This window comes from Quercus robur, chromosome 8 (assembly GCF_932294415.1).
Source record: "Quercus robur chromosome 8, dhQueRobu3.1, whole genome shotgun sequence".
In the NCBI taxonomy this organism is placed as follows: domain Eukaryota; kingdom Viridiplantae; phylum Streptophyta; class Magnoliopsida; order Fagales; family Fagaceae; genus Quercus; species Quercus robur.
Window position 1 is genome coordinate 62,679,044 of NC_065541.1, and position 72,089 is coordinate 62,751,132.

A 72,089-nucleotide genomic window follows, 5' to 3' on the forward strand; every position below is an offset into this window, starting at 1 on the left:
AACACACCATTTTACAATTCACCATACATCACATTTTCTATTCTTCAATTCTATACATTATAATAATATATACAAATATTAAATAACATTAAAAAAAGAACAATATATAAAAATACAAAATAAAAAAACCCACTACCCCCACCACAACTTATAGCCCACCCCTACTATTACGTTAAAAAAATGCACAATGATAAAACTAGGATCCATTATTGCCCCATATCCTGCCCCACATCCCACCCCACCACCGTCCATCATCCCACAACCCACCATCAAGGACACCAAAACCACCACATTAGAACACCACATAAATACCCAAAATCAAACCCACCACATCAGAACACCATAAAACCCATCCCAAAACCCCAAAAAAAAATCAAGAATTTTGAACTCCAAAAACCACACCCACGCACCACCATCATCACTGCTGTCCATAATCCACAACCCAATGTTGTTAGTCAATCAAACCCATAACCAACCACAAACTCAAACCAACCACCATAAATCCATAAACCCACCACCAATGATCATTGGATGCAACGATGAGGAGAGTGAGAATTGTGAGATGAAAAAGAGGGAGAGTTGGAGAGTCAGAGAAGAAGAGAGAGAAGAGGCTAAGGGTGAGAGAGGAATGGAGAGGCTAGGTAAGCATGAGAGGAAGAAAGGCTGAGATAGAAAAACTTAGAAAAGCAAATGAGAGAGAGAGAGAGAAAGAGAGAGAGAGAGAGAGAGAGAGAGATATCAGACAAGTAGGTTAGAGTGGAGAGAACAAACAAGAATAAAAAATAAAAAAATAAAAATTTACAAGGGAAATGTTAACCAATGCCCATTTAGAAGCCATTTTTAGAAACATTTTATTGAGAGAATGATAAACAATAAATGTTGTTGACAACTTTTAATATTTCCCATGAAAGTAATGTCAAAACTTTCCTATTATGATTTATTAACAATTGCTCTATGGACATTTGTTAACATAACCCTTTTTACAATTTCTATCTATACCGTTCCAAATGTTTTGGCATTTAGAACACCTTATATAAGTGGTTTTTTGGTGTTTGGGGTGCGAAATGCCAAATATTTGGCATTTGGCACTAGGGGTGGGGTGTGCAGCGAACCCGCCAACCCACCAAAACCAGCTTGACCCAACCCAACCCACCAAGTTGAGTCAGTTTTTTAGGGATTGGTGGATTGAGTTGGGTCATGATTTTTTTTTTTTTATATATATATATATATAGTGAGCCAGGTTGAGTTTGGGTCATGAGATTTACAAATCTGCCTAACCCAACCTGACCTACCTATATTTAATATATTTTTAATTTTAAAAATATATTACATAATTTTGTTATTTATTTTTTTTGCCCCTCTTCCTAAATAGAACCAAATCCTAAGTTTTTCTCATATAATTTGTGTTTGCTTGGCGTTACGCTCATGATTATTTGGTTTATTAATTTGCTCTGACTTGTGGTGGTAGTGTTTTAATGCTCGATTTAATAATAATAATAATAATTAATTAATTAAAAAAAAATTGTCCAACCCATGGTTCCAACCCGATCCATGTAGGTTGGGTTGAACTCCTGTGATGGGTTGGGTTTAAAAAACTTCTCAACCCGACCCATGCACAGCCTTATTTGGCACACCTAATGCTATTGCTTTTATATTTTTGCTTAAAGTTTTCTCAGAGAGACTAAGTATGGATAAGGCATTAAGTTTTAGGACAGTGATTTTTTTACGCACCTAATTACACATATTTGTACATGACAAAATATATGATGAAAAATAGATATAAGTAAAATGTGTGATGAATAAGTGGCACGCCACATTGGCATGTGTGTACTTTGTGTGCATTAGTCATTATCCTAATTTTTATATTCAAAGGGGTGGTTCCCCTATGAGAGAGAAGATGATATATTCCTGAGATACATAAAATACCTTGTCCATAACAATAGCCTACAATTAGAACCAAATCCCAAATCACACTAAGAAGTACATTTTTTTCCTAACTATGATTATCACTTTGCAGTTTTCTTATCTCACCATATATATCCTAATTTAACTAACCTTCAAAAGGCTTATGACCAACATAAGAGGAAGCAAGTTTAGAAGAAGTTTAAAAGTAAAATTAATCTATATTACTAATCAATATCTAATATAAATATAATGTAAATTTTAATTTATTTTTTCATATCCGTTTTAGTTTACTCAATTGGAAGATCTGCAAAATATACTTGGATATGAGTTGATTTAGAATTTGAACTAGAATCATCATTGTGATTAGGTTTTTCCATAATTTCAATTAATCTACAAGTATATATTTCATATCATTAAAATAAATAAAACAAAATAATTAACTCATATAACAATCAAATTAATAGATTAATATAAATATGTAGAATTTAATCATGTAATTTGATTCTTTAAAATAAATTAATATAAAAATGTTAAAAATATAGTAATATACTTGTAAAGTTCTACCCTTACTTGAATGCTTTTAAAAGATTATTATGAGTAATTCAACAATTTTTATTTTTATTTTTTTAAAGTAGTTAACATTTGGATCTATAACAAAAATACAGAGTTAATTTGAAGCTTTGAAAAAGTTAATAGATAAAAGAAAAAGAAAGAAAAAAAAAAGGATTAGCTTTAATGTGACATTGAAGGACATAAGAGCATTTGTAGTAATGGAGCTAAATAGTTATATAGCTATTTTAACTCCACCAAAACACAAAAATCAACCATACAGCAGTGGAGTTAAAGGTATTTTTCTTTTTTACCTTCATTGCTACAATGCACAGCTATCTATGGCTGTGCATGTAGCTGAAAGCTTTTTTTTTTTTTTTATTCTCCAACCCAGATTAAAATAATATACGACTGTTTTTTTTTTTTTATACTCTTTTATTCTCATTGTGCCTCTCTCTCAATGTCACTCTCTAAAGCTCTCATCTCTCAAAACTCTCTTAAGCTCACTTTCTCAAACTCTCACCTCTCTGTTTCATAGGCGGTAGTGGCCCACTCATCCTCAACGTCATCGACCCACCAGTTGTCCCAAGCCGCCGATCAACGTCGATGGGTGGCTAGGTTCGTCGTCATCAATGGGCTGGTGTGGTTGAATAGTCGGCGTCGGTTGGATTCATCAGTGTCGGTGTGCTGTGGTGTGTTGTGGTGGGTCAGTGTGGTTCGTGAATGGGTCACTGGGTTCAATACGATGTTTGTGTGGGTGGGTTTGTGGGTAGATCGATGTGTTCATGGTGGTGGCTTGGGTGGGTTTTGTGGTGGTGGGTGTGGGTATTGCTTGGTTGGTCTAGTAGGTACCTGTGGGCTTGGTTGATTTTTTTTTTTCCTTTGTTGTGGGCTGTGGTGGTAGTGGTGGTGGTGGTTGTGGTTGTGGTTGTGGCTGTGATGGCTGTCTGTAGTGGATATATTATTTTATTGTAGTAAATAACTAGATATCTTATTTTATTGTAATGTTTATATTATTTTATTATGTTGAAAACTAAAATAGATTTACTACTGCAACATGTATGCAGATAAAATAGATAAAGTAACTTTTTATGGTTAAATAATTAGGTCTATTATTATGATTACGTGGGGCTCTTATTTGAAAGCTGAAATTTCCGTGAAAAAAACTGATGGGTTTTAAGTGGAATCCACCATACTTTGTTTTTGTTTGTTTTGCTGAATAATCTTCTTCTTTGTTTTCTTTAGAGAAAAACGAAACAGTGTTATTTTTAAAAACTAAAAATGTGTATTTGAGTGGGTGTATCAAACCCCCTAAATATTCCTTTTTTTTTTTTTTTTTTGCTACTATATATTGTACGTTTTTAGATCCCTTAAACGCAAACAGACTAACCTAGTTATTTAGCCAAGTGATTAACTTAGGTAAATTATGCAAATCTAGATTAACACAGATAAATCATATCATTGAAATAGTGCGGAAAATAAAGAATACAACAATATGATAATCCAGGAAAACCAAACCAGTAAAAAACCTGGGGAGGATTTAACCTAGCTATCCTTAAGGTAAAACAGATCCACTATGAAAGAATTGAAGTTTACACAATAGCGATTTAGACCACTAACATTCTATTACTACTTCAAGTAGAAAACTTACTACCATGACCACGTGACAACTCTGAGTCCACGAACTACTTCTTTCTTGGATTCACAACAACCACAAGTACTCCCACTTGTGTTTCTCTTTAAACTCTTTGTGCAGCAACTGAAACGATCATCAAGTTCTTGACATGAATCTTGATTCTTGATAGCCCTAAGTATGTATGAAAGCAAACACCTCTAGATTTCACAAGAGATTCATACACATAGCATAAACAACAACCGTAAAACGTGGCTAGGGTTTTTCCTTTTATACTTAAAAACAAAACATAAAACCCTACACGTCATATGGACTTGGGCTTGAGTTAGAAAATTTTGCAGAAAAACAATCTGCATGAGCTTTGATTGATCTAGCTTAATTTTCGATCAATCGAACTTTGCAGATTTACATAATAAATCCTGCAGTACACTTGATTCCAACTTTACACAAAAACACACTTTGAGCAGCCTAAATCTAGACTAAATGTTTTGATAATGGTTTGCCAACATTACACATTGAAGCATTAGTTCCTAATTCCTTAGAACCTAACACATATGCATATGATATGAGTCATGGTTATGGCCAAACCTATTGGTATGAAAAGCATCTCTAAATCTCAACCATTAAATATAAAAAATGAATAAAATTAAAAAGTAAAAAAAGTAAAAAAAAAAAAATATTGTGAGAGGAATGTGATGAATTGCACTGAATCTCAATCCAAACCCCACACATTAATTGTCAGCATACATAATAGGCTAGTTTCCTATTTCTTTGCATATCTTGCATCACCAAAAATTGTTCCTCCACTATTCCTACTCGGTTGGAACCCTTATCATTCCTCCTTTGCGCTTTAAATCAATGCAATAATGACCTTTTTATTAATGTTAGAGTATCATCCAATTTATAAAACTTTTTATAAGAAATTGAAAAAACGGTAAAAAAAAAAAAATTATTTTTCATTTTTTCTAAAATAGTTTATTTATGTGGAGCATACATTATTAAAACTAGAGGATACCTTTAATTTATTTTTTATTATTATTATTATTACTTTATTTGTAAATAGAATTACGAAGAATGACAAACATTTTCATGGTTTATGTTAGGACATATATGAGACTTGTTAGAAACATATGTTATATAAATTGGCTAATTCTTTGACAAAACGCACTTTACTTATAATTAGGTAGATCTATGATGGGTTTAGTACTTCAAGGAACAAGAGTTCAAGTTTAGTATTGAAGTCATGCAAATCTGTCCAAAAAACAAATGAAGAAGTGCTGTTCATTAAAACTTGACAGATCATATCTATCAAGGTTTAATGCCGATGCTCGATAGCATCTTGACAGAAGTTGTATCTATCGAGAATTACGAAATTCAGATTTCCAGATCTGATTTCACACATATCTATGTGTATTTGTGTAGGGTTTCTTTTCTCACAACCCTTGACATATATAAGGATTATTTTAAGGGCCGTCAAAAATAATGCAACTTGATGCAATTGTGCATGCAAATTGTGACCAAAAACAGAATTTGTTCTAGTTCATCTTATTCTCTCTATAAGCTACTGTGTCTTTACGTTATGGGTTTTGTGACCAAGGAGTTTCCTGATCTTCATTGTTAGATGAACTGAAGAAATTTGCAGCCAACATCTTTCTCAAGTTGGTGTGTTAGTTACGTACTGGGATTCGTGCATCATTGGTTAGTCACGTACTGGGAGCCATACATTAAAAGGAGAGATTGTCGCTATATTACAAGTCCAATTGGGTATTAGGGTAAGGGTTCAACTATAAGTTAGTATTAGGTACTAAGATTCATTTTATTTGTAACCGCTTGTTTTGATAATAGTGGATTCTCAGGAGTGGTAACCTTAAATTCACCCGACGAGGTTTTGTCTCGGTGATTTTTTCTATTCGTAAACAAATCACCTGTGTCAAATTTATTTTTCCCTGCATTTAACTTAGTTGGTGATTTGTTTGTGCTACCATGCTTATTGCATGTAATTAAATCTAATTAATTTCACTTGGCTAATTAATTTGATTAAGTTGTCAAAGGGGTCTAGATTCAAAAAAAAAAAAAAAAATGTTGTCAAAGGGGCCAATACATTCTTGGCCTATTAGTTTATACTAATTAGATATCCTCTGAAATTATTCATGATTCAAACTGCCCTCATCAATTTAAAAAAAAAAAAAATTTATAATTTAATTTTTGTCTTCTTAGATGAGCATGCTTTCGGGTGAATAATTATTTAGACATGCAACATAAGGACATAGGGTCTCTTCAAAATTTCTTCACCGTTCATGGGCCTCATCTAAGTATTTAAATATTTTATTTCTTTTTATTCCAAGTGTGAATTCAAGGGTTTTTTTTTTTTTTTTTTTTTTTTAAGTTTATTTAGCTTTTTACCCTTTATATAGTGTTGGGTATTCACAGATGAGTTAAATTTCACATTGAATAATAATAAGAATAATGAGTGATTAATATAATATAGCTATGCCTAACTCATAATTTTAAATTTTTGGGTTAAGTGATCTTTCCATATATTATATTAACTATTCAATTGAAGTCATTCAAAGTGTTCTCTCCCCAACATAAAATTCTTCTAAATTTCATTTTCAAGGTATAAAAATACCTTTATCTACTTCCAATAAATAAGCAAATAAGTCATCTAAATGCGCTAGTTTGTTTGTTTTGTTTTTTTTTTTTTTTTTTTTTCTTAATATGTGCATGCTTTCGTGTGAATAGAGGCGGAACTTCATTTTAGCGGATTGTGTTAGTTGTCATGTCATAGTAAGGATATTCAAATGCATAGCTTAATCATAATCCAACCCATTTAATAATCGTTTCAAAACCCCTCAACTCCTAGATAATTATGTATTAAGTGGGTTGGCATGATGGGATCCATTTCAATCTGTTTAATACACAATTCAAGAAAAATAAAGCAATTTTTTTTTTTTTTTTGAATAAAATTTTTAGGGATTTTAGAGTTCAATGGAGAGTTTATTAATATAACCATTAAAATTCTTTTGCTTACACAATTATATTTAAAATTCAAATTTATTTTATATAGAAATGACATTTAATTTTTTTATGAATCATGTTATTTTGAGTTGATTGCGAGTCAAGGAAGTCAACCCAGAATTGACAAATCTATTTGTAAGAAATCGTGTTAAACCATGTTGCCCTGTTTTAATACGAACCTATTTACATTACACTAATCTGTAAAATATTGTGTCGTATTCATGACGTAAAACATTAACACCGCTACATGTGAATAATGATTTGGGCTTTAATTTCTTCCCCCTCACTAGAGTACTATAGGATGGGAGAATACTTTCAATCAATCACGGGAAAAATTTTCATTAGAATCATTATACCTCGTTTCTCAAAAAAAAGACAAAGATAACAGTTTAAATCAAGCACCAGAAAAGTCATCCCTTGAATGACTATTTTAATTGATGATCTGCTTTTACCTAGCACGTAAGATTTTTTTTTTTTTTTTTTAATTCATCAAAAAAAGGGAAGATTTCTTTCTTTCTTTTTTCTTTGTAAATTTCTAGGTCTGTGGTTATGGACAATATTCTTGTCCCATATGGCCTGCAAATGTTTCCTCCGAGCAGTATCTTTTGTGCGTAAAGTTCAACTTCAAACTAGATAGATATGGCACCCTCATTTCTTGGGCTGTACTCACGAGTATTTTATATTGATGATCAGTGTGCTGCACCGGTTTTTTTTTTTTTTTTTTTTTTTCTTGGCGCTGTTTTGTAGCCCATTGTGAATCCCGTGTGCAAGATATAGAAACTGTTGTTTTGGTGATTAGGTTTTATTTTTTATTTTTTATTTTTTTTATGTAGTTTTTGAGAGAGAAAAATACTGTACTGTTGCACTTTGTATTTTTTTTCCTTGATAATAGTGAAATCCCTGCAACTCCATAAACGTAGGCCAATTGCCGAACAACGTAAATACTGTTTTATGCGTGTGATTATTATTATTATTATTATTATTATTATTTTTCTTTGGCGTGCGTTTTCACTATTTTTTTTTTCACACAGGTTTGGGAATTTCGTGTTAATTCCCTACAAATGGTATCATAGCCTAGGGTTAGGTTTGAGTGGGAGCAATGGCAGAGGAAGTAGGAAAGACGTCTGGAATAGAAAATTTCGATGGCATAGACTTTGGATTTTGGTGGATGCAAATCGAGGATTATCTTTATGGGAAGAAGTTGCATCTGCCGCTTCTAGGGGAAAAACCTGCAACTATGAAGGATGAGGAATGGGCTTTTCTTGACAGACAGGTACTCGAAGTCATTAGGTTAACTCTGTCTAGGTCTGTTGCACACAATGTTGTAAAGGAGAAGACCACAACAGATCTGATGAAGGCTTTGTTTGGTATGTATGAAAAGCCGTCAGCAAATAATAAGGTGCATCTTATGAAGAAACTGTTCAATTTGAAGATGATAGAGAATGCATTAGTAGCACTACATTTGAACAAATTTAACACTATCACAAATTAATTGTCGTCTGCAGAAATTGATTTTGATGATGAGATCCGTGCACGGATCGTTTTGGCTTCTTTGCCAAACAGTTAGGAGGCAATGAGGATGGCAATAAGCAATTCTACAGGAAAAGAAAAGTTGAAGTACAATGACATACGAGATTTAATTGTAACTGAGGAGATTCGTAGAAGAGATGCAGGTGAAATCTCAAGATTTGGTTTTGTCCTAAACCTTGAGACAAAAAGCAGAGGTAATGACAGAAATTCAAATTGGGACAAATCAAAATCCAAAAATTGTAATCAGAACAGAAGTAAATCTAGATCAGACCAACAAGTACAATGTTGAAACTGTGGGAAAATGAGTCACTTTAGGAGGAAATGCAAAAGTCATAAGAAGAAGAATGAAAATGATTCTGCTAATGTTGTAACAGAAGAGGTACAGGATGCATTACTTCTTGCAGTAGATAGTCCACTTGATGATTGTGTTTTGGACTCAGGAGCTTTGTTTCATACCACTCCACACCAAGAAATCATACAGAAATATGTTGTCGGTGATTCTGGTAAGGTGTATTTGGCTGATGGTATAGCCTTGAATGTTGTGGATATGGGAGACGTCCGAATATTGTTACCCAATGGGTCTATTTGGTTACTAGGGAAGGTTTGACATATTCCTAACCTGAGGAGGAATCTAATTTCTATTGGACAACTTGATGATGAAGGGCATGCAATACTGTTTATTGGTGGTACTTGGAAGGTTACAAAGGGAGTTAGAGTATTGGCCCGTGGAAAGAAGAGTAGTACTCTATATATGACCTAAAGTCCAAGAGATACAATTGCAATTGCTGAAGCAAGTATTGATACAAGCCTATGGCACTGCAGACTTGGTCACATGAGTAAGAAAAGGACGAAAATGCTACTGTCAAAAGGGAAACTACTAGAATTGAAGTTCGTTGATTTTGACATGTGTGAAAGCTGCATCTTAAGGAAGTAGAAAAATGTGAGCTTCTTGAAAACTAGCAGGATACTGAAGACTGAAAAATTAGAGTTAGTACACACTGATTTGTGGGGGCCTTCTCCGGTTGCATCTGTTGGAGGTTCAAGGTATTACATCACTTTCATTGATGACTCAAACCGAAAGGTATGAGTTTATTTTCTGAAAAATAAATATGATGTATTTGAGACTTTTAAGAAGTGGAAGGCTATGGTTGAGACAGAAACAGGTTTGAAAGTATAATGTTTGAGGTTAGACAATGGAGGAGAGTACATAGATGGAGGGTTCAATGACTATTGTGTTGCACATGGAATCAGGATGGAGAAGACTATTCTTGGGACACCACAACAGAACGATGTGGCTGAGCACATAAATAGAACTCTCAATAAGTGTGCTAAGAGTATGAAGTTGCATGTTGGATTACTAAAAACTTTCTGAGCTGATGCTGTTAGTACTATAGCTTACCTAATAAACTGAGGACCATTAGTTCCCATGGAGTTTAGACTTCTTGAAGATGTTTGGAACGGTAAAGAGGTAAAGTTTTCCCATTTAAAAGTTTTTTATTATGTTTCTTATGTTCATATTGATTCTATTGCTCGTAGTAAACTTGATGCAAAATCTAAAATATGTTTTTTCATTGGCTACGGTGGTGAGAAATTTGGCTTTCAGTTTTGGGACAAACAAAACAGAAAAATATTTAGAAATAGAAATGTGATATTCAATGAACAGGTTATGTACAAGAACAGGTCAACTGTAGTGCTAGATGTTATAGAGATAGATCAAAAGTGTTAGGACATATGTGATTCATGTTAGGAACATATGTCAATATTTATGTAGTTGGCTAATCTTTTGACAAAACGCACTTTACTTGTAATTGGGTAGATCTAGGATGTGTTTAATACTTCAAGAAACATGTTGTTCAAGTCTAGTATTAAAACCATGAAAATTGGACCAAGAAACAAGTGAAGAAGGGATATTCATTAAAACTGGACAAATAGCTTGACACCTGCGGGCAGATAGCTCGACACCTGCGGGCAGATAGCTCGACAGCTGCTCGACACCTCTCGATAGCTAGCCTATCTATCGAGCTCTTCAGTTGATTGTTATCGCAATCTCGACACCTCTCGATAGCTGGTGGGTCGATCGAGAAAACTCCTGTCTCCTCGACAGCTCCTCGATAGCTTCTCGATAACTGTATCTGTCGAAGTTTAAAGCTCAACACCTCTTCGACACCTCCCGATCGATTGAAGTTACGGGAATTCAGATTTCTAGATTTGATTTTCGGCTCAAGTTTTTTTATTTATGTAGGATTTATTTTCTCACAACCCTAGACCTATATAAGGCTTATTTTAGAGGCCGTCACATAAGAGAATACAAGGAGAACATATGCAAAAGGTGACTGATGCCTTATTCTCTCTGAAAGAAGCTACTACGTCTTTGCGCCTTAGGGTTTTGTAACTAAGTGCTTCTTGATCTTCATTGTTGATAAAGTGAAAAGCTTTGTAGCCAATAATCTTCTTCTAGTTGGTGATTAAGTCACGTACTGGGATCCGCACAATTAGTTAGTCACATACTGGGATTCGTGCATTAAAAGGGTGGCATTCATATATTGAAGAGTTCAGAGATTCTGAAATAGTAGAAGGTTTCTGCTGTGAGTTCATCTACGGGGATTGTAGAGCCTAGGGACAAAGGTTTTGTACTAAATTTGAAACTTCTCTTTACTATAGTGAATTGCTTTTCAGGAAGGTTTTCCCTCAGGTTTTTTACTATGAAATTAGTTTGTTTCATTGGTTTTCCTAGGTCATCATATATTGTCTTATTTATTTTTCTGCTGCATGATTTTGACATGATATTGATGTTTGTTTGCTTTAACAAGTTTATTCATAATAAATCTAATTAACAACTTGGATTTAAAACTTGTTAATTCTATCAACCGGGGTCTAAATTTTCTAACAAAAAGAAATCTGAGTTTGTCAACTTAGATGAATTGATTGAAAATACTGTCTAGAAAAGGAGTGAAGAAGATAAAGAGAATGTAGATTCATAGGTAAATTAGAGTACACCTATAGTTAAAGTCCGTAGATCTTCCAAGACCATTAGACCTCCACAACGTTATTCACCCGATCTAAATTATCTCCTGTTGACTGATGGTGGTGAGCTAGAGTGTTATGATGAAGCCTTGCAGGATGAAAATTCAAGCAAGTGGGAGTTAACCATGAATGATAAGATGGATTCCTTGTTGGAGAATCAGACATGAGAATTGATTGAATTGCCAGTAAGAAAGAAGGCTTTGTGTATACAGAATAAAGAATGAGCCTGATGGTAGCAAGTGTTACAAGGCCAGATTAGTTGTCAAAGGGTTCCAGCAGAAGAATGGCATTGACTACTCAGAAATATTTTCTCTAGTTGTGAAGATGTCAACAATCATACTGGTACTGGGAATGGTGGCTGCAGAAAATTTACATTTTGAGTAGTTAGATGTGAAGACGACATTCCTTCATGGTGACTTGGAGGAAGACATTTACATGATTCAGTCAGAGGGGTTCATTGTTCAGGGACAAGAAAATCTAGTCTACAAATTGAGAAAGAGCTTATATGGCCTAAAACAAGCTCCAGGATAGTGGTAAAAGAAATTTGAAGTTTTATGCATAAAATCGGGTTCAAGAGACATGAAGCTAATCATTGTTGCTATTCTAAGTTCTTTGGGAATTCTTACATCATTTTATTGTTGTATGTGGATGATATGCTCATTTCAAGGTCTAGCATTGAGAAGATTATTAATCTAAAGAAGCAATTGTCAAAATAGTTTGCAATGAAGGATTTGGGAGTTGCAAAACAAATTCTTGGTATAAGAATCATTAGAGACAAGGCTAATGGTACATTGAAGCTTTTACAGTCAGAGTATGTGAAGAAAATTCTTAGCAGGTTCAACATGAATGAAGCTAAACCAGTAAGCACACCCTTGGGTAGTTATTTCAAACTAAGCAAAGAACAGTCACCAAAGACAGAAAAAGAAAAGGACCATATGAGCAAAGTGCCCTATGCCTCAGCTATTGGCAGCTTGATGTACTCTATGATGTGTACAAGGCTAGACATTGCACATGCAATGGGAGTTATGAGTAGATTCATGAGTAGGACAAGAAAGTAGCATTGGGAGGCAGTCAAGTAGATTCTAAGATATTTGAGGGGTTCATTAGATACATGTCTTTACTTCACTGGTGCAAGTTTGAAACTGCAGGGTTATGTAGATGCTGATTTTACTAGTGATATTGATAGTAGAAAGAGTACTACTAAGTTTGTATTTACTCTGGGTGGTACAGCTATATCCTGGGCTTCAAATCTACAAAAGATTGTTACTTTGTCTACTACAGAAGCTGAATATGTTGCAGCAACTGAAGTTAGAAAGGAGATGATTTGGTTACATGGCTTCTTAGATGAATTGGGTAAGAAGCAGGAGATGGGCATTCTACACAGTGACAGTTAGAGTGCAATTTTTCTTGCTAAAAATTCAACTTTTCATTCAAAGTCAAAGCATATACAAACAAAATACCATTTTATCCATTACCTTATTAAAGATAAGCTGATAATACTTGAGAAGATTTGTGGATCTAAAAACCTAACAGACATGTTGACTAAGGGTGTCACTATTGAGAAGTTGAAACTGTGTGCAGTTTCAGTTGGTCTTCTAGCTTGAGAATAGGAGGATGAGTTGCATGGATGAGGGATTATTTTTTGGAGGATTGCAGTTGATGTTGGTGATTGAACTAGTCTCAAAGTGGGAGATTTGTTGGGCTTTGTGGAGCCTAGTTGTGTTTGATTCGGATGACGACCCGACCCGAAATGGTGTTGCATGATTTTTAATGAGAGATTTTCTGAGGCTTAGTCTATGGAGTGGAGGCTTAGGCTGATAGATCCGAAGGCAACGCCCCTGAGAAAATTTTTTTGGCCCGTTTTGTAGCCTATTGTGAATCCTGTGCGTAGGATACAAAAACCGTTGTTTTGGTGATTAGAGTTTTTTATTTTTATTTTTTTATAATGTAGTTTTTGAGAGAGAGAAAAACTGTACTGTCACACTTTGTATTTTTTCCTGATAATAGTGAATCCCTGCAACTTCGTGGATGTAGGCAAATTGTCGAACCACGTAAATACTGTCTTGTGCGTATGATTATTATTATTATTTTTTCTTTGACGTGTGGTTTCTCTATTTTATTTCTCACAGGTTTGAGAATTTCATGTTAATTCCCTACAGTGGATGTAGCACCTCTCTCTCTCTCTCTCTCTCTCTCTCTCTCTCTCTCTCTCTTGTTTTTCATTTGATAAAAAAAATTTATTTTATTTATTGATTAATATTTGGGCTTAATTAATACTATTACAATGAAAGAAAAACTCTATTGGTTAAAATTTGGGAAATTTTTTCTCTTTGGGGGCTTTAGGCGAAAAAAAAAAAATCCTAATTTATTCCATCCTATACGTTTTTAGACCCCTTAAACACAAACTGATTAACCTAGTTATTTAACCTAGTGATTAACTTAGGTAAATTATGTAGATCTAGGTTAACACATAAATATCATATCATGTAAAGAAATGGAAAATAAATAATACAAAGATATGATGATCCAAGAAAACCAAACCGGTAAAAAACCTGGGGAGAATTTAACCTAGCTATCCTCAAGGTAAAACAAATCCATTATGAAAGAATTGAAGTTTGTACAATAGAGACTTAGACCACTAACATCCTATTGTTACCTCGAGTAGGAAACTTACTACCACGATCATATGACAGCTTCGAGTCTACGGATTACTTCTTTCTTGGATTCACAACAACCACAAGTACTCCCACTTGTATTTCTCTTTAAGCTTTTTATGCAGCAACCGAACCGATCATTAAGCTCTTGACAAAATCTTGATTCTTGATAACCCTAAGTATATGTAAAGGCAAACACCTCGAGATCTCACAAGAGATTCACATACACAGCGTAAACAACAACCTAAAAACGTGGCTAGGGTTTTCCCTTTTATATTTAAGGCAAAACATAAAACCCTACACATTAAATGGGCTTGGACTGAGTTGGAAAATTTTGCAGAAAAACAATTTGCACAAGTTTCGATCGATCGAGTCCAATTCTCGATCAATCGAGCTAGGAAAATTTACACAATAAATCCTATAATACACTCAATTCCAACTTTACACATAAACATACTTTGAGCAAGTCTAAAACAAGACTAAACGTTTTGATCATGGTTTGTCAAAATTATAAAATGAAGTTCTAATACATTTAAACCTAAAGTCCTAGAACCCAACACATCCCCATGTGAAGAAAAAAAAAAATCTAGTCTTTTTCCAACCAACGAAAATCCCTGCAAATTCTCGAAACCTTAAAACAAAAGTACAAACCCGCTCCCACTAAAACTAAACAAAACTAGTCCATTTTCTGTAACTAGTCCATCTCTTTACAATGAAAACAAATCCCTGATGACTCATGAGGGGTTTGTTTTCATTTGCCTATACTGTTGAGCCGCCCTGGTGACTCATGAGGGGTTTGGGAAATTTTTGGTTCCCTTTATTAATATCAATATTAGTTGCTCATGTCGTTTTGTTAAATATATATATATATATATATATATATTTTACCTGTTTGGATTTTGATGTGATTGGAAAATATATGCCCCTTGACCCACATCTTAAATGTCCATTTCTTTTAGGGACAACTCACTGAATGTGACTTTAAAGGCTATGTATGTGCCACATCTGTAAATAATAAGCATGCTATACATAAAACTGGAATGACACAAGTAGAACAACAGTCTCCTAAAAATCTAAGATTGGAGTTTAGTTATCAGATTGTGAGGAAAAATTAAAGGATTTGATGAAAGCAACCAATCCAACAAACAGAGAGAACTGTTGAGAAAACATTCTACTATACTCGGAATACCTAATAATTATCAATACCATTAGGACAAGTTTTCTTGAAGCATGGAGTTGCGTGGCATTAATTCTCATCAAAAATATTACATCATACTTTTCATCTAAAATATTATATACTTCCAACATAAACAAAACAAAACGAAAGAAAAAGAGAGGGTGGACAAGATGATTAATTTATTTACATCCAAACAAATACTACATACGTAACCATGCAGTAGCAACTGAAATTGAAAATCCCAAACCATTGAAACAAGACTAACTACCATTATCTCCACTGAAAACTGAAAAGGATGCAGTTAAAACATCCTCAACATCAGCAATATCCTCGTTATCACCAACTGAGGCTGAAGTAGTGGGATAAGATTGCATAAAATCCTCCTCCAAAGCTAGCTTCGTTTCCAAGCACCTAACCACATGCCTCATAGTGGGTCTTGACTCGGGTGCATCGTTGGAACACATTAAGCCCAATTTAAGCACCAAAACAGCCTCAACTTCATCAAACTCACCCCCCAACCTTGAATCCACAACATCTAAGGTTGCTCCTAAGCTCCATTTCTCCCAAACCCATTCAACAAGCATGAGCTCCTCAGGCAATGCTTTAGGGTCAATAGGCCTTCTACCACATACCACTTCTAGTAATAAAGCACCAAAGGCAAACACATCAGAACTTGTTGTTGGCTTGCCTATGCGTGTGAGCTCAGGTGCTAAATAACCCAACGTGCCCACCACCCTGGTTGTGCTTGGGTTGGAGCCACGCTCATATAGCTTAGCAAGACCGAAATCACTCAACTTTCCGTTAAACTCAGAATCCAATAACACATTGCCTGCTTTGATGTCTCTGTGAACCACAGTTTGTTCCCATTCCTCATGTAAATATAAAAGCCCCAAAGCAACCCCTTTGATGATCTTGAACCTTTGCTCCCAGCTTAAGATTGCTTTAGGCTCATCGAAAAGGTACTTGTCTAAGCTTAAATTAGGCATAAATTCATACACAAGTAATAAATCATCTTGCTTACGGCACCAACCCAATAATTGAACTAAATTTCGATGACGAAGATGGCCAATACTACCAACCTCAGACACGAATTCTCGCAAACCTTGCTTCGAATTTTGGGAAACACGCTTTACAGCAACTTGGGTATTTGAATTCGGCAGAGTTCCTTTGTAAACTCTACCAAATCCACCAGACCCAAGTAGCTCTTTGTCTCCAAAACCCTTTGTTGCTTTCTTTAGATCCTCGTAAGAAAATCTATGTGGTCCAATATCAATCTCCCAGGCTTCAACCACATCAGTCTTCTTGAGTTTCCTGACATTGTAAAGAACCAAAACAATCCCCAAAATTACAACCAAAGCACTAGAGACTGAAACACCAACAATTAGGCCTGTGCGGTTCTTTTTTGACCCATTCATTTTTGGGAGCTTCAGCCTGAGTTGATCCAAATTGAGATTTTTAGCATCTCCATTTATATTAAAGCTCCAGCCTAAGACATAGTGTGAATTTGAGGATGGACGGTCGGTTGAAGCAAGGAACCCAATGAACATGGATTCTTTGAAAATTGGTGAGAGGTCCACATTATAGGACAAAAATGCAGACTTGGGTCTATCAGATTCTTGCGCAAGGCTAACATTTAATTGATTTATTCGTGCATCATATTCGACCCATGCCTGAATTACATGACCACTCTTCAGAGTAAGGGAATTCTTTCTACGCAGAGATTGATCAGGTCGAACAGATTTGTTCGATACTATGCTGTATTTGAGGCCAACATCAACATGGTTATCATCGATGTCACTGAACTTGGGGTGAATGACAGTGAATGCCACCGTGAATACGCGGTCTGAGATGTTCCCATCATTTCTGGCCTTGAGTCGACCAAGATAAGGGCCTAGAAGAGCCCCAGATGGAGAGATTGTGAAAGCGAAGTGGTGGCGGCCTTGATTTCCATGTTCATTGATCAAAGCAAAAGCAAACGTAGTGGAAAATGACATAACTTTGCCGTTGGAGGAGTTCTTGAATTTGATTGGATATTTATAGAAAGCATGGCTATCAACTTGAACAGATTCGTTTGTCAGCCGAAGAATGCCATTGTTATCAATCACTGCGTCGTCTAAGCACATGCTTTTACGTTCAGCATTGAACCCGTCAGTGAGTTGGGTCAACAAGGGTCCAACATTGTCTAGGTCAGGCTTTACTTTGTATAGGAGAAGAATGAAAACGAAGAAGAGAAAGATGAGTTTTGCTGCCATAGGAGAAAAAAAAGAATGACTTTTGGACGCAAAGGAAGCTTAATTAGGGTGTGTTTATATATTTATGGAAAGCCTCAAATATTCTTTCGCATACACTTTTCCTTGTTCACACAAAATTCCTAATTCCACCCATGATATACACATTTTTTTTTTAGTGCCGGTTTAGATTCAACTGAAAGTCAAGTCTGCGTTTTGCGTTTTACCTTTTTTTTTTTTTTTTTGCCTCACTTCACGTGTTCCAGGGGACATAAAGCACTGTAGCAGCACTGTAGCAGTACTATTTATTACTGTTCACGTACTAAAAAATATTAAAAAGAGGTCTCACGATACTATTCACACATTTAAAAATTATTTTGCTACCGTACTTTCAGTTTTCAGTTTTCAGTTTCAAAAACAATAAATTCAATCCAAATGGACCCTTAATATCGATTTTGGACTCTTTCCTTAAAGGTGGAAATGTTTGATAGATTGTCACGTTGCATCTTTTTCTATTTGTCTTTATTTAGAATGAATAAGAAAGAAGAGGAAATCACCATGCAATGTAGTGTTATATTCCAAAAAGCACGATTTGATTTAACATAAGAATTCAAGAATATAATTATAAAATATTTCCATCCACTCCATTTGCCCTTTATTGCATCTCCAACAGTCTTTGTATAGCTATTTTTGGAGCACCAAAGGCTACTATTCATACTCCAACCGATTCTCCAAACGTCCAAATTCTCCAAATTTATTTTTGAAGTTGCTACATTGATTCTCTTAATTTAGAGAACACTGTAGCAACTCCAAACCAATTTTTCTGCTTAAAATATTATCTCAGTTACTATTATATCAATTCTTTCTATCTCCTCCGGATTTCTTTTTTTTTTTTTCTCTCATTCTCTCCATTTCTCACATAATCCAAACATAAAACACAAAACAAAATCCAATTCTTAAAATAAAGTTGAATCAGAACAAGCAAATATGAAAAAAAAAAAAAATCATAACAATTCTTTCTCTCAAACATCTCTAAAAACTCAAGCATAATCAAAATACAACTCAAAAACATAATCTTAAAATTAATCAAACCATTAAAAAAAAAACACACACATACACACACACAAGCTATCTACTGTGGGGTCCAATAATTTATGGGTCCGGCCCACACGCTTATGGGAAGCCCACCGGTCTTAAACTGAAGGAGGCCAGGGCCCAAGCTCGAAACTAGGAAACATAAAAATAGCCCGAAGACATAGCCGAGGACGGTTTCGTCCTCGGCAGGCCCAAAACCTCAGGGATAGTAATGGAACACGAGTAAGCTAGAAAGATCAGAAAATATCCTTGGGAAGTTGTCTTTAATGCCCTTCCCTGACATGACACTGCCCCTAACAGAGCCGGGATCTTAGGCTTTATGGATCACCTACAGTAATTTTGGGATTAGACTGATGGGACAGATATCTGTCCTGGAAAGATCGACCCTACACGTGGACGAAGGACAACGAACGTAGGCTAGTATAAAAGAGAATGTTATGTGACCAAAAGGAGGAGGGGGGCTCTCTTCCCATCTAGCTTCTCGAGAAAGACATTGATGAAGGAAAATGCCAGGATAATGTACACCGGACACCACATAAAAACCCGCCGACGGGTAACCAGGGACAACACCACCGCTCCTTGAACATGATCCGAGGAGCCAAATCCTCCTAGATACAAGATTGAAGGGCCTAAGTATCCAGCTCAAAGCTCTTTCTCATATTGGCTCACCTACAGTCCGTCCCGAAACGTCGCCCTGTGATCCAACGCTGGCCTTTCAAGCCCACTCTCTACAAATACTATTGTGAGGGATTTTCCGCGTGCGAGCCCAACATCGTCGCTGGGCCGTTGAAGATTTTGTGTCCTTACAATTGGCGCCGTCTGTGGGAAGGCTTGCGCGTTGGCGTAGGAGGTGTTTGAGTCAACTCTCTAGCCAGCTGAGGTTTGTGGGATTCCCTCCATCTCCGGCGACATGCCGTCGTTGCTCCGACCCGAATTTTTGCTAGGGGCTACGCCCTGCAGTGTCAACAGGGCGGACAGCTCTAGGGGCTTCCGGCTTTAGGCCACATCCCCCCGCCATGGTCTAGGGGCTGATCTCCAACAAGTAATGGACAGAACCAAGGCCTTGCATGGTCCTCGGACCCAAGCCTATGGGGAAACCAAGTACAAAAAAGAGATCTTACAAGTAATGGACAGAACCAAGGCCTTGCATGGTCCTCGGACCCAAGCCTATGGGGAAACCAAGTACAAAAAAGAGATCTTACAAGTAATGGACAGAACCAAGGCCTTACATGGTCCTCGGACCCAAGCCTATGGGGAAACCAAGTACAAAAAAGAGATCTTACAAGTAATGGACAGAACCAAGGCCTTGCATGGTCCTCGGACCCAAGCCTATGGGGAAACCAAGTACAAAAAATAGATCTTACAAGTAATGGACAGAACCAAGGCCTTGCATGGTCCTCGGACCCAAGCCTATGGGGAAACCAAGTACAAAAAAGAGATCTTACAAGTAATGGACAGAACCAAGGCCTTGCATGGTCCTCGGACCCAAGCCTATGGGGAAACCAAGTACAAAAAAGAAATCTTACAAGTAATGGACAGAACCAAGGCCTTGCATGGTCCTCGGACCCAAGCCTATGGGGAAATCAAGTACAAAAAAGAGATCTTACAAGTAATGGACAGAACCAAGGCCTTGCATGGTCCTCGGACCCAAGCCTATGGGGAAACCAAGTACAAAAAAGAGATCTCACAAGTAATGGACAGAACCAAGGCCTTGCATGGTCCTCGGACCCAAGCCTATGGGGAAACCAAGTACAAAAAAGAGATCTTACAAGTAATGGACAGAACCAAGGCCTTGCATGGTCCTCGGACCCAAGCCTATGGGGAAACCAAGTACAAAAAAGAGATCTTACAAGTAATGGACAGAACCAAGGCCTTGCATGGTCCTCGGACCCAAGCCTATGGGGAAACCAAGTACAAAAAAGAGATCTTACAAGTAATGGACAGAACCAAGGCCTTGCATGGTCCTCGGACCCAAGCCTATGGGGAAACCAAGTACAAAAAAGAGATCTTACAAGTAATGGACAGAACCAAGACCTTGCATGGTCCTCAGACCCAAGCCTATGGGGAAACCAAGTACAAAAAAGAGATCTTACAAGTAATGGACAGAACCAAGGCCTTGCATGGTCCTCGGACCCAAGCCTATGGGGAAACCAAGTACAAAAAAGAGATCTTACAAGTAATGGACAGAACCAAGGCCTTGCATGGTCCTCGGACCCAACCCTGTGGGGAAACCAAGTACAAAAAAGAGATCTTACAAGTAATGGACAGAACCAAGGCCTTGCATGGTCCTCGGACCCAAGCCTATGGGGAAATCAAGTACAAAAAAGAGATCTTACAAGTAATGGACAGAACCAAGGCCTTGCATGGTCCTCGGACCCAAGCCTATGGGGAAACCAAGTACAAAAAAGAGATCTCACAAGTAATGGACAGAACCAAGGCCTTGCATGGTCCTCGGACCCAAGCCTATGGGGAAACCAAGTACAAAAAAGAGATCTTACAAGTAATGGACAGAACCAAGGCCTTGTATGGTCCTCGGACCCAAGCCTATGGGGAAACCAAGTACAAAAAAGAGATCTTACAAGTAATGGACAGAACCAAGGCCTTGCATGGTCCTCGGACCCAAGCCTATGGGGAAACCAAGTACAAAAAAGAGATCTTACAAGTAATGGACAGAACCAAGGCCTTGCATGGTCCTCGGACCCAAGCCTATGGGGAAACCAAGTACAAAAAAGAGATCTTACAAGTAATGGACAGAACCAAGGCCTTGCATGGTCCTCGGACCCAAGCCTATGGGGAAACCAAGTACAAAAAAGAGATCTTACAAGTAATGGACAGAACCAAGGCCTTGCATGGTCCTCGGACCCAAGCCTGTGGGGAAACCAAGTACACGAAAGCATCATCGGAGTTCCCTAACTCCCAGTCGATTGCTCGGATGGAATATTTATAAATCATCAGCCTTGGACGATATTCACGCGCTTATCACAGAATACCCAACTGATATCCCGGTTAGTTTCTTAAGTTTGATTTATTACAAGTTATCGATATAATGCCTGATAGTGCTGACAGATGAGAGTTGATTAGATTATGCTTCAAAGTAGCTTTATCACAAATATTTTCAAAGCAACACATACATAGAGCACATTCGTTCACAAAGTTGTGTTGCCCATTAGATCAACGCTTAAAACATGTAAATCAATTTCCATTTTTATTACGATGAAGAAATAGTACAGTGTACAAACGAAAAGCTGGAATCAGCCTACGTCAAAGCTTACTACATAAGCAAGAAAAAGAAAAATACAAGAAAGCTGGAGAAAGCCGAGGAGGTATGTCGGAGGAAAGGTTGGCTACAGCTCCGAGACCTTATTCTTCCCCCGCACCCTTACCTGCCCATAACTTAGGCAGCCAAAGAGACCCAACTTGAACCTGACACCGTTGAAGAAAAGGTGTAGGGAGTTGGAGGTGGTGGGGCTTTCTCTAAACATATGCCTACCGCAAAGCAGAGGCGCTGATGGAGGAAAACCCTTCTTCTGTCGCACCAAAACTCTGGCATGGACAGAACCTGCTTCGGATTTTGACTAAAAGAGGGGAAGATTCCTTTCCCCCTCGGTGGAGATGGAGTACTCTCCTGAACTTGTGCTTCCTGTGCCCATACCTTACTGTTATAAGCCTCATGAAGACACGGCGCTTCTGCGGCGGAGGAAGTTCTTTCTTCCCAACCCTCGCTTTCAACATGTCATGCCAAGAAAGGAGAACTCCGGGTATGGGAAAAGTGATGTGAGAGGAAACTAAAAGGATGGGTGTATATGTAAAGCAACCCTCTCTCCCTCCTATTTATTTGAAAAGACAAGATAATGGCAGTCAACTCACGCGGCGTCCCAAGGAGCACTACCGACAAAGCGGTCTTGGCTCAACTTCCAACGTCAACTACAGCCAAGAGACTCAAGGAGCCTCGTAAAGGCGCGCCTCGATCTTTGGGGCGTCAGAGAAGTACTGCATGGCCAGAGGTTGCAGAAATATCTCTTAATCTGCGGATTCATTTAAATTCGCGGCCCAGGCCCGCTTTGCGTGAAGGCCCAGGGACGCCCTGTTTGGCACCTCGGGAAATGCTCAATGAAAGGGAAAATCTGAACTCAAAGTCTTGGACAGAACCTAAGGCTTGCATGGTCCTCGGACTCAAGCTAAAAGGGAAAACCAAGTACTGATGCAGACATTGGTCTTGGACAGAACCTAAAGCTTGCATGGTCCTCGGGCTCAAGCTAAAAGGGAAAACCAAATACTGATTCAGACTTTGGTCCCGGACAGAACCTAAGGCTTGCATGGTCCTCGGACTCAAGCTAAAAGGGAAAACCAAATACTGATTCAGACATTGGTCCCGGACAGAACCTAAGGCTTGCATGGTCCTCGGACTCAAGCTAAAAGGGAAAACCAAGTACCGATAAAGACACAATTCTCGGACTCAAGCCTAAGGGGAAAAATCAAGTACATAAGATAAAACGCATAAGTCCTGAACAAAACCCAGGGTTTGCAAAGTCCTCGGACTCGGGCTGCTTGGGAAATCAACTGCCCGAATGAAGAAATTTCTCGGCTTAAATACTGGGAAAGGTTAAGGCTCGCGTATCATGGAGATGGCAGAACGTCCTAATGATCGTCAACCTAAGGAGGCCATTCATCCGGTGGGTAACGTGTCCTCGGATAACTACTTCTTACACATTATCGAGCATTTAATGCCCATCACGGCTAATTTTAAGATAAGTTTCGCTCCTCACTGGTCGGATTGTTATGTTGAATAATAATTTTGTTAAAGTTATCGAGGCATCTTTTTAGGAACGATTACTTTGGCCTTAGTTATTATTGATTCAAATGCTATACTATTATGCCGAGCAGCGCTTTCACATTTGTTAGAATATATAAACAAGACATACGAAATAGAGTAACAATCACTTTTATTAATATGAAAAATTGTTACAACATACAAGGAAGGGCTTAAACAAGCCTATACAAAAAATGAACTGCTAAAATAGTGACAACATCCGTAACACAAATAAGTAAACCATCAAGTGTCTTCTGAACTCGCCTTCAAAGTCTCTCTGAAATCTATGCCTCAGTACTGCTCATATCAGGAGAAGATCCTTATACAAAAATAATGAAAGAGAAGGAAGAAGAATTAGAAGACATGGAAGCACTTCAGCAAGCTCCTGTCACTGAAGAATGCAAGGGAAAAAGAAGATGGAGGACATGAGCGGGAAGGAGGAGAAGAAGAGGGAAGCAATGAAAAGAAAGTAAAATGAGCAAAAGAGGGAGAAGGGGAGCCATATTAGGTATGCTCATGAGAGAGCGGATGGAGATGACAAGGGAGGTTTTCGACTCGGTCACACCAGAAATGGGGTGTGACGAGTCCCTGCTTCGGATTTTGGCTAAAAGAATGGGGAGGCAAATCTTAAGCCTCCGCCATCCTTGCCCTGACCGAGCCATCTCAAGTTTTGTCAGGACATGGCATTTCTGGGAAAGGAAGGATTTGTTCATGGTGGATTACTATGAGAGAAGTATTATTGAGTAGGGAGGAACCGGATGGAGGAAGTGGATTCTGAGAAGAACGTGAGGGATTCAGATATGAGAGAGTCACCCTCTGTCTTCTCTCTTTATATAGGGAACGAAGAAGAGGGTATGTGACACATTCAGATCCCCAGGGAAATCCAGAGTATAACGCGCCGTTTCGTTCTCCCACACCATCAGTAATCGTTGCATCTGGGAGGCCTCGTAAATGGGAAGACATTAAAGACACGCTGCAGATAACCACGCAGCATAACGGCAATGTGCGCAAATCCAGGAAAAACGGCTCGTAGACCGGTGCGTTCCTTGTGGAGGGGAAGAGTCGCCAGTGTTGATCAAGATCCGAAGAAAGTGAACGGCAATAAGGGCTTGACATCATCAAAATCCACCTGTCCTACCATGATGTTGGACAGCAGGATTTTGAGGGGCTAATGTGGGGTCCAATAATTTATGGGTCCGGCCCACACGCTTATGGGAAGCCCACCGGTCTTAAACTGAAGGAGGCCAAGGCCCAAGCTCGAAACTAGGAAACATAAAAATAGCCCGAAGACATAGCCGAGGACGGTTTCGTCCTCGGCAGGCCCAAAACCTCAGGGATAGTAATGGAACACGAGTAAGCTAAAAAGATCAGAAAATATCCTGGGGAAGTTGTCTTTAATGCCCTTCCCTGACATGACACTGCCCCTAACAGAGCCGGGATCTTAGGCTTTATGGATCACCTACAGTAATTTTGGGATTAGACTGATGGGACAGATATCTGTCCTGGAAAGATCGACCCTACACGTGGACGAAGGACAACGAACGTAGGCTAGTATAAAAGAGAATGTTATGTGACCAAAAGGAGGAGGGGGGCTCTCTTCCCATCTAGCTTCTCGAGAAAGACATTGATGAAGGAAAATGCCAGGATAATGTACACCGGACACCACATAAAAACCCGCCGACGGGTAACCAGGGACAACACCACCGCTCCTTGAACATGATCCGAGGAGCCAAATCCTCCTAGATACAAGATTGAAGGGCCTGAGTATCCAGCTCAAAGCTCTTTCTCATATTGGCTCACCTACAGTCCGTCCCGAAACGTCGCCCTGTGATCCAACGCTGGCCTTTCAAGCCCACTCTCTACAAATACTATTGTGAGGGACTTTCCGCATGCGAGCCCAACATCGTCGCTGGGCCGTTGAAGATTTTGTGTCCTTACATCTACCATCTGGGTTGCGTTGGGAGGAAGACGAGCGGCGGCGGCAGAGCGGAGCCATCTAACCCATATGTTCTTTCTCTCTCTACCTATTTCTCCGATTCTTATTACAATGAAAAAAAAAGTTAAGAAAGAGAACTGGAGAAAGAAAATGAAAAAAAAAAAAAAGTTGAGAAAGAGAACTGGAGAAAGAAAGAAAGACAGAGGGAGGTTCTGAAATGTGGAAAGTAGAGAAAACAAAAAGGGAGAGGATGGGATATATGGGTATATGTGTGTGGTGGAGAAAAATCAAGAGAAAAAAAAAAAAAAAAAAAAAAAGAAAGAAGAGAAACATGTGGATGATAGAATAGAAAGAAAGAAATGAAAAATAATATAAAAAAAATGATAATTTAGAAATTCTACTACAATATTTTCACAATAAATTTTATGTAATATATTGTTATTAGCTAATATTGGTAAGTAAAAATATAATTTCAACAGTGGGTTTAAATTAGAACTAGTAACAATTTTTCACATAAGATTTTGATATGATTCTTATGAAAGTATTGTAAAAAATGTTGTAAATATAACACTTTTAATTGAAAAATATAATTGTTGGGAATTAATATAGAAAGAATAAATGATGATAAAAAAAATAAAGAATGAATGAAGAAATAATATTTAAATGAGATAAAGAATGAAATAGAGAATCTGTTGGAAAGCGTATTTAAAAAAGTAAGTAGGTAAAAGTTAAATGTCACTGTTTATTCTCTAAACAGTACAAAAATTTGAAGAAGCTGCTGGAGATGCTCTTAAAGAGAGAAAGAATGTATATTCTATAATTAGAATTTTACTTTTTTTTTTTTAATCTGACAATGTACTAAAAGTCACATTATTAAATTTTTAAATTTTTAAGATTAATTATAAATTAGGAAATAGATTCATTTGAAATAAAGAAAATATTAATATAATATATACTAGAAACCGTCTCATTAATTATGTTATATTATGTCTCTTTTTTTTTTTTTTTTCCTCCCTTATAATAGCTAAAATATTTAAAATAAAACACTAAAATCTTTGGTAAACTTTCATTGGTATTCACTTCGAGGATAAAGAGGGCGTTTGGATCCAGCGTTTAGCTGAGTCTTTCTGCGTTTGCATTTTACACTTCGTGGGACCCACACTACAGTGTGTAAAAATAAACGCGCAACTCTTCCCAGCTGAAACGCAGGATGAAATCAGCTTAAACGCACCGTTTCAATGCTGGGCGTGTGCGTGTATTGTTCTTCACCGTTCTTCGTGTTCTTCACCGATCAAACCCAAAACATGACTATTCATGTTCTTGAAATCCAGCAAACCCATCAACCAACAAGTGATCAAAACGGTAAAACCAAAACCATATGAATCAAACCCATGTGAAAAAAAAAAAAAAAAAAATCAAACCCATCAAACCCAGCAACCGATCAAACGATCAAACCCAGCAAACGTAATCGATCAAACGGATCTACCCAGCAAACGGAACCGATCAAACCCAGCAAACCCACCGCCAATCAACCCATCAACCACCACCGACTTCCGATCAACCCATCAAACCCCCGCCGATCAACCCATCCACCACCATCGAGTTCCTAAATCAAACCCATCAAACCCACTGCCGATCAACCCATCAAACCCACCGCTGATCAATCTATCCACCACCACCAAGTTCCCAAATCAAGAAACTAAAACATTAGTTCTTCATAAGACCAAACTCCATGGGAGAAAGAGAGAGGAAGCTCCACCTCGTGCATATCGAAGAGAGAGAGAAATCGATGTCTACCGGGAAAGGAGTAAAAAAAAAGGCTACTGAGGAAGGAGTGAAATAAAAAAATATTAAAAAACAAAACAAAAACAAAAACGCGCTACAGTAGTTTCAGTCCCAAAAACGCGCTACAGTAGTTAAATTATTTGCTACAGTATTTTCAGTTTTCAATTTTCAGTTTCAGCAACAATAAGTTCAATCCAAACGGACCAAAAGCCATCCTACCACTGCCGTCCATTTCATAGAAATTAAGGCCAGCTTGATTCACACTTATAATCATCCAATCAAGAGTTTTTTTTTTTTTTACCAAGTGGGACCCTTAAAATTTCAAATTGTAAACGGTAGGTAGGTACTTGGTCGCTCCTTTTATTGGTCAAAAAAAAAAGGAGTCAAAAAAAAAAGGAACCTCCTTTTATGGTATTTTATTTCATTTTGAAATAATTAAATTTTATTTATGGTAAGTGTACTTGAGCGATGAGAAGATGGGAAACATACATTTTTGGTTTACGAATAACGCGCCCACCATGCATGTGTTCATCTCTATACACGTGATCCCCTTGATTATTAAGTACTATGCATGCTCAGTACTTTGAAAATAGCTGTGTATGCTTGTTTTCAAAGTTCTTCCCTTGTTTCCTTGGTTTTATTCATAGTACATGCCCTCTTGGAAACACGTTTCTCAACAGCCGATACTAATAACTCATATTCGTACACACAAATGTCACATAGTGAAATAAATAGTAAGAAATAAACATAAGTAGATTTGGTTTGAAATAAGTGGTACGCTACATTGACATGTGTGTACTTTGTGTGCACTACTCATTATTCTAAGTTTTATACCCTAAGGCCCTGTGAGAGAAAATGTGATATATTCCTGAGATAAATATAATACATTTTCAATAAAAGGGCCTATAATTAGTACCACATCCCAAATCACTAGGAAGTAAGTTTTTTCCTAACTAAAATTGTCACTTTGCAGTTTTCTTATCTCAGCATTTCCTAATTTAACCTTCAAGAGGCTTATGACCAATGTTAGAGGAAGCAAGATTAGAAAAGGTTGAAAGAAAAATTAATCTAAATAACAGTAATCTATATTAATAATAAAATAGATGAACATTTATATACTAATGTAATTGTCAGACAAAATATAATATAAAAATGTAAACTTTAATTTATTTTTTCATATCCACGTTTAGTATTACTCAATTGGAAGATTTGCAAAATATACCTTGATATTAGTTGATTTAGAATTTGAATTGGAATCATCGTTATGATTTGGTTTCTCTATAATCTCAATGGACTACAATTATATATTTCATATCATTATTTGATTCTTTAAAATAAACTAATATAAAAATGTTAAGAATATAGTAATATACTTGCAAAGTCGTACCCTCACTTACTTGAATACTCTTAAAAGATTATGCATAATTCAAACATTTTTTTTCTTTATTTTTGTGAGTTTAGAAACTTTGAAAAACTTAAGAGAAAAAAAAAAAAAAAAAAAAAAAAAAAAAAAAAAAAAAAAAAAATTGGCGGCTAGGGTTTTAATGTGACATTGTGACATAGAAGGACATAAGAAGGTTTATTATTATTATTATTATATATATATATATATATATATATATAAAAGGTTTATTATTATGATGATTATGTGGGACTCTTAATTCAAAGCTGAAATTTCCAGGGGAAAACAAAAAGACTTGAGTAAGGCTTTGGGCCTTTGGCTTCAGAACATGTTGCAAGAAAAAAAACTGTGGGTTTTAAGTGGAATCCACTACAGTAAAGGCCATATGGCTTTAAGATTTATTGTTTTCCAAGAATAGTTCTAAAAGTTAGTTGAATAGTACCGTGAGACTTATGAATAATATCAAAAAGTGTAGCAAAATCTATAAATAATAGCAAAAATAAGCTGAAAGTGGAGATAAGCTGAAAAATTCAACTCATCCCAAACATACACATATGAGTTATGTCGAACCCCACATGTTGATTGTCGGTATACATATTAGCTGGTTTTTTTTTTTTTTTTTAGCTAATGCTGGTTTCTTATTTCTTTGCATATATCTTGCGCACTATTCTTAATCGATTGGAATCCTTATCGTTCCTTCTTTATTACGCTTATAATATATGGATGTCATGATACCCTTACAATCAATGCAATAATGACTTTCTAATTAATGTAATAAAAGCAATAATGACTTTTTGATTAATGTAGACAAGTATTACGTACACAACATCTTCGCAAAACCTCTACAACAAATCCTAAGTGATAGATTATTAGTGACTATTATTGATGATTTTTTTTTTTTTTTTTTTTAATTCTGTAGTTCATTTAAATCATAACCAATAATAATTTACCACCTAAGATTTGTTGTAAAATTTTTATCGATGTAACACTTGTATTAGCATATGTGTAAATAGAATTATGGAGAATTAACAAACATTTTCATGGAATATATACAACATCCTCTGAAATTATTCAAAATTCAGACGGCTCTCATCAAATTAGTTTTCTTTATAATTCAAATTTTGTTTTCTTAGATGAGCATCCTTTCAGGTGAATAATGATTTAGACATGCAACATAAGGACATAGGATCTCTTCAAAAATTCTTCACAGTTCACAGAGGTCTCATCTAAGTATTTAACTTCTTCTTTTAATTTTCCTTTTAATTACAAGTGTGCATTTCTAGTTTTTTGTTTTAAGTTTATTTAGCTTTTTACTTTATATATGTTGGATATTCACAAATGAATAAAGTCTCACATTGAATAATAATAAGAAGAGTGAGTAATTAATACAATATAACTATATATGCATAACTCATAATCTTAAACTTTTGGGTTAAATGGTGTTTTTATATATTATATTAACTACTCAATTGAAATCTTTTAAGGTGTTCTCTCCCCAATATATAATTTTTCTAAATTTCATTTTTTAAGGTATGTATAAATATATCTTTATCCGCTTTCAGCAAATAGGCAAATAAGTCATCTAAACAAATGCTAGCTTGGTTTTTTGTTTTTGTTTTTGTTTTTTTTTTAGATGTGCATGTTCAATAAATAAGCAAATAAGTCATCTAAATGAATGCTAGTTTGGTTTTTTTTTTAGATGAGCGTGCTTTCATGTTAATAGAGATGGAAATTTGTTTTAACGGGTTGTGTTAGCTATCGTGTCATAATAAGGATATTCAAATGCATAACTCAACCATAACTCAAGTTATTTAATCATTATGTCAAAACCTCTCAACCCCTACACACTTGTTTATTAAGCAGATTAACATGACATGATCCATTTCAACTTGTTTAATATACAATCTATGAAAACTAAAGCGAAAAAAAGAGTTTTTTTTTTTTTTTTTTTTCATTTTGGAAAAAAAATAGTTTAGAGGTTTTGGAGTTTCAATGGAGAATTTATCAATATAACCATTAAAATTCTTTTACTTACTCAATTATATTTAAAATTTAAATTTATGTTAGATAGAAATGACATTTATTTTTTTTATGAAACATGTCATTTTGAGTTAATTGAGAGTTAAGCAGGTCAACACAGAATTGATACATCTATTTATAATAAACCGTGTTAAAACATCTCCAACTGGTTTTGATACAAATCTATTTACATTACACTTACCCGGAAAATATCATGTCATGTTCATGACGTAAAACATTATCACCCCTACATGTGAATAATGATTTTGGACTTTAATTTCTTCGCCCCTTGCTCTTATTATAGGAAGAGGGAATACTTTCAATCAATAACGGGAAAAGTAGTCATTGGAATCATTTTACCTCTACAATAAGACAGAGATAGCAGTTTAAATCAAGCACCAAATTAAGTCGTCCCTTGAATGACTATTAAAACATTAATCGATGATCTGCTTGTACGACGGTTGTACCTAACAAGGAATAGAAGCTTTTTAGCCGTGCATTGCATGAAATTTAACTTATACGGAGGCAAATATATTCATATGATTGTAACCACTAACCATGTCACATGTTTTCAATTTGACTCCATTTAGCAAAAAAAAAAAAAAAAATTTGACTCCTTCATAATACACCATAAAATCTAAAAACAATTAAACACTCGGGCCTTTTTGACATGACTCGCCGGGGGGTGGGGCGGTATTTTTATTGCATTGGAGATTTGTTCTTCGGCCGGTTTGAGATCAGGCGTAATACCTACATCTCATGTAATAGCTATGAATGGCTAAGATTTAAAGTTAAAAGAGTAATTTAAATCTCAACCGTTTAATAAAAAAATTTTAAAAAAAATTTAAAGAGTTAGAATGGTAAAAAATATTTGTGAGAGGATGAGGTAATTGAACCTTATCCTAATCCATGAAACATGAAATATAGGGTCGGTTTGAATAATACTTATTTTATTGAAAATTAAAAATTTATTGTTGAAAATACTGTACCAAAATAATTTTTAAAACATAAAATACTGTAACAATGAGTAATTGTTGCATTTTTTATGGATTTGGTGGTTCATAAATAGTGCTATGGGACACTAATAAAATGCAAAACGCAACTGAAACTGAAAAACACTGTAGCAAAATAATTTTTAAATGTGTGAATAGTACAGTGAAACCCATTTTTAATGAAAAAGTTACTAAAAAGTGTAATTTGTGGGTCCATAAATAGTGCACGGTGTGCACTGTTCACAAAAAAAAGTCAAATATTGCTACGAAACAGTAAATGAACAGTAAAAAAAATTGGCTAAAACGCGTGAAAAAAAAAAAAGCGCAGGCTGAAAAGGCTGAAAACGCAAAACGTGCGTTTGGGAAACGCAAACGCACCTTAATTGCTGGGCAAACGTTTGCATAATATTACTATTTGTGTCCTACGTAGGGCTTTAGAGTAAAAGTGCAATGATGAAGGAGGAAATCAGATTGGACTCTGACTTGACACGACGAGAATCAATTGTGACGTACCCATCAGTTTTGTTACTTTTGTCGTCAAGCATGAACGATCGGGGTTGGTGAAATGAACATGAAATTCACGATCAATGTTTTTTTTTTCTTTTCAGCTAAAAAGTTCATCCAAAGTTCCAAACCCATTATATTAATTTGGCGCTCAGTGGAAACACCGAAAGTTCGTTACATTGCATACACTTTGAATAGTACCTCAATTCTGTACCAATTGTCTACTAAATAATTTTCAAAAGTTGATTGAATGCACCATATTGATGGCTGCTTCCTAAAGCTTTGATTTGTACTATCATTATCATATTGCCTGAAATTAAATTGGTTTTCTTACTTTAAAGGCCGCTTAATAAATAAGAGAAATATTATATTCACAACATTTTCACAATAAATTCTAAGTGATGGGTTGTTATTGGTTGTTATGAATGAATAAAAAAGTAATTTAAGTAATGTCTAAGCTTATATTAGGCATAAATTCAAACACAAGTAATAGATCACCTTGCCTACGACACCAACCCAATAATTGAACTAAATTTCGATGACGAAGATGGCCAATACTACCAACCTTAGACACGAATTCTCGCAAACCTTGCTTCGAATTTTGGGAAACACGCTTTATTGCAACTTGGGTATTTAAATTCGGCAGAGTTCCTCTGTAAACTCTACCAAATCCACCAAACCCAAGTAGCTATGTCTCCAAAACCCTTTGTTGCTTTCTTTAGATCCTCGTAAGAAAATCTATGTGATCTAATATCAAGCTCCCATGCTTCAACCATATCAGTCTTCTTGAGGTTCCTAACATTGTAAAGAATCAAAACAATCACCAAAATCACACTACAAGAAATCTATACTAATGCAGCGGGTTTTTTGTGGTGGGTGCAAAAACTAACGCTAATGTTTGCATATTGCGGCGTTTTTTCAGATCGTCACTTGCGGCGCTTCATTGGACCGTCACAATAGATCTAGTCTTTTGCGGCGTATTACAGCGGCAGTATATAAAATTGCCGCAATATATGTGTTTCATTGGCGTTAGACTTAGCTATAGCAGCGCTCCATCAACCCGCCACAATAAATATAGCCTTTTGCGGTATAATACAGCGGCGGTATATGAAACCACCACAATATATAAGTTTTAGCGGCGTTTGATTTAGTTATAGTGGTGGTATATCAAACCGCCACAATATATGTCTTTTTGCGGCATTTTGTTTAGTTATAGCGGCAGTTTAAGTGACCGCCGCAATAGACCTTTTAATTGCCCAAAAGTCTAATTCCCCCCCCCCTTTTTTTTCCTCACCCAAACATATCAATTTAGATCCCAACCTTTTCATTTCTCATCCATTTGCCTCCCTTTTAAAAAAAACATACACTCTCTCTCTCTCTCTCAAATTAAAATCTCACATCATTGATCTCAAAACCTAATGATCGATCTTCCCACCACTGCCACGCATTCTCACTCTCAAACCCTAGATTGGGTCTCTCTCTATTAGCACTCACCACCGCCGCTAGCTGATTGAAGCCCCAAAAACAACTATCGAGGCTTGGACGAAGCCAAATGCTTGGATTTTGCTATTGACAACACCGGCAAATCGAGGTGAAAATTAGGTAAGGTGAGTTCCTTTTTAATCTCAATGATATCAGATTTTCTTTTTTGGGTAATTAGTCTTATTTTTGTTTTTAATTGTATTGGTAATACTTGGACTAGGTCTTAAGGAAATTTTCAAATAAATTGTAAATTTGTTTGTGTTATGCTAAATTTACAGAGCTATGGGTGTGTTATTTGTTTTAATTTTTCAAAATATTAAAAAATAAAAATAAAACTTAACAATAGCATAAAATAATATAAATGAGAATTTCTTTTAGGATATAAAATTGGATTAGTCAATTTGAAATGTATAATACCAGCAAAATGGGAAAAAAAGGTTTTAAATCAATGTTTTTTTGGTGATAAATCATTTTTTTTTTTGGGAGATGTTGAGATGGTTGACTAGGAATATAGAAGTGACTTTCAACAACACGTACACATCCCACCCCATGCGACAGTTGTGAAAAGTGCCGCTATATGTCACTTATTGTGCCGCTATTGTATTGTTAATACTCAAACTAGGTCTTAAGAATTTACTAATAAATTGTAAATTTGTTTGTGTTATGCTAAATTTAAAGAGTTATGTGGGTGTTCTCTGTTTTAATTTTTCAAAATATTAAAAAATAAAAATAAAAATTAGCGGTAGTAGAAAATAATATAAATGAGAATTTCTTTTAGGATATAAAATTGGATTAGTCAATTTTTGTTTCTTTTCTTGCATTTTCTTAGCAACCAAACACCAAAACCCATTGAGAACAAAACCCAAAAAACACCAAAACATCTCAAATCCAAAACACGAAAACCCATTGAAACCAAAATCAAGCAATCAACAAACCACCCCACAACTCACCACCTAACTGACTACCAATGCCACAACCATGACTCACCATCGGACCTAACTGACCACCACTTCCACAACCACTAACCATCACCACCATAAAAGGATAAGGTAGAAAGAGAGAGACCCACTAAAAGAGAGACATTGATTTGAGTGAAAGAGAGAGTGAAGCACCGAACTTTGAGAGAGAGACATCGATTTGAGAGAGAGAAAGAGACCAACTGGTTTGAGAGAGAGAGGTGGAGTTTGAAACACTTGGGTCTAATTTTGAGCAAAATTGACAGATAGAGAGAGCAAATCGATGGGCGATGAGTGATGAGCAAAGATGGCAGTGCTTGGTCATGGAGTTAGAGAGAGATCTGGTGGTGGTGGTGTGATGAGTGAAGATGGCAATGCTCGATCATGGAGAGAGAGAGAGAGAGAGAGAGAGAGAGTGAGTGAGAGTGAGAATGTCTTAGAAGAGTTGTGATAAACCAAGAATGTATTGACCCCTTGTGATGAATTGATTGATTAATTAGCCAAGTTTATTAATTAATCAAATTAATATGCAAAATGCATGGCAGTACAAAAAAATCACCAATTAAACTAAATATGCAGTGGAAATTAAATTGACATGGTGATTTGTTTATAAATGGGGAAAACCTACACGGCAAAAACCTCATCGGGTGATTTTAAGGTCACCACTCCCGAGAATCCACTATTATCAAAAAAAGCGGTTACAAGTAAAGGAATCCCAATATCTTATACCAACCTACAATTGAATCCTTACCCCAATACCCAATTGGACTTGTTCTATAGTGACAATCTCTCATTTCAATGCACGGCTCTCAGTACATAACTAACCAATTGCACGGATCCCAGTACGATAGCCATCTATCGAGCTAGTTGTCGAGCCACGAGTTTCAGTAGTTCTTAAACCTCAATAGATGCTAGCTGTCGAGTTTTAAAATCCAGCACTTCATTACTTGATTCTTGGACAGACTTGCATAACTTTAACACTTGAACTTGAAACCTTATTTCTTGAAGCATTAAACACATCCTAGATCTACCCAATTACAAGTAAAGTGTGTTTTGTTAAAGGATTAGCCAATTACATGAAATGTTGACATATGATCCTAACATCAAATCACATATGTCCTAACAAGTTGGAGAACCGGTTTAAGAAGGAGGTTTTGGGATTGAAGTTGATTGTGTGAAAAAATGCTTGATAAAATGTTATTTTGATTAATTGTTATTGATCTAAGAATATGAGTTATATTTTGGAAAGAACACAAAGAACATAAACATGTTCTTCCAAAAAATTAATAATAATGAAAGGAATAAAAAATTAATTTAATTATCTTATTTTAAAAAAAATTATTTAGAAATTCAAAAAAAATTAATTTTTATGTGATTTATTATTTATTAAATGCTGGTTTGGAATTTTAATATGCTAAATACAATTTTTAAAATTTTTTTTAATAGTCAAGTCAACATTTAGTGTGTAAACAGTGCACTCTGTTTACCACATAAGCAATTTTCGTTAGTGAGATGACGATAAGGACCAAATTGGAACGCATTTTTCATTTTAGTGACTAAAATTAGTAAAATAGAAAAGTAAGGACCAAAATAGAAATAACCCCAAAATATAGGGACAAAAAATGCATTTATGCATTTTTTTTTTTATCCTTCTCACACAAAATTTCCCATGCCTAACTATTTTTTTCACTCTTCCCCCCAATTGTCTTTTCCTTTCCCGCAAAGAAATTTCCCCAAAATTTTTTTCCCACTTATATCTTTCATTTCCCACACAAAAGTTTCATGGACCGAACTAAACCGATATATATATATATATATATTTATGTATATGTATGTATTTATGTAACTTTAAGACATAATTGATCAATGGCTTAGTGGTATGCTCCTTGTGTTTTGGCTAACTAATCCCAAGTTCGAGCCTTCACATGGGTTTTTCGCTATTTAATTTTTTAGCTATTTAATTTTTCAAAACCCTAGTAGCATGATATAAATACCATATTTTATCTTCTCTTCTCTTTTCTTCAGCCACCTCCATCCCCAATTTTCTCTCTAAGTCTCTAGACTTCTCACCAAGGCCAATTCCGAGCTCTCCTCTCACCAGAAGAAGATCTTCAAGGTCAACAACCACATTGGCGTTGCCATTGCCAGACTCACCGCCGACGGTCGTGTTTTCTCCCGGTACATGCAATCTGAGGCCTTTAATCACTCCTTCACTTACGATTCTCCTCTCCCTATTGGTCGACTCGTTGTTCAGCTTGTCGATAAGGCTCAAGTCCTCATTTCTCTAACCCTAACCCTAATACTACATTTTTTTTTCGCTTTCTCTGTTTGTTTTTTACTGTGGTAATTTGTTAAATGTTGCTCGTGTAAAATCGTGGAAGCTAGGGTTTTAGCGATTTTGAGTTGTTGTTTATGAGTGATTGGATTATGGAAGCTTTAGGGTTTTGGATTTGGAGTAACAAGTGAACTTGGTTACTGAGAGAATGCTTAAGATCTTGAATTTGAGTGATATTGGTGATTTAGATTGAGTTTTTGTTAATTTCTTTATATTTTCGTATTGAAAATTTATGGTTAAACTTAGTTTTCTGTGTGTAGAGATTAATTTTTTTAAGGTAGGCATCTCACTGGTCCTTTGCTTGCCTTTTGTGATTTGTATCATTCCACCCAAAGCCAAGGCCTGTACTCTCTGCAATCATTTTGTATTTTTTTTAGGTTGTTTCAAACTTGCAATCGTGCATAGATATCTTTTGGCTACTGCGAATTAGGATGACATGCAGTTTCACACATATAAATAATACTTTCTAGGTTGGTTTGACACATGGAGACTGGTATAATATTTTTAATTATGCTATGTTCATCTTGATTTGTCCAAGGGAGAGGTCATAATCGCAGCCTCATTCTTATATCATCCTTACTTGTTTCATATGGTATTTTAGTGCAAGTTGATTGCCATTGTTGGCGTGTTAGTAGTATAATATATTTTTATTGGATAATTTTTATAAAAAAACAAGCTGGGCAAAAAAATATAAATATCTTTAGAAAAAGGTGAGGTCTAAATAACCCTTTACACCATACATACATGTGCCCTGAGATAACATTTGCGGTGGGAGATAATCTTAATTAGTGAGGCTGATTGATGCTAGAAGAAATAAATGGTTGGCAGCACATGTCAATGATGCTATTTTTATAATGCAAGGTTGATCATTAGGAATAGAAAGAGAAGGTTCAAGGATAACCATCCCTTGGCCAGTCATTATGATCATGACCATGTTCATGTTCATGTTTTCAAGGATGGAGTTAGAACTTAGAGATAGGGGGTGGCCTTGTTGGAGGGTTAGATTGTTATTTTGGGTAAAATTAGTTGACTAAACTTAATTTTTTTAAGTTTTACAATTGGTAATTTTGTTGTTGGACTAATTTTTTTGGGCTTTGTATATTTTGTTTTAGACTTGGTCTTTAAAATGAGAAAAATGCTAGAACTATAAACTTTTTTACAAATTGCTGATGTGATGAGTGATTATTAATAAGTAAAAAAATAATGTAAATAGTGGGCCCAAATGAGAATCAATAAGAATTTACTACCTAATAGTTTATAAAAATGTTGTAGAAAAATTTGTGACTATAACAATACTTTTAAATAGGGGTGTCAATTCGGGTTAGCGTGTCGGGTTCGTGTCGTGTCGAGGTAGGGGTATTCGACTAAATTACTCAACCCTAACCCGACCCATTTAATAATCGTGTCATGATCCTTCAACCCTAACCTGACCTATTAATAAGGCGGGTTAACCTGACCCAACCCATTTGATACGCTTAATAAACGAGTCGTGTTGGGTTGACACGAATGTAACACAACCCATTTCAACCTGCATAATATTAAATATAACATCCATCTAGAATTTTTTTTTTTTTTTTTTTTTACATCCCAAAAAGCAGTGCATACACCTCAAGTCTTCAACCCACATTCAAAATAATATAGTTCAACAAAAATATAACATTCATCTAGAAATAAGTTCTTTACACTCCAAAAGAAGTGCATACACTTCAACCCAAATTCAAAATAACAAAGTTTAACAAAAATAAAATAACATAGTTCAACAAAAATATAATATCCTTGGAACTTGCTAGATGCTAAGTATCAATATTAAAAGAATTTGAGCAAACAGTAGACTAATCCTGACTATGACCACGATTATCATCCATAGATTTTTTGTTGATGTCAAAATTCATAACATCTTCCACAAGCTCATCCAATTTTATTTGTGCAAGTTCTATGCCAAAAAAAAAAAAAAGTATTAGTAGTTCTAGGATCTGAAAGTTTCAATTTCTAATTATATCTCTTGTAAATTTTTGTAATTACTCACTTTGCTTTTTAAATTTAAAATATATGTTGGATATAAAAGGTATTTGACAAATCTAAAATAAAATAAATATTTATTTGTTATACGACTTAAACGGGTTGTGTTAAGTGGGTCATTTCGGGTTGACACAAATAAATTGGCGTGTCAAACGTGTCTATTGCGGGTTACACGGGTTGACTCGCTTATGACACATTTCTTATCGTGTCGCTTTCGGGTTGACCCGTTTATGACCCAAACCCATTAAGGCCCAACCCTAACCCGAAAAAATCCGTGTTGGGTTCGTGTCGTGTTCGCGGGTTGGGTCAAACATTGACACCCCTACTTTTAAAAGAGTCAATGATATTGTTAAAGAGATAAAATTGAAATTTTATAAAATAAAATTGCTAAAATTAGTACCCACATATATAATAATATATTTTTAAAAAAAATTGAGGGGCACATTGCCCCCTATGTCCAAGTTTTCTTTTTGAGTCAATGGAGCCACATCCTGTTGTTTGTAGAATTGTAAGTGTGCTTCAAGATATATACTTTTTTTTTTATTAATAAAATTGAATTTATTAAAAAAATATGAAAAATAATTCTAATACAAGGATAAAATGTATGAAAAAAAAAAAGCGAAAGGAAGGGAAAAAAAAGTAAAGAGAGGAAAAAAAAGAAAGAAAATGCATTGAATTAACATGATTTGGTCTTAAGTTGCCTAAGTCCATAGAAAAAATGACTTGATTGAAGGCTACGTATTATTGAAAGTAAAGTAGAATTTATGAGTCTCCATAATCATATTTTAAAAGGCAATACTACATTGATTTTAAAAGGTATAGTGTAGTTGGAGCTCAACCAACAATGGAAATTGTTGCAAAAAAAAATAAGGTAACGATAATGGACCATGAGGGAGTTTGACTAAAGAGTTGATTGAAGATCCAAAGGTGATTACTAGAAGAATCTCAAAGGGTTGGAAACCTCAACTTATTGATGAACTCCCAGGCACATTTTGTGGTAAGAAAACTTTGTTGTTGACCTATACATGTTTCTTAATAAAATCTTGTTAGGTATGCTTAGATATCATAACTTCGTGAGTTGTTAAAATTTGGCTCTTGAGTCTTGACTATACATTCTACATTAATTTGAGAGTTGGTTGGCATGGATTTACTAGCTAGGATCAAGCTAAATTGGAAGTGAAAATTAGTTCTTTTTTTTTTTTTTTTTCAAGATTCAACAGTGCCATGCATTTCTATTATTACAACCCACTTTGGATAGGAACAAGATCCTTGTCATTTATAAAGTTTCCATTTTGTTGTGTCATACAACTCTTTGACAAACTCGGGTTTAGAAGTAGCTAGGGATGGTGAAAAGTCCCCTACACAATGAGTTTTCCCTACTTTAATTAGGCCATGTTTTGCTAATTCCACCTTATCTCGGATGTGTGTGTGCATATATTTACCCATACTTTTATTTAATACATATTTATATATTATTTAATCTATTTTATATTGATCTAATATATGATTTATAGTTTTAGGTATGGGATGATAGTGTGTAGCTTTTATGTTTATAGGGGACAGAAATGAGTGTTGTGTTTCTACTTGAACATGGGATGCTGGATCATGCAACTTTTATATATATATATATATATATATGTATGTATGTATGTATGTATGTATGTAAGCATTTGTGTACCAAAAAAATTAAATTAAAAATAAAGAAAATTATAGTTAATAAATTTCACCAATAAAAGGCATTTCTCAAATTTTCTTATGAGACATTCTTGACTAAAATCGAGGTGGATACTTAGTTTAACTGTTGGTATCCCATCTTATAGAGAGAATATAATAACATTGCTGCCTTGACAAGCTTTAATTTGTATTCTTTTTTCATATGCTAATGTATCAAAGGGAAACACATAAGTTCTGATTTCATCTGACCTTTAGCCTTTGGGGCCTTTTCCTTTGAAGAGTGAACACCATCGAACTTGCAAAGTACCATATGAGCCATAGCATTTTTATTGCATTTAGAATTTTTCACATTGTATTATATGGTAAATGGAAGTGCAATTGTTTCTTTCCAGCATATATTTCTAATTATTAAGTGTTTGTTGTTGTTTTAGGTACTTGGAGCCTTTTGGTATTTGTTCTCCATAGAAAGGGAATCCACATGCTAGCAACAAGCCTGTAGGGGGTGATAAAACATGCACCCTTAATTCTACGTTTTGTGATAATAGTTCTGCCATGGACAATTTTCTGAATAATTCTTGCCCAGTACAAACACCAAATACAACGCTCTTTGATTTTGGAATATTCCTTGATGCTCTTCAATCTGGTGTAGTGGAGTCAACTGATTTTCCACAGAAGTTATTTTACTATTCTTGGTGGGGACTACAAAATCTGATATATGCTAATATAGGATATTTTTCTTTTATGCTGAACTAGTTGGCAACAATAGTGTCACTTAGTGTGTGTATTGCATTGAATTTCTAGTTTTGCCGCATTTTTTGGAAGTGTTGAAGGATATTTTTAAACACTTTGGAACTTTGATTGTGGTATTAACTTGAAACTTTGATGATGGTTATAGACAATATTATGTATTCGATAATATATTTCTATGTTAATATAATGTTATTTTGGAGACATTTGTGGTGTTGTTGTTGTTAATTAGTTACATTTGTGGTATTGTTTTAGTAGAACTAAAACTATTATAGGTTGTTTGTAATGGGACTAGTTTTTTTTTGTTTTTTTTTTAAATTATAATTTTGTAAGCGACTAAATCTCTCGTTTCGAAATAAGTCAAACAAGTGAAATAGTTTCACAAATGTGAATTTGTATTGATGATTGTGTGGTACAATTCTCTGTGATTACAAAAGATTGATCCTCTGATTCGATCTCTTTCAAAGATTTGTTGATTGGATTTGTAGTGATGTGATTTTGATTTAAACACAAGATATTCTTTAATTTGGTTGAGGGATGGATCGAAGATCTTTGGAACAGAATTACAATGAATCTCTGGCTATGAGCTTGTTAGAAATCCTTTGTTCTTCACGTTCTTTGTGTTCTTCGTGTGTTCTTCGTCTTCGAAGATTTGTGGTGGAAGTTCTCCGGGGCTTTAGAGGCTTGAATCCGTGGAGCTTCACTGATTTGTGGTTGTTTGAGGCTTCTGGAGGCTTTTGAGCTTGATTCCAGTGAACTTTGAGATCTAAGAAGATGATTTGGATGATTCCTCTTCGAATGTTCTTTGTATTTGAAGATTTGTGGTGGAAGTTCTTCGGGGCTTTGGAGGCTTGAATCCGTAGAGCTTCACTGATTTGTGATTTGTTGATGTTTTCGGACCTTTGAGCTTGATTCCCGCAAACTTTAGGATCTAGGCAGACGGTTTGGATGATTCTGCTTCGAATGTTCTCCGATTTTGGGGTTGAAGTTCTTGAAGTTCCTGGAGGCTTTAGAGCTTGATTCCAGCAGAGCTTTTTCACTTCTGAATTCTGGTCCTCCTGAATCTTGGTCCTCCTAAATGTCTTAGGAAGGCTTCTATTTATAGGAGTTTGGAGGTAGGTAAGCAACACGTGGCGGAGCCTGATTGGTGACACATGTCACAGCCTGATTGGTTCGCTTATGTCATCTCTTACACATGCTGGACTACTTGAGTCATCGCTTACACATGCTGGATTGCTTGAGTCATCGCTTACACGTGCGAGGCTGCTTGTGTCATCGCTTACACGTGCGCTGATGTGTGATTGGTTTTTGCATGACACTTGGCAAATTTCTGTTGGCTTCTGAATAGTGATAGCAAAACCTAGCAGCAATACGTGGTGCTTTGTAATTGGCTGTATTTTGTGGACTTGGTAATGTGACATGTCAGCTTGTGATAGGTCGAGAATTTTCCCTCTCTACAAATGCCCCCCTCGAGACTCGTTCACGCACACAATCTTGGAGTGTGGTGTGGTAATGAGTTTCGAAAAAATGGATTTTTGGTACTTGACTCTTTAAGTGAAGTAGTTGAAGGTGGTGGAGCTTTCAGAAGGATGAGATAATTTTCGAAGAGTAGACCCACCCATATGAAAGGCTTTGATGAGACTGAAAAGGGGTCTGCAAGTATTTGAACGTACTTGCGTGATGAAGCCTTCTCAGTAGAGGTTAAGTTGAAGTAATTTCAAAAGAGTATTTTGGATCGTTGGCGGCGATCACAAGATGTTGAAGATGGGGAAGATGAGAGAATGGTGGCTGGGTACAACATGCAAAGTCATGGGGATAACCTCGTGTTCTTAAGAACTTCTGGTGAAGTTATTTCAGAAGATCATGCTTTGGATTACAGCGAGGGCATGTGGGAAAGTGGTTGAATGTGCATGTGTAATTTTATCACTCAAGTTAAGTTGAGGTAACTTCAGAAGCTTATGGATTCTGGGTATGCTGGTGGTGGCAATGAAGAAGACGGAGATGAAGCAAAGCAAATGGGCAAAACATACGCCGCCATGGTGCTGGCTCTGTATGTTGGGGAACTTCTAGTGTAGATGTTTATGGGAAGTACACCTTTGGATATGGGACTGATTGCATGTTGAATGAAGTCCGGCGGCGAGTAATTGAATGTGCCTGTGTGATGGGACCATGCCGACAGACGTTAAGTTGAAGTAATTTCAGAAGAGTATCCTCTAAAATTCTTCAAGCTGATTTTAAGTTGGAGTAATTCCAGAAAGTGAGTTTTGAGGTACCAGCAACGATGACCTTTGGGTCCCATAGTGGTGAGGACATGGAATAAGGCTTTGGTGACCATTTACCGGCACCAAAGGCTGAATTCTGATGAGCTGGTGCCTTGGAGGTTGTTTTAAGTGTTGGATGGAAGACAATTTGTAGGATACCCCAACACTTTTTACCATCTTCACCTACTGCCACTTGTTGGAAAAGCACAGAAAAATGAAAGATGGAGCTAACTTTTGATTCTGGTCTTAGAAACCAGCCAAGTTGCTGTTTATTCCGAACCACTGCTTCTGTTGGAAGACCAAGCAATTGGAAAGAGACTACGGGAGCCTTGAGGTTAGGAATAGGTGTGTCCGTTGGACTTGGGTTTCCTAGCCAACCAAGTCCACAGAAGCATGGGAGGACGATACAGGCCTTGTTATGAGTAATTTTATGGACAAATGCGGTCATTAAGGGGAGAAACAAAATTTGTTTGAATCTCAAAACTGCAATGATGTTGTAAATAGGGTTTCGACCGAACCATGAGAGGGTTGATCTCAAACCGATTATGAAGCAAAATCGGTTGCTAGGTGTTGAGAATGATGAGGCCATAGTGAGAAATGGCTGTGAAAAGGAAGATTTGAAAATCTGAAAGAAGCAAATCTTCATTTCATGATTCAGTGTGTTTTTTTTTTTTTGATGAGTTTTTGATGAACCCGACCCTCCTATTTATAGTAGAGAGATGAAGAATGGTAGATAGGTAGTTGAGAATTTTTGGTGAGAACGTTAGATGGGAACGGTAGGTAGGAATGGTAGGCACCGAACGGGAATGGTAAGTTGGAGACTGGTAGGCGCCGAACAGGAATAGCAGGTTGAACTAATGACCTAGTGTAATTTCAGGACACACTTGTGAGAGTTCATTTGTACTTTGTAAGGGAAGTCTTGATGAAGTCTGGAGAATAACCTTGAGGGGATCCTAATTAAATGGATGAATCTCAAATTTTGATCTCAGGAGCTTAAGTTTTGGACACCGTCAGTTCTTCAAAGATGTTGGTTTGATTGGTGATTTCCAAGTCCAAAACAAATAAGTGGATTTCAAAATCAGAATCTATGTGAAAGTCTGAATAGGACAAGCTTTGCTCGAACATCTTAATTCTTGGTCAAAGTTCACTTTAAAGCCAACAGTTGCAGAATCACACTATTTGAGCAATTTTGGATTCTCAAATGAAGAAATAGACCCCAAAATCGGAATCTATGCGAAAAATTGAGCATGATAGGTCCATCTTAAAAATTTTGACATTTGGTCAACATTTGCACAAAAGTCAACTTTTTGAAAATTAGACATTTGCACAATTTCTGAGCTTCGAATGAAGAAATGGGTCCCAAAATCGGAATGTACTCAAAAAATTGAGTGGAATAGGTCCGTTTTGAAAATTTTGACTTTTTGGTCAAGGTCAAAAGTCTGCTTGGTCAAAGCATTTTATCTTTTTTTTTTTTCTAATTTCAGGCGGTTCGAACCGGGTCATATTTTCGGGTTGGTCCGGGTCGGATCTGGACAGGAGGGTCAAACCGGTTAGTGGAAGATGACATCATGCCCTGAGGGCTCGTGTGGCTCGTGCACGCATGCGAGAGGCAGGGCGACGCGTGTGAGCGCTTAAGAATATGGGGCAGCGCGTGTGGCTGATGGCAGAGATTCCCGTATCTTCTGGAGGCGCGTGGATCGTCGTTTGGGCCTGGAATTTTTGGGTTTTGTAGATCGGGGCCCGTTGGATCTCCTGATGTTGTCCGTTTTCTGAAATTTGGAACATATTTGCACAAATCTGAAGGAGGAGGCCGCGATTCCGAAGCTTGTGGCTGCGCGTGAAGACGCGTGTTAGCTCCGGTAACCTTGATTTTTCAGGTTTGGCACTTCGAGGGCCGCTGGATCGAGTGGTAATGACATTTCCTTGAAATGAAGTCTGGATTTGTACGAATACGAAGGAATAGGCCGCGATCCTCTGAAGCTTTTGGCGGCGCATGGTAGCGCGTGGCCGGGCATCTGGACCTAGATTTTTCAGATTTGGTAGATCGAAAGTCGAAGAAGACTTCTGTGGATTGAGTTTTATGAAATCCTGAACTAATTTGCACAGATTTGGCAGAGAAGGCCGCGGGTCATTGTTGGACTTATGGCCATTTGGTCTGCTTTGGCGGTGGCCGCCCTGACAGGATGGTGCCAGGATTCAGACTTGTGAGGTGGGTAGTGAGCCATCATCTTCTGTCTCTATGGCTGAATATCCTCTTTCATTTCAAAATTTGGTGCAGACTTCCCTGACTTTGAGTGCATTTGAGTTTGCAAAATCTGACTTTGAGCTCTAATTGTTTTCACATTTCTGAAATGTGAATGCAGTGCTTTCCATTGGCCAGTTGGTGGAACCTGATGGTGTCACAAATAATCCCAAGTCCATAACTCGTCCATATGTCTCGTCCAACGACAGAAGCTACAATAGGCGGAGAAAATTGCAAGCGTACCAGCGAACCTCGTCCGTATATGGACGAGCTTAATACCTCGTGAGATCTACTCGTCATTTATGAACGACAAGCCTTCCAAGATGATCTCGTCCATCTTTCACTAAAAGTGGACGAGATCATCATGGAGGTCTCGTCCATCCTTACTATGGATGGACTAAAAGTGGACGAGCTCCTCATGAAGGTCTCGTCCATCCTTACTATAGAAGGACGAGTTCATCAGCCCGTCCGACCTAGGTAACTTCCACAGCGGTTATGGAAGTTACTCCCAATTCTCCGGACTCCTCGACACTGGGAACGGTTACCAAACAGATAACCGTTCCACACACACACTATATAAGGCTTCTTCGATGAAGGGTAAGGGGATTGAGACATTTTCTTACTTTTAAGAGAATACTTCTTCGTTACAGAGAGTTCAAAATAACTAACTTGATCATCGGAGGATTTTTGGCCGGTCCTCACCGGTCCCCTCTGATTCTGTGTCCTTTGTATTACAGGAGATAGCCCAAAGATCAACGTTCAAGTCTTGTCAACCCACTGATAATCAAGGAATCATCAGTTGGCGCCGTCTGTGGGAAACGATTGTTTTACAGTTTGCTTCTCCGTGACAAAGGGTTGATGGTTCGGACTAGATCAAGGGCTACTAGCCCAGGCCATCAGGGAAGCAGCAACCCGCATCGCGATCGCCAGTCTGCGCCGGTCATGCAGTCATCTGCCCAACATGCACAATCTATGGCAGACGCTATGGCGGAGTTGACTCGCCAAAACCAAGAATTACGAATGGAGATTAATATGAGGAGGCAAACACAAGAAGAACGTGAAGGAAGACAAACAGATAGTCATGGTGGAAGAGAGAATACCGAAGTTGGAAGTCAGTTTAGAGGCACCACTTCACGAACGGTACCATACTTGAAGGAAGAAATGGACCAAATGAAGAGAGTTATGGAGGAAATGAAGGAGAATATGAAAAGGGCGAATCCGATAGAAGACTTGGTTCACAGGACTGATTCTCCCTTTACGGCTTCCATCAACGGTCACCCACTACCATCAAAGTTCAAGTTGCCTTCTCTGGATTCATATGATGGAACACGTGACCCGTTTGATCACATAGCCACTTTCAAGACCACCATGCATCTTCAAGGAGTGCCTGATGAGATAATGTGTAGGGCCTTCCCAACCACCCTTAAGGGTTCGGCGCGAGTTTGGTTTAGCAAAATACCTCCAAATTCGGTGAGTTCTTTTGAAGAGTTGAGTAAGTTATTTGTTAACAATTTCATTGGAGGACAAAGGCACAAGCGTTCCTTGTCCAGTTTGTTGACAATAGAGCAGGGAGAGAACGAGAGCCTTCGGTCATTTATCACCCGTTTTAACAGAGAAGCTCTCAGTGTGGACGAAGCAGATGATAAGCTTCTACTGGCAGCCTTCCACAATGGGGTGAATTCAGATCTGTTTATACACAAGCTCTATGAAAAAGAGCCCCAGTCCATGGCCGAACTCGTCCATTCGGCTCAGAATTTTATGAATGCAGAAGATGCAATCATTACTAAGAAGAGGAAGAGGTCCGAGAGAATGGACGCAAATCCCAGTCGTCAGCACGAGCAAGGTACTCGTCCAAAGAAGGGACGGATAGAGGAAATGAGAGATCGAGAAAGTAAGAAGCCAGGCCCTCCAGTACGGAACCGGTAGTATACCCCTTTAAACGCCCCACTTGAGCAAGTCCTTATGCAAATCAAGGATGATCCTTCCCTGAAGTGGCCGGAGAAAATGAAGGGTGATCCCAACAAGCGCAACAGGAACAAGTATTGTCACTTCCATAGGGATCATGGTCATGACACGGACGAGTGTTTTGACTTGAAGCAACAAATTGAAAATCTCATAAGGCAAGGGAAGTTGAGGGGTTTCCTTGGACGAGACCAGAGGGACGAGAAACAGAAGGGAAAGATGGAAGATTCATCGCGACCACCACTCGGGGAGATAAGAGTCATCATTGGGGGAAGTACAACTGGCCAGTCGTCCAAGTCCAAGAAAGCATACTTGAAGGTAGTACAGAGCGTCCAACTTTCTGGACGATCACCAAGAGCAAGATCTACGGACGAGCGGGCAATCACTTTCACGGACGAGGATGCTGACAGAATTCATCACCCTCATGATGATGCCCTCGTCATCTCCTTACTAATTGCAAACTACACAAGCAGAAGAGTGCTTGTGGACAATGGAAGCTCAACAGACATTTTATATTATCCAGCTTTTCAGCAGATGAGATTAGGACGAGACCAGCTCCGTCCAGTGAACTCCCCCCTAGTAGGCTTTGGTGGGATGAAGGTGCAACCAGTGGGTACCATTTCCTTATCCGTGGTAGTGGGGGCATATCCACGACAGATTACCAAGGATGTGAACTTCCTTGTGGTAGATTGTCCATCCTCTTACAATGCCATCATTGGGAGGCCAACTTTGAATAGTTGGAAAGCTGTTACCTCTACTTACCACTTATCAGTCAAGTTTCCAACAGAACACGGGGTAGGACAGGTACAAGGTGACCAACTGGCAGCAAGAGAGTGTTACTTGGCCATGCTGGCCATGGATGAACAAGTTCAAGCAATGAACATTGAAGAAAAGAGGGTTGTAGCAGAACCTACTGAAGCATTGGAAGATATTTCCTTGGATGAAGATAACCCTGAGAGGTGTACCAGGGTGGGAGCAGATTTAGAAGAGAAGATTAAGACGGACCTCGTCCAATTTTTGAAGAAAAACATCGACGTGTTTGCGTGGAGTCACGAGGATATGCCGGGTATAGACCCTAGTGTCATTACCCACCATTTGAATGTATGTCCTTCCTCCAAGCCTGTGCGGCAAAAGAAGAGGGTGTTTGCCCCTGAGAGAGATAGTGCAATCAAGGACGAGGTCCAAAAGCTGATGGTAGCAAAGTTCATTCGGGAAGTGTACTACCCGGATTGGTTGGCCAATGTAGTAATGGTCAAAAAAGCGAATGGCAAGTGGAGAATGTGCGTGGACTTCACTGATCTGAACAAGGCTTGCCCCAAGGACAGCTATCCGTTACCGCGCATTGACCAGTTAGTAGACTCAACTGCAAGCCATAAATTGCTTAGCTTCATGGATGCCTTTTCAGGATACAATCAGATAAGAATGGACGAGGCTGATCAAGAGAAGACATCTTTTGTCACCAGTCAAGGCTTATTCTGCTATAAGGTGATGTCGTTTGGTTTAAAGAATGCAGGGGCGACGTATCAGAGGTTGGTCAACCACATATTCCGTCCGCAGATTGGGCGGAATGTGGAAGTCTATGTAGATGACATGCTGGTGAAAAGTCAGGACAAAGGAAGACATCTAGACGACCTGCAGGAGACATTTGAGACATTGAGGTAGTATCACATGAAGCTGAATCCTAGCAAATGTGCCTTTGGAGTATCATTAGGGAAATTCCTTGGCTTTATGGTATCCCACAGGGGAATTGAAGCGAATCCAGATAAAATTCAAGCAATACTAGACATGAAGCCATCGCAAAATACCAAGGAAATCCAATCCCTCACTGGACGAGTCGCTGCGCTTAACAGGTTTGTCTCTAAAGCTACTGATAAATGTTTGCCATTTTTTAAGGTTCTCAAAAAAGCATTCGAATGGACCGACGAGTGTCAGAGAGCTTTCGAAGATTTGAAAGTATACCTTACCATGGCACCGCTGCTGAGTCCATCAGTGGAAGGAGAGGAACTATATTTGTACCTAGCGGTAACCCCACATGCAGTGAGCTTAGCATTGATAAGAGAGGAAGATAAAGTCCAAAGACCTGTGTATTATACAAGCAAGGCATTGAAAGGAGCGGAAGGACGATATCCACAAATGGAGAAGTTGGCCTTCGCACTAATCACAGCTTCAAGGAAGCTGAGGCATTATTTCCCAGCACATGTCATTAATGTTATGACAAATCATCCTCTCAAAAAGGCAATGAATAGACTGGAAGCTGCAGGACGATTAATCCAGTGGGCCGTGGAGCTAAGTGAGTTCGATATCAGGTATCAACCAAGGCATGCCATAAAAGCTCAAGCCCTAGCAGATTTTATTGCAGAGTTTACCCCAAGTCATAGAGAGACAGAAGACAGTGAGAGATGGATCGTCCACGTGGATGGTTCATCTACACGGCATGCAGGAGGAATTGGTGTGGTCTTGCAATCCCCAGAGGGAGATAAACTGAAACATAAAGTCCGTCTACAGTATTAAGCGACTAACAATGAAGTCGAATATAAAGCCCTCCTCAAAGGGTTAGAATTGGCAAAGTCCGTAGAAGCCAAGTCCATATGTGTCATGGGGGATTCTCAACTGATCATGGGGCAAGTGAATGGGACGTATGAAGCGAAGGAAGAAAGAATGAAGAAATACCTTGGTAGAGTGATGCGCCTTGTGAAAAGGTTTGAAAAAGCTGACTTCGTTCAAATCCCAAGGGAGGAGAACGTGGAAGCTGATACTATAGCAAAAGAGGCCTCAGCAGATGAATCATTAGAGAAGTCAGATGAAGTTCAATATATGCCAAGTATCGATGTCCAGGAAGTACAGCAGGTGGATAACAGAGAAAGTTGGATGACTCCCATTGTATCATACTTGAAGGATGGACGATTACCAGAAGAGAAAGACGAGGCCAGAAAGGTGAGGGTGAGATCAGCTAGATACGTCCTTATGAATGAAGTGCTATATAAGAGAGGTTTCTCTCAACCTTACCTTAGATGCTTAACTCCGGACGAAGCAAACTACGTGCTGAGAGAAGTTCATGAAGGGGCATGTGGCAATCACTCAGGAGCCAGATCACTTGTCCACAAGGTCGTCCGTGCAGGGTATTACTGGCCGCACATGCAAGCTGATGCTAAAGCATACGTTAAGGTCTGCGACCAATGCCAGCGATTTAGCAACGTCCCCAGACAACCATCGGAATACCTCACCCCAATGGTGGCACCGTGGCCCTTTGCACAATGGGAACTAGACATTTTGGGTCCCTTCCCTTTGGGAATAAGGCAGATGAAGTTTCTAGTGGTGGGCATCGATTACTTCACCAAATGGGTGGAGGCAGAATCGTTGGCAAATATCACACAGCAGAATGTGAAAAACTTCGTCTGGAAGAACATTGTATGCAGATTTGGAGTGCCAAAGGTATTGGTGTCTGACAACGGACGACAATTTGACAATGCACTCTTCAAGGACTTTTGCTTACACTTTGGAATTCAGAACCATTACTCCTCCCCTGCACACCCCCAAGCCAACGGCCAGGCTGAAGTTGCAAACCGATCCTTGTTGAAAATCATCAAGACTCGGCTTGAGGGGGCAAAGGGAATATGGCCAAATGAATTACCAGGAGTTTTATGGGCATACAAGACCACAGTGAGGACCCCTACAAGGGAGACCCCTTTCAAGTTAGCCTATGGAAGCGATGCAGTCATACCTGCAGAAGTACATATGGCTAATCACAGGGTGATGATGTATCAAGACAAGGATAATGAGGACCAGCTTCGTCTGAACCTCGATCTAATAGACGAGGTAAGGGCAAACGCAGAACACAGGGCAACAAAGTATAAGAACCTCATGGCTAGGCAGTATGATGCGATGGTGAAGTCTAGGCGTTTCAATATAGGAGATCTCGTCCTGAGAAAGGTCTCTTTGTCAACCAAGAACCCAGCACATGGGAAGTTGGGCCCAAACTGGGAAGGACCCTATAGAGTAATCAACTGTAAAAGGCAAGGATCCTACTACCTGGAGGCCCTGGACGGGAGAAAGTTGGAACATCCTTGGAATGTGGAGCACCTGAGGAGGTACTACCAGTAAGAGTGAACCTATGGACGAGACTGGGTCTTATCTGTCTACTAGCGTACTACTATGAGTGATGCTGTTTGATATTACTATGTTTGGTATTGTTTGTGTGTGAAGTTTGAAACTATGATTTACTTTTTATAGTTGTGTTGTGGTTATGGACGAAGTCATGAAGTATGTATTTATTAAATAAAAAGGCATCAGTGTGCATGTGCCTTATCTGTAAACAATATTTATGTTATGTACAAAATGTTGTGTGAATTCTCCATGATATTGTCGTCCAATTCAATCCTCAAGAGGGTTGAAAGATCCAAGACGAACAAAATCTCTGGACGCAGAGATGTAACGTCTAAATTTTCTTGAATAAAAGGAAGAAACCACATCCATACTCGTCCACCTCATGGACGAGGTAGAGCCAACTGAAACAATCCAAATTCTGGATGAGAGAAAAAGTTGGCAAAATAAGTAGATGGTATGTAAAATTAGTTTGCAAGTCTTAAAACGAATCAAGCTAATTAAAAATACTACCTGCTAAGACGAGTTAGACTACATGAAAAATATGTATTCTCGACATGGACGAGCTAGGAGTAAAATAGCTTAGCAGCATCTGTCCATGCAAAGAAAATGAAAGCACTCGTCCATGCAAAGAAAATGAAATCATTTGTCCATGCAAAGAAAATAAAACTTCATTCAAAGGGTGGACATCCTACGTCCAAAAACCCTTGATTAGTTTGAAAAGCAGAAATAGTATACTTAAAAAACCCGTCCTAAAACCATGGACGAGTATAATGTATTCTTGTTACATAAAGAAGGTCCAAAAACAAAGGACCAAACACAAAGGTTACAAAAAGAAAGAAAAAGCAAAGTTACAAAGGTTAAAGTCTCGTCCTAAGAAGGGGGAGCATTCTCAGCAGGCTCGTCCTGAGGAGGCTGAGTACTAGCGTCGTCTTCCACGTTGACGTCATCAGAGCCGGTCTGGAGGAGAGAGCTTGTGGCAGCAGCAAGGTTAAGCTTGATTGCGCTGAAGTCAACTTCAGGGAAGTTTTCAACAGCGTCCATTCTGAAATCTTCAAAACCAGCTGCATAATTGCGATCCAAAGTGTCTGTATACTCTTTGGACGACTTGAACTCCTCTCTTGCCTTGGAAAGACGAGCATTCAACTCATTGTTCATCTTTTGTAAGTGATCAATGCTCGTTTCCTTCTCCAATGCATCCGTCCTTAGCTCCTCAATCAACTTGTTACACTCTTTGACCTCGTCCTTAGCTTTTTCAGCAAACCCAGCCCATTTCTTACAGTCAACGTTCACCTCCTGAATCCTTGTCTCCAACAAGACTCTCGTCTTGTCCAGCTCCGTTGCCTGTCTAGACGCTGCTATAAACTTTGACATGGCCTGTGAATAGACAGAACAACATAGAATGATTAAATGAGGAAAAGTTAATAACTGAACAAGGACGAGGGATACTGGCATACCTTGAAGAGGTCATGGACGCCTGAATGTTCAAATTCCTTCAAGCCCATGTTATAGCACATGTTTATATCCTCGTCCTTGACGGCTGTCTGGAAACATTCCCAAGCCAGATCTTCGCTCTCAATAATGTTCGTAGAAGGCTGGGACGAGCCAGGCGTAGTAGACTTGGCTAAAGGAGTTCTGGGCGGAGTCTTGGACGGAGTGGATTCAACTGGAGTGGACGAGTCCACGTCGACTATCTGGACGGCAGGCTGAGACTGAGGAGGTTTTGACTTAACCACCTTGGACGAGCCCTGCTTAACCCTTTTGTCTCTACGACTGGGGAGCCCTTCCAGGTCAATATTCTTTGGCAAGAATTTTCCTTTGTCCCCAGCCGTTGGACGCGTCTGACCCTCAGGACGATCCTGGGCCATACCCTCAGGACGCTTCCCTTCTCCAGCAATTTCCTTCCCTTTGTTCTCTTTCATTGTTGACATTCCTAAGACGAGATGAACAAATTAAGAAATGTATACAAAAAAGAAAAGGGAAAGGAAGTTTAGCTAAAAACTTACTTTTTCGCACAGTAACTTCGTGGGCTATAGCTTCGTCTGAAGGCTCGGGACCTAAACCCCACTTGGCTAGACGTCTAAGCGTGACAAGAGAATGGAAGCTCCTATCTGTGTGTAGACGAGCCCTGTGGACGCGGTCACGGTGAAATTTGCTCAAGGACGGACGTTTGGCAGCTACAACACAATGAACAAATAAAGGTTAGAAATTGTAAATATACCAAATAGGAGTAAGAATAAAAATAGACAAGGGGAAGGGACGTACCTTCTGGACGAAGGTTCCCTAGGTCCCCAGTGTAAGGGGGAAAGGGATCCCTGCCAACATCCACAGGGTTCCCTGCCCAGAAGCCTGAAAGAAAAATGAACTTCGTCTTCCACTTCCTATCAAACGAAGCTAGGGACTTGATCAACCTACAATCATTCCCCCTAGCAGTAAACTGATAAAAACCTTCAGATTGACTTATGGCAGAAGGTTTATAACAATAAAGGAACTCGTCCACTGTAAGAGGACGGTCCCCACCAAAAACTTCCCTCCACAAAATTTGCATAGAGATAATTAATCTCCATGCATTAGGATTGAATTGACAAACACCTAAACCTAACTTGACTAATAACTCCCTAGAGAAGGCATTTAAAGGAAACCTAAGGCCACCTAAGAAGTAAGATTCATAGACGCCTATTCCAAAACGGGGCTCACAACACCACTCTCCACGGACGGGTAACCTAGGGTTAAACTCGTCCGGGATTTGATACCAGGATTTAAGGTTACCTAACCTTTGTTCGTCCGTCTTAGAATGGACGCCTACAGCGCAACTAAAGACGGTCTCTACCTCGTCCGAAGGATTGGACGGAGAACCAGCTTGAGAGCCAGAAGCTCTCCTAAGCTGTTCTTGGACGACTTCAATAGGGAGCCCAGGGGCCCCAGAAGAGTAGTTCTCGTCCGTGCTTCCTCCACTCTCATCACTAGCACTGTTAGAGCTAGACCTATCACTAGTATCATCACAATACTCGTCTATAACCTTATTAAGGCTATCAGTAGACGAGGAAGCAACAGACATCCCTAACAAGAAACTTAAACCTAAAGACGAGAAAAAGAAGAGTACCTGGCTCTAGACGGAAGAAGACTCTAGACGCAGAGAACTCCTAGACGAGGCTCTAGACGATGGATGTCAAGGAAGAAAATTTCTGGAATGAGGAGGGTTAAGGGAGGCATTCCACTATTTATAGGATGCTGACCTGGGTAATCGAAACGACCCAACCAATACGGAAGCAACATGTGGCATCTACCTCGGAAAAATAAATCGACGGAATCAGTCTCTAATAAGAAAAGGACACGTGGTACAGTAATTATTAACCAATTATGTCCAAGAACGTTCAACCCTTTGGACGACTCACATGGACGAGGGGGCAACTGATGGTGTCACAAATAATCCCAAGTCCATAACTCGTCCATATGTCTCGTCCAACGACAGAAGCTACAATAGGCGGAGAAAATTGCAAGCGTACCAGCGAACCTCGTCCGTATATGGATGAGCTTAATACCTCGTGAGATCTACTCGTCATTTATGAACGACAAGCCTTCCAAGATGATCTCGTCCATCTTTCACTAAAAGTGGACGAGATCATCATGGAGGTCTCGTCCATCCTTACTATGGATGGACTAAAAGTGGACGAGCTCCTCATGAAGGTCTCGTCCATCCTTACTATGGATGGACGAGTTCATCGGCCCGTCCGACCTAGGTAACTTCCACAGCGGTTATGGAAGTTACTCCCAATTCTCCGGACTCCTCGACACTGGGAACGGTTACCAAACAGATAACCGTTCCACACACACACTATATAAGGCTTCTTCGATGAAGGGTAAGGGGATTGAGACATTTTCTTACTTTTAAGAGAATACTTCTTCGTTACAGAGAGTTCAAAGTAACTAACTTGATCATCGGAGGATTTTTGGCCGGTCCTCACCGGTCCCCTCTGATTCTGTGTCCTTTGTATTACAGGAGATAGCCCAAAGATCAACGTTCAAGTCTTGTCAACCCACTGATAATCAAGGAATCATCAGAACCATTTAATGGTTTGCTGACTTTCTTCATTTCTTTTGTCTGTTGTCTCAGAAATTTTCTATATAAAGGCATGCTATTGCCTACCTTCATCACTGAGATACATGCTCAACCTTCAGCTTTCTCCTCCTGCTTTCAAGATTTTTTATTTTTATTTTTTTTTTTTTTTTTACATGCTATGAGATATTTTCCCTAACAAATTTTTTTGTTGCTTGTTTTTGTTTTGCAGCACAGTTTTCTTGATCTTTAGGTTTTGACATCAAACTTTATGCTGACATTCTCATAGAAGTGTTTGCCTTCATTTATCAAATTATTGCCCTTTGTCTTGGCAATTAGGCTACACCAACACTTGTTTTTCAACACAGCCATCTCAAGAATCTTTGCAACGACGTTTCCATAAGGATATTCAGCTAGACAATAATGCTATCGCTAGTACTTGTCGTTGGAGTTGTATTGGCTCGAGTGTTGGCAATGAAGCAATACTAGTGTTGGTCGTTAATGGAACAATGCTAGCACTTGTTTTTGCATGAACGTGTTCCACACTTGTCTTTGCAACGTAGTCACACCAATTGTTCTTATCATGAAGCCGTGCAAAGTTTGCATTTGCATTGAAGCAACCACGTCAACACTTGATTCGCATCGAAGCAACCACGTCAACACTTCATTCGCATCGAAGCCGTGCCAACATTCATCTTTGTCATGAAGTCACATCAACACTTCATTCGCACCAAAGCCGTGCCAACGTTCATCTTTGTCATGAAGCCATATCAACAATTCATTTGTGCCGAAGCCATGAAGCCACGTCAATACTCCATTTTTGCCGAAGCCGTGCCAACGTTTATCTTTGCCATTAAGCAATATTTGCACTTGCATCTACTATGAAGTCACACCATTATTTGCATTAAAGTCGTGCTAACATTCATCTTTGCCATGAAGCCATTACAACACTTCATTTGCACTGAAGCCGTGCCAACGTTCATCTTTGCCATGAAGCAATGACAATACTCCACATTAGCACTTGCACTCGCATTGAAGTTGCACTGATATGGACCTTTATAACAAAGCTACAATGGCACCAATTTTCAGAGACAATATAGCTCAGACATCAAGGGTACATAGCACTATAGCCAAATATCAAGAATTCAAAGATGCCAACAAGACTTTGAAGATGCAAGGACTTCTCATTAAGATTTTGGAGATGCCAACGAAACCTTAAAGTTTCAAGAAGAATGCCGCTAAGTCTTTGACATTGCAAGGAGCTCTCATTAAGACTTTGAAGATGCAAGGAGATTCCAACAAAACCTTGAAGTTTCAAGAAGAATGCCGCCAAGACTTTGACATTGCATGGACATGCCCTTAGAGGAGAGATGATGCAACACCAACTTCAGATGTTGGAGGAAGGTGACATTGTCCAACTTTTGGAGACATGATGTGAAACTGCACTACTCAGAAGGGAGATGATGTGGTTCAAATTTCGGAGTTGTGAAGTGGCACAACTTAGAAGAGAGACGATGTAGCTTAGACTTGTAAGGTACAAGAAGATGCCCCCAGGAGATAAGTGATGCAAAGCATATTTCAAAAACGTGGGAGGATGTCCACAGAAGATGAGCAATGCCATGTAGACTTCATTCCTTGCAAAAGAGGTTAAAGATTTTATTTTACTCCACAATCAAGAACCAACTTATGTTTATCATTAGTTCAAGGAAAGCTGAGTAACACCAATTCTTTGCAGCTGTTATTTTCTACCATAATGATCTTTGAGCATAATGTAGTGAGCAATTGACTGATCTTGAGCAACGCCTTGCCAATCAAAGGGTTCTTGAAAGCATGTTGATGGCCTATGGAGAAACTCTTCAAGCTAGACAGGCAATCCTTCTTCTTTTCATGTGACTGAATTTAGTGACAAGTACTAAGCTGCCTATGTACCCCGGAGAGGGATCAAGTCATCACGTAGTTCAACAGATTTTTTTATTTTATTTGGTGATTTTTTTTTTGATAATTTCTTTTTTTGGATGATTTTTTTTGTTTTTTGATGATCTTTTTTTTTTTTTTGGATAATTTCTTTTTTCTTGATGATTTTTTTTTCTGGATAATTTCTTTCTCTTTTTTTTTTTGGCTAAAAATTTTTTAGTGCGTGACTGAACTCAGCAAAAGATACTAAGTTGCCTACGTACCCCGTAAAGGGATCAAGTCATCACGTAGTTCAAAAGATTTTTTTTTTTTTGATGATTTTTTTTGTTTTGTTTTGTTGTTGTTGTTTTTTTTTTTTTTTGTGTTTTTTGCAAAAAGGGGGGGCGCAGTGTGTAATAGTGGGTATCACCACTAATCGAACCCGAGACCTTGGCCTCAAGGGAGACACGGGTGTCCAACCGCTACGCCACACTCGCAATTGGTGACATGGAGTGGGATTAATTTCTCCTTATTGGTACGCTTTAAAGGGTAATGGAAAGACATCATGTACTCTTGCAACGCTACAGCGGGTAGTTTAAGCTCTTACTGAGGAGCAATCCTTGATTTTCAAGTGTAGAAGTGTTTAATGAACTTCCCATTGATGGGGCCGATCCTTGCATCATCATTGTTGATCAACTTGTGAGCTTGGTTAGTATTTGCCTCCTGCTTAAGAGTTGGAAGTACATCATAAGCAATGGTCACATGGTTTGACCCGACAACTTCATTGAAGTCTAGATCAATCTTGTTTTCTTTGGCAAGCTTCATGATTTGTTCTTTGAAGACGAAGCATTTTTGTATTGGGTGGCCAATGATGCGATGATATTTGCAGTAGTTAGGGTCATCAACTTTCCCCATGTCTTCTGGTCGCCTGCATTCTGGCAATTCAATTAGCTTCAATTGCAATAGTTGTTCTAAAATGTTTGGCACATCTTCATCGGGGAACGGATATACTTTTTGCTCACGTTCCTTAAAAGTCAGGCGACGCACTTCATTCTTTTGCCATCCTTCAAGCTGTTTTTCATTTGCATTTGCTCCTCTTCTTGGAACCTTGACTTCGGCAGTGTTAACAACCATTGGGTCTTTGAGGCTGACTTTTGCATTCCTGTCATTCCTCCTTACTTCCTTTATGCTTTCCTCAAGTATGGGAGGGTTTGTACTTCCGCGGCTAGCAATGCTCAACTCCATGTCATGGGCACGAGTTGCTAACTCTTCAAATGTTCGGGGCTTTATCCCTTGAAGGATGTAAAGAAGTCCCCAATGCATGTCTTGGATGCACATCTCTACAACAGATATTTCAGAAAGTCTATCCTTGCAATCTAGACTCAAAGAACGCCACCGATTGATATAATCAACGACAAGCTCATCCTGCCACTGTTTAGTATTGGTAAGCTCTATCATGCCTACCGTACGCCGTGTGTTGTAGAATCGGTTGAGAAACTCTCTTTCTAGTTGTTCCCAACTGTCGATTGACTCAGGTTCTAAGTCTGTATACCAATCAAAGGCATTTCCCTTGAGCGAACGGACAAATTGCTTTACAAGGAGCCTTCCTTGAGTCCCTGCGTTCTCACAAGTTTCTACAAAGTGAGCAATGTGTTGCTTAGGATTTCCTTTGCCATCAAACTGCAAGAACTTAGGGGGTTGATACCCATTTGGCATTCTCATGTTGTCGATGCGCTTTGTGTAGGGTTTTGAATATGTGAGAGAACTTGTAGAAGAACCTCCATATTGTGCTCGGATGGTATTTGTTATCATGTCTTTTAATTGTTGGACTGACAACGAAGCAACTGAAGTAGATTGTTCTCGTCGAGGAGTGTTTTCAATTTCTCTCCCTTCGTTATCCTTTGCAGATGTGAATTTATGACCATGGCTTGATTCACCAAGATCTTGTACTTCAAGTTTGTTCATTAAAGTTGCAATTTGGAGGTCCTTATCTTCAAGTGCTTTTGTGAGAAGGACAACCCTTTGTTCCATTTCGGCCATCTTTTCTTCCAAGGTAGAGGTGTTAGTCATCATGACTGACAGAACTTCCCAAGATGATGGAGAAGAAAGTGATTTGATGTGAGCACGTGGAATCTCATTTTTTGGGTTCCCTTTGATGGGAGAGAAATCGTACGACCAACTTCTTGTGTAGAAAGAAGGGGATTTGCCCCCATCCTTTAGGTGATCCAAGGTGGAGATGTCCTTGTTGATGACCTTGTTTCTTGTAAGAGGGTCTAAGGAGATGATTGTCTGGACCTTGGCTTCCTTGGTTGATTGAGATTGAAGTTGATTGTTTGCTTTAGGTTGGCTACAATTGATTACACCAATGCAGTTGTTGGTAGTAGCCGTACCAAGTCTAATTGAAGTAGCTATTGTTGAAGCTTGAATGTTCTTGCTAGAGGCCATTGAAGTTGGTAGCAAGGTGATGTTGATTTCTTTCTTTGAAGGAGAATGAGATGAGAGGTAGGGATGTCCCACCGGACGTGCCAGAATTTGTAAGCGACTAAATCTCTCGGTTTGAAATGAAGTCAAATAAGTGAAATAGTTTCACAAATGTGAATTTGTATTGATGATTGTGTGGTACAATTCTCTGTGATTACAAAAGATTGATCCTCTGATTCGATCTCCTTCAAAGATTTTTTGATTGGATTTGTAGTGATGTGATTTTAATTTAAACACAAGATATTCTTTAATTTGGTTGAGGGATGGATCGAAGATCTTTGGAACAGAATTACAATGAATCTCTGGCTATGAGCTTGTTAGAAATCCTTTGTTCTTCACGTTCTTTGTGCTCTTCGTGTGTTCTTCGTCTTCGAAGATTTGTGGTGGAAGTTCTCCGGGGCTTTAGAGGCTTGAATCTGTGGAGCTTCACTGATTTGTGGTTGTTTGAGGCTTCTGGAGGCTTTTGAGCTTGATTCTAGTGAACTTTGAGATCTAAGAAGATGATTTGGATGATTCCTCTTCGAATGTTCTTTCTATTTGAAGATTTGTGGTGGAAGTTCTTCGGGGCGTTGGAGGCTTGAATCCGTAGAGCTTCACTGATTTGTGATTTGTTGATGTTTTCGGACCTTTGAGCTTGATTCCCGCAAACTTTAGGATCTAGGCAGACGATTTGGGTGATTCTGCTTCGAATGTTCTCCGATTTTGGGGTTGAAGTTCTTGAAGTTCCTGGAGGCTTTAGAGCTTGATTCCAGCAGAGCTTTTTCACTTCTGAATTCTGGTCCTCCTGAATCTTGGTCCTCCTAAATGTCTTAGGAAGGCTTCTATTTATAGGAGTTTAGAGGTAGGTGAGCAACACATGGTGGAGCCTGATTGGTGACACATGTCACAGCCTGATTGGTTCGCTTATGTCATCGCTTACACATGCTGGACTACTTGAGTCATCGCTTACACGTGCTGGATTGCTTGAGTCATCGCTTACACGTGCGAGGCTGCTTGTGTCATTGCTTACACGTGCGCTGATGCGTGATTGGTTTTTGCATGACACTTGGCAAATTTCTGTTGGCTTCTGAATAGTGATAGCAAAACCTAGCAGCAATACGTGGTGCTTTGTAATTGGCTGTATTTTGTGGACTTGGTAATGTGACGTGTCAGCTTGTGATAAGTCGGGAATTTTCCCTCTCTACAAATTTAACCTATAGTGGCGGGCAAAAATGCCGCTAAAGGTCTAATATTATGTTATAATTGAAGCTTTATAGCGACATTTATAGCTCGCTACTAAAGCTTCAAACATATAGCGACGATCGTAACCGTTGCTAAAAGGTGCATATGGGCGGTTGTACGTGAAGCCCTATAGCAATGCGCATATCCCGCCGCTAAAAGGTCAATTGACCTGAATTTTAACCTCATATGGCGACGGTTTTCTACCTGGGGCAATAGACCAAAATCGCCGCTAAATGATAGATCTATTGCAACGTTTTTTGTTATCGCTGCAATAGATCTATAGTAGCACTGCAACAGTGGCAAGAAGAACCACTGCAATAGCACCCACTGCTAAAGGTTAAATGTACCTTTAGCGGCGGTTTTGGCCTGCCGCAATAGTACGTTTTTCTTTTAGTGTCACAACCAAGGCACTAAAGACTAAAATACCAACAATTAGGCTTGTGTGGTTCTTTTTGGACCCATTCAATACGGTTAGGAGCTTAAGCCTGAGTTTATCCAAATTAAGATTTTTAGCATCTCCATTTATGTTAAAGCTCCAGCCTAAGACGTAGTGCGAACTTGAGGATGAAAGGTCAGTTGAAGCAAAGAACCCAATGAACATGGATTCTTTAAAAATTGGTGAGAGGTCCACATTATAGGACAAAAGTGCAAACTTGGGTCTATCAAATTCTTGCGCTAGCGTAACATTTAATTGATTTATTCGTGCATCATATTCAACCCATGCCTGAATTACATGACCACTTTTCAAAGTAAGGGAATCCTTTCTACGCATAGATTGATTGACTTAAACAAATTTGTCTGATACTATGCTACAGTTGAGGCCTATGAAGCATGGGTGCATTTCCGAATTCGGGTGCGGCTGCGACTGCAGCGATTAAAAAATTATTAAAAATATTTTCATTTATATTTTCTATATATTGCTAACCATACCTTTTCACATTATACAAACATATACAAAATTTAAGAGCAATAGTAGATGATAACTAAAACATGATGTTTATAAATTAAATACAGTCCACAAGTTTGAAAGTTAAAACTAAAACATTGAAATTAGAATACAGGGAGGGAGGCAGAGAGCAGAGAGGCAGGAGGTAGTGATGGTTTTAGGGTTTTTTTTTTTTTTTTTTTTTTTATATATAATAATTCTTACTTGAATTTTGGCCTGATTCAGAGCTGGTATCAGCCTAAATCGGCCGATATTTGCTTGAACCGACAGGTACAACATGAATCAGTCAGTTTCGGCTAGCCGATACGAACTGATTCAACCCAAATCGGTTTGATTCAACACAAATCGACACGAATCCCAAAAAAAAAAGCACTGATATGCGAGTAGCGGCATTGCCCACTACACCTCGTGTCAGACATTGGTGGTGCACCCCTGTAGCCGCGTCAGTGCTTTCCTGGATGAGGCCGACGACAACATGGTTATCATCGATGTCACTGAACTTGGGGTGTGTGACAGTGAATGCCACCATGAATACGTGGTCTGAGATGTTCCCATTATTTTTGGAGTTGAGTTCACCAAGATAAGGGCCTCGAAGAGCCCCAGATGGAAAGATTGTGAAAGCGAAGTGGTGGCGGCCTTGATTTCCATGTTCATTGATCAAATCAAAAGCGAACATGGTGGAAAATGACATAACTTTGCTGCTGGAGGAGTTCTTGAATTGGATTGGATGTTTATAAAATGCGTGGCTATCAACTTCAATCGAGTGATCATTTGACAGCTGAAGTATGTCATTGTTATCAATCACTGCATTAATGTCTGAGCTTAAGTTTTTATGTTCAGCATTGAACCCGTTAGTGAGCTGGGTCAACAAGGGTCCAACATTTTCAAGGTCAAGCTTTACTCAATATAGGAGAAGAAGGAAAACCTAGAAGAAAAGGATGAGGTTTGTTGCCACAAGAGAGAAAAAAGAATGATCTTTTTGATGTAGAGGAAACTTAGTGTGTGTCTGGGACAGTGGCAGGTCTAGGAATTTTTCTCTGAGTGTTCCTTAAGAAGCATAAATTATACAATCTAATAAAAAGATAAATTCATATATTGACAACAATAACAATAAAAAAAACTCACAAATACATAAAGTTTACAATTACCTTCTACGAGTTTTTATATTTTGAAATCGGTGTATGATAGTCTCATTATCAATGCTACAAGTTATATCTTTTTCAATGTACACAACCAAGTAATTATTCATCCACTGAATGTAAAACAAATTATGGAGCAAAATTTAATTTTATTGGCATAAAAAAAACTGAGGGTGTTCCTAAATATTTTTTGAAGAGTAGACAAATAAAAAATTTTAAATTATTATATATAAATAAATAAATAAAATTCAGGTCAAGGTGGTCTTAGGACCACCCTAACCTTAAGGTGGCGCTACCCCTGGTTTGGGAAGCAATGAAAATTATAAATTATTTTACTATTCAGCTTATTTTTTATGCTATTCATGGGTCCCACTGCACTTTTTGATACTATTCATGGACCCCACTGTACTATTTTAACTAACTTTTACCTTTATCTATAGTACTTTCAGCAATAAGTTTTCAGTTTCAGCTAGGGCTGTCCATGGGTCGGGCGGGTCGAGTTTTTGCCCAACCCGCAACCGACCCGTACAAGATCGGGTGGTCGTTTTTCAACCCGCAACCGACCCATAACAGTAACGGGTTCGTCGGTTCGGATTGCCGGCGGGTGGTCGTCGGTTTCGGGTGAACCCGATTATCACTGGAATCCTTCGAAACGCGGCGAGCCATCCAAGATCCGGTGAGATCCAGTTGGATTCGGCAAGATTTCTGCCAAATCGTGATGAGAAATCACTGGTTCGGCTAGATCCGATGTTTATTGTGCTAGAAATCGACGGATTTAAGTGAAAAAGTCGCCGGAATCTGGAAAAAGTGGTCGAAATCTGGGAAAAAATTGTCGGAATCTGGAAAAGTGGTCGGAATCTGGGAAAAAATGGTCGGAATCTGGGAAAAGGTGGTCGGATCTGGAAAAAGTGGTCGGAATCTGGAAATCGGAATCTGGAAAAGTGGTCGGAATCTGGGAAAAGGTGGTCGGAATCTGGAAAAACTAGTCGGAATCTGCGAAAAACTGGTCGGAATCTGGAAAAAATGGCCGGATTTTAATGGACGTCGGGCGGGTCGGGTTTCACGGGTTTTAGAGGAAAAGATCCGACACCCGACCCGCCGGCGTCGGGTTTTTGAAGTCGGGACCCGAGTCCGACCACCGGTGCCGTCGGATCGGGTGATTCCGGGTCGGGTCCGGTCGGGTGGGGCGGGTTGGGCGGGTGGGCGGTTTGTATGGACAGCCCTAGTTTCAGCAAAATAAGCAGTATCCAAAGTGACCCTTAGTGTCTGTTTGGCATGATTAATTTTGCCAACTTATTTTACTATTCAGCTTATTTTTGTTACTATTCATGGGTTCCAATATACTATTTCAACTAACTTTTACATTTATCTACTATACTTTCAGTAAAAAATTTTCAGTAAAAAATTTTCAGTTTCAACAAAATAAGTGGATTCCAAACAGACCTCAGCTATTTATATATTTATGGAAAGCCTCAAATATTCTTTTACAGAAGATTCCTAATTCCACTCATGATATGCACTTTTTTTTTTTTTTTTTTTTAATGTCATGGTCAACATGTACATTAAGTTAACGAGTCTTTTTCCACAAAGGAAATGTTTGAGAGATCGTCAAGTTGCATCTTTTTGTTTTTGTCTTTCTTGTTTTTCTTAAAGAGTAATGTGTGTCCTTAGGGCATACATTAGTAAACCATTTTAGAAAAAAAAAAATATGAAAAAATGAAAAAGTAATTAACTGTTTTGACAGTTTTTTCAATTCTTTATAAAAAATTTTCCAAAATGAATGGTTAATGTATGCCCTAAAGATATACATTAACCTTACCCTTCCTTAAAACTTTCAAATTATCAATGGTAGGTAGGTACTAGGTAGTGCATGTGTTCATCTCTATACATGTGATCCCCTTGATTATATTAAGCGCTATGCTTAGTAGAAAATAGTTGTGTCCTATGTATGCATGTGTTCGAGGTTCTTCCCTTGTTTCATTGTGACATAGAAGGACATGAGAAGGTTTACTAATATGATTATCCTTAGCCTGCCAAACTCAATGACTTTTTAGAGGGTCTTTTTTTTATACTTTTTTGTTTTTCTCTTTTCTTTCTTTTGTTTCTCGGGTTGCATGCTACTGTGTTTGGTTGGAACAAAGTTTTTCTCCAAACTAGAGAAACTCTTCAAACTTCTCATATATCTTTTCTTTGAGTGTGAATTTTGAAAATCTAATTGTTGAATTTCATGTTTCTTATGTTCTTAACATGTATATTAAATTTTGTTCAAATCGGATATTATTTACTATTCAATCAATAAACTTATTTTTTATACACAATTTGAGGTCATAAAAACTTGAAATTTTAACATTTAATTGATAACATAGCAATTAATCTTTGATCTTCTTGAAATTTGCAAGAATGAAGGATATAATAAGAACATGCAATTTAACGGTTAGATTTTCAAAATTTACACTCAATATAAAAATATATTCAATATAAAACTATATGAGAAGTTTGACGAGTTTCTCCCCAAACTAGTTTAGAGAGAAACTTTGTTCACTTGACTATTTTTGTACGACCTCACATTTGAATGTGTATTCGTCTTTTATTATAAATATACTTCTATCATTTCAATAAATAAATATTAAAAAAAAAGATTCCTTTTTTTCTTTTCCCAAGAATGAGACTTTTTATAGCTTTTTTTTTTCCGCCACTTAATATGAGTAATCTCAAACCCCACACGTTGGCTGTCGGCATACATAGTAGCTGGTTTCTTATTCCTTTGCATATATATATCTTGCACATTATTCTTACTCAGTTGGAATACTTATCATTCCTTCTTTGTTAGCCTTATAATATATGATGGATGTCATGATCCTCTTATTATCAATGCAATAATGACTTTCTAATTAATGTAATATCCTTAATTTATGAAAAATGCTATATCCACGACATTTTCACAACATCTTTGCAATAAATCCTAAGTGATAGATTGTTAATAACTGTTACTAAAGAAACAAAATATAATTCAGTGGTGAGTTTAAATTAGAACTAATAACTATTTGTCACCTAAAATTTGTACTAAAAATGTTGTAGATGTAACACTAATATTATTTTTTTGTCCAATACTGATATTATTTTTTTACCTACCAATAACAGTTTTTTGCATAAATTTTATTGTAAAAATGTTGTAGAAATAACATAACTCTAAAATTAAATTTGCCTCTCAATAATCCCATTTATAAATAAAAATAATAAATATTAGCCTAGATAACAACAAGCATAAACCAAACAAAAACAAGACAAGACAAGACAAAACAACACAAGTGAACAAATTATTCAACAAAAAGCCTATTATAAAACAAAAAGATAAAAATCGCTAATCATTCAAATTTTGTATAAATGTTCAAGTTATCAATTTATTAAATTTTGCATATAATTTAAATTTCTTAGTGATCACCTTAAAAAAAATTTCTAGAGTCACCACTGCATCACCGCCACTGTCCAAATACATAATGACTTTTAGTTGCTTATAAAAATATCACTGCCACTGTCCAAATACATAATGACTTTTAGTTGCCTATAAAAATACACCTAAATCCACAACCAATAGGTAAATACATAAAAATACATCAACTATGCATACATCAACTATGCATACTCCAAATACATAATGACTTTTAGTATGCCTATAAAAATACACCTAAATCCACAACCAATTTCACATGCTTAGATATCAAAGGTGGACTAATAGGTAAATACGCCTAATTTTTTTTTCCCTGCCATAGGAGTGAAAAAGAATGAGCTTTTTGAGGTAAAGGAAACTTAGGATCATCATATATTAAGGAAAATGTTATTTTTACACTTGTTGTTACATACTTTGCACAAAACATTCATAATTTCAGGATTGATGTTCACATTTAAAACATATAATAGATAATACATGTGTAACGCTCATTTACTAAAAACGTGTGAAATAAATAATGTGTATAGCCAATAACTAATAAGTGTGAAAAAATAATTGTATGACCTATCAATTAACCCTATTGCCCACACTGATTGCCAAGTTTGGTACGTGGGTCAGTGTGGAAATGTTTTTTTTTACTTTGGTCAATTAGTGTGGGGAAATGTCTAATTGCTATGATGCATCTTTTTCCTTCAATGAATAAGAAAGGAGAGAAGATCGCTATGTAATGTAGTGGTGTATTCCAACATACGTACGTGATTTAATTTCACATAAGAATTCATGAAATATAAATTTTCCATCCACTCCATTTTCTTTCAAAGATAGAGTCTATTTTATTATTAAATTTTTATTTTTATTGAATTTGAAAATATACAAATCGTCACATCATATACATATTTAAATTTGTAATATTGAACAAAAATTATGAAATAGGTCCATTTAAAATGGAAAAAAAAAAAAAGTCTTAATACCACAATACAAGTATTTCACTTTATACTCCACTAATTACATGTACAACATGTCACATATCTTTTTTCATTTTTTTCTTTTCTTTTCTTATAATAACCAATATTCGAAATGAAAATTAAAAATCAAACGCATGATATAGATTAGTATAATATAAAATATAACACAAATAATTTGACAAAGACTTTCATTAATTGGTATACTCTTTGTGGTTGAAGACATCCAACAATTGCCGTCCAAATAATAGTAATTAAGGCTAGCTTGATTCATATTTATAATCTTGATAGGCCAAGAATATATTGACCCATTGTGATGAATTAATTGATTAATTAGTCAAGTTTATTAATTAATCAAATTAACATGCAAGATGTGTGGTAGCACAAACAAATCACCAATTACACTAAATATGTAGTGGAAAATAAATTGACACGATGATTTGTTTACGAATGGGGAAAACCTATGTGGCAAAAACCCCACCAGGTAATTTTAATGTCACCACTCTCAAGAATCCACTATTATCAAAACAAGTGGTTACAAGTAAAGGAATGCAAAAGTTATACACTTTGTTGATTTAAGGTCCTATACAAAAAATAATATTCTCTATTTGAAATGGATTTATGGTTTATATTAAATTTTGGTATCAATTGCGAAGGCAGATCTAAGAATATATGGTATAAACATGCAACATGTGGACACAAATCCACTTTCGTACGATGAAAGAACAAAAATTTGAGTAATCTACATACTACACTCAAACCTAAAAATTTTTTAAGATGCAAAGGACTATAGGGCAAAATTTGCCAAACAGTACAAATTCTGAAATTTTTCAGCCAGATAGCACGCATTCAAACTTATTTAGTTAGTTAGACTCTTTTTGAAAGTCTATTTTATCAAACTCGACTTCCAGGCAAAATCAGCGCCCCCCACCGCAAATATTTAAGCTGACGTGGATTAAAATAATGAAAAAAACCCACTTGGAAGTCGAGTTTACTATACTCAACTTCCATGAAAGTCGAGTATAGTATACTCGACTTCCAAGTGCAGTAAAAATTTTACCACTCCAGGATCTTCACAGTAAACTATTGAAAGTCGAGTTTACTGAACTCGGCTTCCACTGAAAGTCGAGTATAGTGTACTCGACTTCCAGTAAATTTCCCCACCTACCCCACCTATCTCAATTATGCGAGCACGGTAAAAATTTATTTAAATGGAACTCGAGTCTATCAAACTCGAGTTCCAATAAATTTTACAACCACCCTGTCTCAGATTACTTATACACTCAACTCTCACTTTCCACTTAAACTCTCACTTCTCACAACTCTCTCCCACGCCAAAACACCTTTCACACACATTGATCTACAAATTAAAAAGCATTTCTTCTTCTACAAATCACATTGATCATTCTACAAATTAAAGCTTTTCTTCTTCTTCAAAGGTAAATATTCAAACCTTTTTTAAAAAAAAAAAAATTTGTTAGACCTGGCTATATATATTCAATCCTTTTACATTTGGTAGATATATATATACACATACCACTTTTATATTGTTGATGAGTAATGTGTTGTTTGTAATAGTAATTTATTATCATTATTATTATTGTTTTTTGCATTTGTTATTTGTGCTTTGTAATGGGTTGTTAGTTGCAATGTGTAACATGTACAAATTTTTTAATGTGTAACATGTTATTTATTTGTAATGTGTAATGGTTTGTTTGTTGTAATGTTCAAATCATTTTTTTTTTTTTTTTTGGTTAGACCTGGCTAATATATATACTCACTTTTTCATTTGATAGATATATATATATATATATATATACACATACCACTTTTATATTGTTGATGAGTAATGAGTTGTATGTAATTGTAATTTATTATCATTATTATTATTGTTTTTTGCATTTGTTATTTGTGCTTTGTAATGGGTTGTTAGTTGCAATGTGTAACATGTACAAATTTTTTAATCGGTAACATGTTATTTATTTGCAAAGTGTTGTAATGTGTAATGGTTTGTTAGTTGTAAGGTGTAACGAATTTTAATTTTTTAAGGTTAACGACCATGTACAAATTTGTTTGAGTTTAAAAATTTGTTTATAATTGTTTTGTGGACTATACAATGTTATCTTTATATTTGCCTTGAGGTAATATTTTGTAGTTCATATCAAATAGAGGTGTTATATTCGTAACTAACTTTTAGTAAACTTATTTGACTTATAGGCTTGTAATGAGTTCAATTGATTTATATCTATATTATGGTGGGGAGCCCTGCAGTGATGTGACTTATGGAGTGACATATGAAGGGTCTGGTAAAAAGATAGAGATTATTCAGCTAAAAAAAGGACGGGAGATCAATTTGAAGAAGTTGAAAAAGAAAATTATAAAAGAGCTGGATTTGGACCGTCGGTTGCATGACATAAAAATTATATATCGTGCTCCTCATGCAGTGTTCAATGACCGTATTGTCTTCACGCCTATTGAAATAAAAGGAGACAAGCATATTAAGATTATGTTTGACCGAATAAACTCTACACCCAGTTAAAAGTTGCCGAGTTGTATATAAATGTGGAGCCTCGTATAGAAGTTGGCGGTGAAGATGTGCAACAAACAACATTGGAGGGTGGTGGTAGGGAAGAATTTCAATCATTACATGCGAATAGTTATCCGACTTTTACCCCGTGCACCACAGTTAGGGGTTATACACCACCATGCCAAGAGACACCAACTCCAATGGAGGTTTGCAGATCTAGTTATCAACAAGAGTGTATTCAATCTCTAGGGAGGGAAGACGAAGACGAAGATGATGTTGATCATGGTAGAGATGAGTATGAAGAGATGATTGGGAGAGATGACTTTCACGAGAATACTATAAACTATGAAAATGTTGACAATGTCCATGATGATGTCGTGGATGATCATGATGATGATGCTATAGAGTTTCAAGATGATATGGGCGATGGTATAGGTTTGCAGCTTGCAGTCCGTACATATGAAGCTCATGGCCCGTCATTCCATGCAAATAATTGGGATAATATAGTTGATCCTTCAAATGTTGAGATACCATTTTCATCAAGTTGGGTGCGGGGAATGAATTTTAGCAAAGGGTTGATTTTCCCTAATAAAGAGGCAGTGAGACAAGTATTAATAATTTACTCTATGGATAACAACAAGAATTATATAACTGAGCGGTCCAACCAGCAAAGATTGTGTGTGAAGTGCTAGAATGAGTCATGTGCATGGAAAGTCCGAGCATTCTCGCAACAGAAGCTTAACGGGTTATGGGCCGTCACAATATACAGCGGTTCTCACACTTGTCCGTCAGTTGGGGTGAACAAAGATGGCAGAATGATGGATTCCAATTTTCTTGCCAAAGAACTTCATACATATGTACTTGTAGATCACACCAGCAAAATAAAGGATCTCCAAAATCTGATGAAGGAAAGGTTTAAGCACGACATATCGTACTACAAGATATGGGATGCGAAACAAAAGGCTATTGCAAACATACACGGGAATTGGGAAGTGTCGTATCAAAAGTTGCAAAAGTTGTTGTTGGCATATAAGGATAGCAATCAGGGTACACAAGTGTCTTTTCAGTCGATCAACGGGAACATACCAGGTACTATTATATTCAAGTATGTGTTCTGGGCTTTTGCACCTTCCATTGCTAGATTCGCATATTGTAGGCCAGTAATTAGTATTGACGAAACTCATCTTTAGGGAAAATATAAAGGAAAGTTGTTGATTACAATGGCTACTGATGCTAATAATGAGATTTTTCCGCTTACCTTTGCGGTTGTGGATGATGAGACGGGGGCCAGTTGGGGATGGTTTTTATCTTGCCTGCGGACCGCGATATGGGATGTGGTACAACCATGGTAAGACTGCATTGCACAAGCACAGCT

General features: G+C 37.5%; 3 protein-coding genes and 1 long non-coding RNA gene across 4 annotated transcripts; 2 read left to right on the top strand and 2 right to left on the bottom strand.

Annotated features, from left to right (window-relative positions):
* Positions 1 to 15,652: 15,652 nt before the first annotated feature.
* Positions 15,653 to 17,742, bottom strand: LOC126694189 (L-type lectin-domain containing receptor kinase S.4-like). Its single transcript, XM_050390268.1, has one exon. It carries the CDS (start codon positions 17,740 to 17,742, stop codon positions 15,751 to 15,753), a length of 1,992 nt encoding a protein of 663 aa, XP_050246225.1. The 3' UTR covers positions 15,653 to 15,750.
* A 21,640-nt stretch (positions 17,743 to 39,382) lies between these two features.
* On the top strand, positions 39,383 to 41,680 carry LOC126697551 (uncharacterized). The gene is made up of 2 exons (XR_007646220.1): positions 39,383 to 40,050; positions 41,159 to 41,680. It is a non-coding gene; the product is annotated as an uncharacterized LOC126697551 (long non-coding RNA).
* Positions 41,681 to 50,534: 8,854 nt separating this feature from the next.
* LOC126696598 (uncharacterized) lies at positions 50,535 to 52,169 on the top strand. The gene is made up of 3 exons (XM_050393304.1): positions 50,535 to 51,371; positions 51,549 to 51,869; positions 52,143 to 52,169. The coding sequence occupies exons 1-3, from the start codon at positions 50,535 to 50,537 to the stop codon at positions 52,167 to 52,169; spliced, it is 1,185 nt and encodes a 394-aa protein (XP_050249261.1).
* A 1,173-nt stretch (positions 52,170 to 53,342) lies between these two features.
* Positions 53,343 to 55,098, bottom strand: LOC126696599 (uncharacterized). Its single transcript, XM_050393306.1, has 4 exons — positions 54,815 to 55,098; positions 54,306 to 54,451; positions 54,047 to 54,217; positions 53,343 to 53,973 (listed from the first exon to the last, which is right to left on the bottom strand). Exons 1-4 carry the CDS (start codon positions 55,096 to 55,098, stop codon positions 53,462 to 53,464), a joined length of 1,113 nt encoding a protein of 370 aa, XP_050249263.1. The 3' UTR covers positions 53,343 to 53,461.
* Positions 55,099 to 72,089: the final 16,991 nt, after the last annotated feature.

Excerpts from the sequence above, each read along its gene's own strand:
- LOC126696599 (XM_050393306.1), bottom strand. The coding sequence starts at position 55,098 with ATGTCTGTTGCTTCCTCGTCTACTGATAGCCTTAATAAGGTTATAGAC. Across the intron at positions 54,452-54,814 it reads TCTAAGACGGACGAACAAAG|GTTGATCAAGTCCCTAGCTT; the intron begins GTTAGGTAACCT and ends GAATGATTGTAG. Across the intron at positions 54,218-54,305 it reads AGGGAACCTTCGTCCAGAAG|CTGCCAAACGTCCGTCCTTG; the intron begins GTACGTCCCTTC and ends ATTGTGTTGTAG.
- LOC126694189 (XM_050390268.1), bottom strand. The coding sequence starts at position 17,742 with ATGGCAGCAAAACTCATCTTTCTCTTCTTCGTTTTCATTCTTCTCCTA.
- LOC126696598 (XM_050393304.1), top strand. The coding sequence starts at position 50,535 with ATGGGGGATTCTCAACTGATCATGGGGCAAGTGAATGGGACGTATGAA. Across the intron at positions 51,372-51,548 it reads GCAGATTTGGAGTGCCAAAG|GGAATATGGCCAAATGAATT; the intron begins GTATTGGTGTCT and ends GAGGGGGCAAAG. Across the intron at positions 51,870-52,142 it reads GAGATCTCGTCCTGAGAAAG|TTTGAAACTATGATTTACTT; the intron begins GTCTCTTTGTCA and ends TTGTGTGTGAAG.